Here is a 72,089-nt window from a genome sequence, read left to right on the forward strand (position 1 = left end):
AGAATCTTTCACAGTAAGCAATGATTGTATCTTTCTTGGTCATCCAAAGATGGTTCCAAGAAACTCGTATATCTTGCTCATATTCTTGCGTCAACCAAGAAGAAATAAAAAGCTTTTTAAATTTCAGCCATTTAACTGGCACAGTCTTGTTTAAAAGAAGTGTGGACCACCAAGTACGAGCATTCCCCTTAAGGTAAGAGGCAGCTCTCCAAATCTTGGAGTGCTCTGAATAGCGTCCTCCCGCAAAAGTGATGTCAAACTACTATATAAAAGACAAAGCCTTCGAAGCATCCGTGTATCCTGTAAAAGTATCAAACTTGATCAAGTGGCCACCTTCCTTAAACTCTCAAACTTTCTTGCTTTTATCTTCAAGAAAGTCATACTGGTTGGCTTTATAAAAATTCTTCTTGTTCGCATAAAAGTTTCCATCATTAGAATCTGAGCTGTCTGTAGACGAGTCCTCAGTAGAACTTCAGTCTCTGGGCGAGATTTAGCCTTCTTTGCCTTTTTCTTGCCCTTTCCGAAGCTTTGTTTCTTGCTTCTCTTTTTACCTTTTTTGTCTTCTTCACTCGAATATGAAGAGCTAGAAGAACCGTCAGAAGAAGAAGAAGAATTGGGTACTCCTTCAAATCGAACATGCTTCTTCTTCTGACTTCCCGGGATATTTGGGTTGTCAGTCGTCTTTTGACAAGGCAAAGAAGCAACCCAACCCAACCCAACCGTCAGAAGAAGAAGAAGAAGAAGAAGAAGAATTGGGTACTCCTTCAAATCGAACACGCTTCTTCTGTTTCTTTGCCTTGTCAAAAGACGACTGACAACCCAAATATCCCGGGAAGTCAACCTGGATCAACATAATGTCAATCGAGGGGATGACACGATAGGCACATGAAGGAAATCTCTTTAACTTGTCAGGCTGAGACCATCCTACACATACAACACTCTAGAAGGCCAACTAAACCACAATCTAGAGTCTCATTGCTCTCAACTACACCACCTACCCACATAGACACAACGGAAGGAAACCCATCAAATCATGCTAGAATCGTATGCAACTTAAGGAACACCATCCCCTCCCTAGGAAACACATATCCCAAAGCCTCTACACTTAGAACCCTCGCTCTAAACTCATATGCAAAAAAGGGTATAAAGACATAGCAAAAATTTGAAATGCCTGAGACTACAATTTATGAAAACCTATGCGTAGCTTATGTCGCCACGATTCTAATGACTACTTGCACGCAAAAAATAGACATCGTTAGATATAATTACAGTTGAAAATAGCTCGTAGATGCATGAGCGCGTTCGCTTCATTCCGCAAGGAATGATTAGCGTTGTCGCGTAGCTCTTGCTCAGGCTAGCGCAATGGTGTTGTCGGTTCTCCAATGTGATGAGCAAGCAGGGAGTAGCGCCAGGATGAAGCTCATGCTCGCTCTTTTCCTCTCTCACACAGTTGATGGGAGCTTAAAACTTATGATTATGATAAAGTATATTTACAAAAGTGATTTAGGTACTTTATATACTAAGTCTACCTTAGGTTAACAAAAAATAGAGTTTGAGGTGTCAAATGGCTTGGTATTTACAATCTGGAAGTGCCAATGCACCTCGGCTTTTGCAACTAGACTAGATATTTATTACAAATGATGTCTATATCAAGAATCCTCAGCATTCCAGAACTCTCAAAAAATAAGGCTTTGTTGAGTTATGTTGCGTTGTTGACCCAGTGGTCAACACTCCCCCCCTCTGTATTCATGGCGTGACATGACCTGGTTGTCGATGTCGGTGCAGTCTTTGTTGTCATGCATGGAACAGATTTATGTTGTGCAAGATGTGGGTATAAGAAATTTGCTTACTGGCATTTGCTGACAAGGCTTACCTATCTGTTTGATGCTTCTTTGGGATCCAATTTAGCCTTGTGGTTGGTTGTCGTATTTGGAATTGTTTCTTAGAGTGGGTTCTCTTCTAGTTGTATTGTAATCATAGGATGAATTGAAAGAATTCAAGCGGTGATGTAGTGACAATACGTTTATTGGTTCCCTTTGGGACCCACTTCTTCGTGACTAATGGCTGATTTATTGTTGCTTCTCGTTTGGGAGCCCATACTTGTCTCTGCTTCATTTGTGTTTGAAGAGACTGCTTTGGAATCCACCTTGTCTTTAAGTGAGGCTTTAGTGGTCTTTGCTTGAGCTCTTGTACACTTGGTTGAGGAAGAGATTCAGACTTTGTGAGTTGATACTTTGGGAGTTGATAGTTTAACCATTTCAAAATCCAAATGAACTCATGACCTCTTTGTTCTTGAGTCAACTTCTTTGGAACCCAAATCCCATTTGCAAAAGCTTGTGACTTCGTGTTTTTCTTAGTTGTTCTTGCATGCTTCAATTGTTTTCCTTCTGGTTTTGGATCTTGTGATTGTTCATTAGAGATATTTGTCTTATTGATCCATACCTTCTTTTGGCCGAGATGTCTCCTTGGTATCCATATTTGTAGAATGTTCTGGTTTTGACTCATTGTTCTTTGCTTTTGGCCTTCCTTGGTTGGCACAAAAGCTACTAGTGATGAATGACTTGATTTTTTGGTAGGGAAAGTCATAAGAATCGTCAATGTCACTGCTATACTCAACAATATTGCATTCTAGTACTTTACCTTTGTGGTTTGGCTGGCTATGGAAAGTTAGTGTTTGTTTGCTCTTGGATTGTTGTTTTTGGGATGACTTTAATATCCACTTGATTAGAGAGTTGGTAGATCGTTGACATGGCTGGGTTCTTTATGGTTGAGTTTTTTCTTCGTGTATAGCAACCACGTATGAGGATGCTTGTTGCGGTTGCATTTTCACCACCAGAGATTTTGTAATCCACTTTTGATTCACTTTATTCTTGTGCGGTGACATTGGTTCCTGGTTCTTTGATCTGGAAAATCATAAAACCGTGTATAAGTGTTGCTCACGTCTCCTGTTGGGTTGTCTGGTTTTTTGGTGTCGGCATCTTCTTGAAGCTCCAAGTTTTCTACAAAGTCGTAGAACTCGTCTTCTTCTTCGTCTTTGTTTTCTTGGATCACACTCACTGCAAAATAAGGAACGACATTATAGCCATCTTATCACAAAATTTCGTTTTTGGATTGTCTTGAATGATGCACACATCAAGAGTAGCCAAGACGCCTTCCTCTCGCTTTAAGCTTCCGCATTGAGAAGCTCCACACATCCACAGTTCATTAGGCTTACACAACCATGCTCGAAGTTCTGATCTTGCTATAGTAGCAGGATCAAACTTCTCCATAGGTGTTCTCATCACATCCCTATAGCTTTTGTCCTTCAGATTTATCCTTGTCGTGGTTTCCATATGTCTCAGGTAGATATAGTCATATCCCCAATCTTGGACCATTTTTAGTTGTCACATTAATGGTTTTCCTAGAATGATATCATAGTTTTTCTTCTTGCCGAAGTCAACAATAGCAAAGGTTTGATCATATTCAATGCCACAAGAAGTAACGGCTACTTTTTCTAGTAGTCCTATGGGCCTTTCCATATGTCTGTCTCCAAGATGCAGTTTCATCCTAGTAGCCCTCATTGGTGATTTTTCCCATTTTCTCTAGACCTCTTTGTTGTGATGGCAGCACCAGCTCCACTGTCAAGGATTGCCATGGTTTTTACACCTTGGAATTCCACAGGAAGAGTGGTGCTCCCATCTTCTCCCTCATAGTACTCACCTACCTTGTTTAAAGGCACTGGCCTAGTGTTTAGATGATGCATTTCTAGCTCTTTGATCCCTTTCTCGATTTGAGTCATTGGTTTTTTAACACCAAATTTCTCTAGGCATTTTTCCAGAGTAGCCCGCATGTTTGGTCGTATTCTGAGCAACTCAGCCAACGTTATTGTATAGTTGACTGGGGTAGATAAAATATCTATCAACCCCTTTGAATCGATGACCTTGCTGGGAGACAGTCTCTGTGAGATGGGACTGGAATAACATATGACTTGGCCTCGTACTCTCCCATATAGGACGGTAGTGTTCTTAGCAAATGGGTTTGACTATCCATAGACTGTGCAGATCCTTTGTCTCCCCAAAAAATTCCACTTCTAGATTCATTTGAGATCCATTCTCAATTTCCTCTATTGGTGGAAGACACACTCCTCTTTCATCACTGGTCTGGTTTACTCGTCTACTTATCTCACTTACTTCATTGGCCTCTCTGACTTGTTTTCACAATTTGTGAAGACCATATTTCTTTACAGCTATCAGGTATAGCTATGTGAAATCCCTCGGAAGAGTTATCTGTGGTGCTCAACACTATCCTTGGCTCAAATGAGGGATCCTTGAGCTTTTGTCCATGCTCGTGGCTGGAATCTAGCTCTTTTTGTTCCTGGTTTGGTGGGATTACTAGTGTAGGTGGGACAAGGATCACACCCTCAGGTTTTCCAACTCGTGGTTCTAGTAAAGCTTGGGCTGTTTGAATCATTTTCTTGCACATTTCAAGCCTGTCCTTTTCTAGTTCCACATATGGATATGTCATCCACCTATTTTCTTGGGTCTGGTTGTTTTTGAGCCGCACTTCATAGGCTTTTAGGAGAGCGTCTAATGGCTCATTCACCTTTTCTACCAATATTAATCCTCCTAAACTAGCACTTCTCGGTTTCTCATCTGAGGATGGTTCTTCTAGAGGTTGAGACATCTACTTAAGGGAAGGTGCAACCATTTCCTCATGTGGTCTTATCTTCTCTTTAGCTTGGGTAAGCTCCTCAGCCAGGGATTTCTACTCTCATTCCCTACGTGCTTTCATCCTAGCCTTTCTAGCTTTCTAGCTATTCTGTTTGCTCTTGGTTTTTTTTACTAGATTTAGTGGTCTTTGGTTCACCCATCTCTAGACTCGCGTCAGTTTTTGTTTTCTCTATCTCTGGCTTCTTATCATCTTTCTTTTGAGCTTGCGCACTCGTAACTACCTGAATTGGTATGACGTTTTCATTTTTCGAGCTACTGGGTAGCAGAACAATTCCTGAGACATTCGTTGCAATCTTGATGACTTGGTTTGGGTTTTTTGGATTGTTGGGGATCAAGTGAATGACACCACAGTCAAGACAATATTCTTGACTTCTCTTAAGTGCAAGAACTGATAGACGAAATGACTGCAACATTTTGGTCTGATTGGTCTCGAATAGACATGGTTGCAATAGGGGCTAGTCAATCGGACATCTATGAGGTCCCGATTGGACCTAGATGTGTTTGCTAGCTACATTGCCGATAAATCATGGTCTAAGATCCGAATGAATGTTGAATGTCATGTGATGTCCTGTGATGTCTAGTGATGTGACTGTCGATTTGGTACATGTGCTAGATGTGTGTTCCTAGTACATAGGTACTAACAGTCAGTGTCTACTAAGACGGTGTCATGAGTTTTTTGGAGCAAGGTATTGCGCATATGTACATACACATGCATGGTGCATCAAATAAAGGATTGCCCAGTTTCCAAAGCCAGGTGGTTACGTGGGGCCCACATGTGTACAGGTAGGACAGGGTGTACATAGTGCATCGATTTTCACTATTACCAGTACCACTGTGTTTTTTCTACAATAAGGAGGAGTTGGTAGCGCGTAAAACTTCTCGAGGAAGCTATCCACGGGCCGACGACATGAGGTAAGCAGGTGCGTCAGATGGCATCTAGTGGCGTCAGGAGGGCGAACGAGGTCAATATTTGCACGCGGATGAGGACGGACACAACGTGGGTGTTTTCTTGTGAGAGTTATGCAGAAAGGTCATCATTAGGACCACTTTTTGGGGCCACTTCACGTGGTGGCGAGATGCATTATTGGAAAAAAGATGAGTGCCAGGTGTGCGAATGATGCAAAAAGGTGACAACTATGCACTACGAGGTCAGTTTTTGGCCTATTCGGGGTCCGTTTGAGGTCATCTAAAAGGCCAAGGGTGCCCAAATAAAAAAGCTAAGTGTGGGAACTGAAAAAACAGAGAGAAGACCAGAAAAAACGTGGAGAAGAGAGGAGGAACAGCCGCAGGTGTGTTTTTGCTCATTTTGGAGCTTGTTTTGGCTGTAAACTACTCATCCGAGGTCGGATTTGAGCACTTTGACATTGTAGACTGGGGTTTTGGGCCGTTCCGGACGCGATGGTGCTGTCCATTTTGCCAAATTCCTCACTCTTTTCTTGTTGTTTTTTGTGTAAGTTTCTCCTATGAGCGAAGTTTCTGCTCTAGTTTGTGATTGTATCTGGCTTCTTTTACCCATATTGTGTGAGCTATTTGCCCCATTGGTGTTGGCCCAAGCTCAATTGTATCTAAACATCAGAAATTCTCCTTTTTTGAGCTGAGTTTTTTGGGTGTGTGTGTGTGTGTGTGTGTGTGGAGTGGGCAAGTGGATAGTCTCTCTCCTCTCACTCTAGAGGTGTGTTCCCTGTCTCGGCCAGGTTTGTTGTGTAAGCCGAGTGGTGCCCCATAGTGTGTGTGTGTGTGTGTATATCCTTCCAAGAGTGTGTGTCGGGTCGTTATAGAGGCGCTGTGTGTGTTTTCATCCCGCTCACATTCTTTTGGTGCCCCCACGGAGGATCTTCTTCGAGTACCTTCTGCTTCGAGCTTCAAGCTTCGAGATTTGGGATTACAGGTTGCAGGTTGCAGACTACAGGTTACAGGTTACAGGTTACATGGACAGGTATAGGTACAGGTGATTCACACAGGTCCAGGTAGCTGGAGTACAGTGATATACTAGCAGTGATGTCACTTGCAGTTGTTGTGGGTATGCATCACTTGGCGCCTATTTGAGCGCATTGTCTGCTGGATTGTACGTTACTTGTGGAAACTCCCATTCTACGCATTTGTGGAGCCATACTTGGTTGTATTTGGCAGTCCGAGCCATTTCTGAGACTTGGTCTAGAAGATAGTCATTTCTGAGACTTGACTATACGCGATTTGCATTAGCCTTCGTGTGAGGGTCGATAGCGTGAGGTTTTTATTGAGCTGGGGGATTCTCAAATGTGGAGATCCTTTCAGTGATACAGGTAGCTGGAGCACCCTTTTCGTGACCTCACCATAGGCTATGTACTAGTGATTCCTATTTGATGCTCGGGTTCTATTGTTGGCAGTTTATGCATACATCTACAGTCTATATTTTGGGTTCTCACTGCTCTACTTCTGGGGAAACTCTTCCAAAATTTTTCCAAGTTATGATGGCTGGTTTTTTGGTCTTTTGAGCCATTTATGCTGTTATGCTGCTGAAATTCTGACAAAATAAGAGGATAAGTCAGGTTTGCTTTCTTGGGAGCTTCATGGTTGGCTTTAATGGATGATCAAAATGGCCCTCAATTCACTCCTTTTCATTTAACTCAGAGAATCCAGATTAATGTTCATGTATCTAGGAAGATTTTTTTCCAGCAGCGCATAGTCTTTATGTTTGGGCCAAGAAGATTAAGGGAGATACTGGAATGTCCTTTGCCTATTGTCATTCCGATGATCAACTATGAAAACTCATTTGATGTGCATGTGTTTGTCCTTATCTAAAGTTGAGCTCCATTGAAGTTTCTGGGGATTGGGTAGTGAAAATTTTTGGGTTCTTGCATGTGTGTTTGAAGGGGTTCTCTAGCCATGGCTTTCTCTTATCCGGAGTTTCATGGAAGAAGTGATGAAGATGTGGAAGAATTTTTGGAAAAGATGGAGGTTGCCTCCATTAGCAACCAGATTCATGACCCTGCGCAGATGTTACGCCTTCTCGAAATTTGTTTGAAGAGTGATGCACGAGTTTGGTCTAAAGCATTTGAAGAGGAGTTGCGTGTGGCTGATCCACCTGTAAGGTTGAGTTGGGACAATCTACGACATGGGTTGGAAGTGGAGTTTGTGAAGATAGAAGATCCTGACAAAGTGTGGCAAGAAGTACAGGCTTTGGTGCAAAAGGAAGGTGAGCCAGTAGATGCGTACATACGTAAGTTTTCATTGGCATGGGAGCGAATGTGCAAGGCCTTAGCACCACAGGTACCCCCGCCCGACATGATGAAGAAGGACAAGTTCTTAGCTGGTCTTTGGGAGAATATACGTTGGAGAGTGGAACTAAAGAAGCCTAGGACATATGAAGATGCACTAGAGGTATCAAGGAACAAAGAGTGGAAGTTGAGAAAAATGAGCAAGTTAGGGGTGGAGTCTTTGCCCATGAGGTCTGAATTTCAGCCTATAGAGTCTTTACAAGGTCGCATGTCAGGGGTTCATCACGAACCAGTGGTTCCTGTTACTACTCAGGTAATGCCAGTAGTGGTCACTACAACAGTGCAAGATGATGGGCTAAGGCAAGACATGAGGCAAATGGTAGATTTGATGAAGAATCTTAGCCTAAACATGCTAGGTCAAGTGGGAAATAATCGAGGTCGAGGGAGGTTTGCAAATCAGCCAGGAGGTGAAGAAAGGCCTAGGAATGGTGTTGGACAAAGCAATGGTAGGTACTGGAGGCAGACGCTCACATGTTATAATTGTGGAGAGTTGGGTCACATCAGCCCGCAATGTGATAAGCCACCAAGGATGGGGGGAGACATGTATCCATTGCCAAGACAGGTGATAACTAGTTCAAATGATTATGGCATCGAAATTAAGGGAGACGAAGGAACCAGTGGACTGACCCAAGAGGAAAAGGGAAAGACAAAAGTGCTAAGTGAAGTCACCTTGGAGAAGGCATCAAAGCTAGAGGATACATTAGTGATGCCTATTGGGAAGAGGACCACAGAGGATAAGGAAGGAAGAAGTGCCTCAGGTCCTAGTAAGAAGAAAGGAAAGAGCCATGAAGGCGAGGATGTCAAGGCCAAGAGGAAAAGGAGAGCTCGTTGAAAGTTTCATGTTTCAGATTTTCCACTAGGGGATGGGCAATTAAGCTATGACTTGAAGGAGGATCTGATGAGCAGGAAGGCAGATGTTACTTTTGGGCAGCTTATAGAGATGGTGCCTAAGCTAAAGCGACAGTGGAAGAGGATGGTTAACCCAATGGAGAAAGAGCCAGAGAGAGGTTTAGTAAAGGTGTTGGCAATGGATGAGCTACCAGACATTTGTCCAATAGTAGATGTGTGGCATAAAAGGAAAAATTTGGGACAAGGTTATGTGGATGGCGGAGCCCAAATATGCGTCATAACACACTCATGGATTGAGAAGATGGGTCTCACAGTGGCTGGGGTGTCAGGTTTTCAGATCAGATTGGCAAACCATCAAAAAGTAAAATGCTTGGGTGTTGTAAAGAGTTTAGAAGTGGAGGCATATGATGCAAAGGCAGTGGTTGATTTTCATGTGATGCCAGCAGGGTTGGGAGCATATCCTATTATACTAGGCAGACCATGGTTACGTGCAGTGGGAGCTGTTCAAGATTGGTGACATGGTACGATTAGCCTCTATGGAAAGACAGGTACCAAGAAGCTTTATAATATGGACGCAAGGAAACGATTAGAGGAGCTTTATGAAGATGAGGATGAGTCTAGTGATGAAGACTCTTCCACGGTGACAGATGAGGACAGTGATAGCACTACCAACAGTGATGAGGATGCTGATGTTGCATTTCTTTTGATGGATAAAGAAATCCAGGAGTGTGGTTTAGTCACATTTGCGAATGAAGTTGAAGATGAAAGTGAAGGGCCTTATGAAGTGATTGAAGGGCTGATGCAAACCAAGGTTGAGTTGTCAAAGAAGCAGGAATTAATGACACAAATGATCAGTGGAGACCTCTCAACTATGGAGAAGGAGATATATTTGCACATGATGGCTAGTTTTCCTGATTTGTTTATTACTTCATATGAAGAGATTAGAGGGTTTAAGGGAGAAGATATGCATATAGAGCTGAAAGAAGGTGCTAAGCCAGTGCGGCAAAGACTAAGAAGGATGGGTCAAGAGCAAATGGAAGCCTTGCGGGAAGAGGTGAACAAGCTATTGAAGGCAGGGTTCATAGTCCCTGTGGAGACCACAGAATGGGTGAGTCCAGTAGTAGTCAGTCCAAAGAAGGATGGGAAGTGGAGGATTTGTGTAGATTTTAAACCCTTAAATGCAGCCACTAAGAAGAACCCATATCCTCTTCCATTCATCGATCAGATCTTGGATTCAGTGGTAGGTTATGAGAGGTACAGTGTGTGTGATGGTTTTTCAGGCTATTTTCAATTGAAGATTGCTCTTAAAGACCGCACAAAGACAACTTTCATTACGCCATGGGGCTACTATTGCTACACAGTGTTGTCGTTTGGGTTGTCAAATGGACCATCTTTCTATCAAGAAAGAGCAAATTGGGTGCTGGAACCATTCATTGGTAGTTGTGTTAAGGCTTTTATGGACGACTTCTGTGTCTATAGCAGTAGGGCTGAGCATCATGAGAAGTTGCAGATGGTATTGGCTCGATATGATTAATGTGGAGGACAACTAAATCCAAAGAAATGTCATCTAGCATAGCCAAGGGTGAAGTTGTTAGGCCACATGGTGTCAAAAAATGGCATTGAGGCTAATCCAGATAAGGTGAAGTCTATTATTCTTCTTCCATCACCTACGAGTACAAAGCAATTGGCAACCTTTATACACAAAGTGAAGTACATGGCACGGTTTATTCCATTGTCTTCGCAGCTTCTTTATCCATTACAGCAAGTGGCAAAGCATGATCCATTGCAATGGGATGACAAGTGTGAAGAAGTGTTTCAAGAGGTGAAAGAGGTGTTAGGGGGGTTGTCAGCCATGCAAGCTCCTGATTGGGAGCAAATGTTTTATGTAAATCCATCAGTAGGGGATGATGCCATTGGAGCCATGCTATTGCAACAGGGGAAGGGCAACCATTATATGAGGCCAGTGTATTGTGCAAGTCGAGTGAAGTTGGTAGCAGAGAGAAAGTTCTCGGAAGTAGAGCTAGTGATGGCCAGTGTAATATTTGCTTGTCGACGATTTCGTCATTACTTGCTACCACGACCTTTTGTTTTCTTGACGAGTTATGCCTTTTTGCCACAGTTAATTAATGGTACTAACATGTCAAATGTGGTGAAGAAATGGGTAATTGAGCTACAAGAGTTTGAGTTCTCTTTTCTAGTGGAAGACAGTACAAGGGCTACCCTAGCCAATTTGTTGACTTACAAGGAGAATCCCCTTATTGTTAAGGAAGAGGTGGTGAGAAAGGTAGTTGAAGAAGTGCCACAGATCAACAATGCACATGTTTTGATCTTTGATGGCTCATACAGAAAGAGCCATGATGTGGCTTCAGGGGGTATAGCACTTTATGATCCAGAGGGGAAGCTAGTATGCAAGAGAGGGTTCAAATTGGATGCTCATAGTAACAATGAGGCTAAACATGCTACTCTGGAAGCCGGATTACACATTTGTTTGAAGCATGGGGTTCGAAGGTTGAGCATAAAAGGTGATGCCTTGTTAGTGGTGAAGCAAGTGCTGGGTGTGTGGAAGAGCAAGAACACCTCATTGAAGGAAATGTGCTTCAGAATTAAAGGCCTGTTAAAAAAATTCGAAGCATGGAGCATCAGACACATTGAACGTGCTCTAAATGGAGAGGCACATGAAGCAGCTCAAAGCATGATTGGGGATCTATTTGTGTTGAGGACCACTTTACCTCTTTACCATGGTCGGGAAAGTTTGGCTCAAGAAGAGGAGTTTTTGCTAACAGAAATCATTCCAAAGGAGATTCAAAAGTCGAAGAAGTATGGTTTTGTGCGTAGAGCATACAGGTACAAATTGATTGGTGATGTCTTATACATGAAAGGGGCTGATCTCGTGTTGAGACGTGTACCTTGGCGGGAGGAGCTTCACAGAGTGCTGGAAGAGAATCATGAAGGCGCATGTGGCGGCCATTTTGCTCTAAAGATCACCTTGCATAAGATTTTGCAAGAGGGGTATGTATGGCCTAGTTTGCACAAGGATGTTCACCATTGGTGTAGGTCTTGCAATAGGTGTCAAGCATTTGGGAAGAGAGTGTTGAAGCCAGATCTACGAAAAACCATTATGGCGTTTGATGTGTTTGAAAAGTGGGGGATTGATGCAATAGGCCCGTTACCTATCACAAGCAGGGGCAAAAGCTATATTTTGACGGCAGTGGACTATCTCTCTAGATGGGCAGAGGCTATAGCAGTAAAACAGATCACTACAAAGGATGTGGCAAAATTTGTGTCTGATGAAATGTGTTGCAAGTTTGGGGTGCCACTGGAGCTACTTTCAGATAAGGGGCCTGGCTTTAGAGATAAATTTCTAGATTTTTTATGTGCAAAGATGAAGATTAGGCACCAGCATACCACTACTTATTACCCGCAGTGTAATGGCTTAAATGAAAGATTCAATGGTGAGTTGGTACAAATTCTTTCTAAAGTGACAGAGCACCAAGGAAAGAATTGGGATTTGGAATTGCCTAGTGCATTATGGGCTTACCGTACTTCGGTGAAAACAGGTACAGGGTTTACTCCATTTCATTTGGTGTATGGAAAGGAAGCACTATTGCCTGTGGAAGTAGAGTTGCCTGCAGTCAAGATGCTAGAGAAGTTGCTTGGGCCGCCTAGTGATGCATTCAAAGAGAGGCTCTTGCAGTTACAAGAGGTCCACTTGGATAGGATGAGCGCATTGGAGCATTATGGGCAGATGCAAGATAAGGCTTTGGCAAAGATAAATGAAAAGGTCAAAAGTAAGGGTATCAAGAAACATGACTTGGTTTTGCGCTACAACAGTAAGCTGGACAACACCTTCCAGAAGAAGTTTCAAATTAAGTTGGAAGGCCCTTTCAAGGTAGTGGAGTGTTTTCCAAATGGCACATATCAGCTGGCTAACCTGGATGGTGTTCTACATAAGTCAAGGGTAAATGGATTGCGTCTTAAATTGTATCATGCTAGATTGATGATGGTGGAGCAAGATGAGCTGTCTGTGGAGCAAGCAATGTTGGTGAAGGATGAGGAGACCTGTGATGCGGCGAGTCTCATATCTCTCTTTGCTGCTGCTGATCATGAATGATCTAGCAGGCTAGGGGATGGGCAAATTATGTCAGGAGTTTCTTGGAGCAAGGGATTGCGCATATGTACATACACATGCATGGTGCATCAAATAAAGGATTGCCCAGTTTCCAAAGCCAGGTGGTTACGTGGGGCCCACATGTGTACAGGTAGGACAGGGTGTACATAGTGCATCGATTTTCACTATTACCAGTACCACTGGGTTTTTTCTACAATAAGGAGGAGTTGGTAGCGCGTAAAACTTCTCGAGGAAGCTATCCACGGGCCGATGACATGAGGTAAGCAGGTGCGTCAGATGGCATCTAGTGGCGTCAGGAGGGCGAACGAGGTCAATATTTGCACGCGGATGAGGACGGACACAACGTGGGTGTTTTCTTGTGAGAGTTATGCAGAAAGGTCATCATTAGGACCACTTTTTGGGGCCACTTCACGTGGTGGCGAGATGCATTATTGGAAAAAAGATGAGTGCCAGGTGTGCGAATGATGCAAAAAGGTGACAACTATGCACTGCGAGGTCAGTTTTTGGCCTCTTCGGGGTCCGTTTGAGGTCATCTAAAAGGCCAATGGTGCCCAACTAAAAAAGCTAAGTGTGGGAATTGAAAAAACAGAGAGAAGACCAGAAAAAACGTGGAGAAGAGAGGAGGAACAGCCGCAGGTGTGTTTTTGCTCATTTTGGAGCTTGTTTTGGCCGTAAACTGCTCATCCGAGGTCGGATTTGAGCACTTTGACATTGTAGACTGGGGTTTTGGGCCGTTCCGGACGCGATGGTGCTGTCCATTTTGCCAAATTCCTCACTCTTTTCTTGTTGTTTTCTGTGTAAGTTTCTCCTATGAGCGAAGTTTCTGCTCTAATTTGTGATTGTATCTGGCTTCTTTTACCCATATTGTGTGAGCTATTTGCCACATTGGTGTTGGCCCAAGCTCAATTGTATCTAAACATCAAAAATTCTCCTCTTTTGAGCTGAGTTTTTTGGGTGTGTGTGTGTGTGTGTGTGTGTGTGTGGAGTGGGCAAGTGGATAGTCTCTCTCCTCTCACTCTACAGGTGTGTTCCCTGTCTCGGCCATGTGTGTTGTGTAAGCCGAGTGGTGCCCCATAGTGTGTGTGTGTATATCCTTCCAAGAGTGTGTGTCGGGTCGTTATAGAGGCGCTATGTGTGTTTTCATCCCGCTCACAACGGTTTATGGCTTTTGCCGGTTTTGAAGGCGTAATCGCGGTCGATTACAATGCTTTCAAGAGGGGGGTATGTCACAAAGTGATGACGTGGCTACCGATAGCAGAAACACTAATTTCTATGCAAAACCCTAAAAATCCTGCAAACCCTGATTTCTAGCAAAAACCCTAATTTTACAAAAACCCTAATTGGCTAGAAACCCTAATTTTTGGTGTGAGTGCCACGTGGCAGCAGGTAGGGAAATCCCAAAAATTACGAAAGCTGAGGAAAAAGCAACAGGCGACGCAAATCAAGGTTTTTGGGCTTTTTTGTTGCTACGCTTTGAGAGAAAGAGAGAACTTGCTTTATTTTTTCTCTCATTGAGAGAGAGAGAGAGAGAGAATCTGCTTTTAATTTTATGCTTTTGGGGCTCTGCTTTTGGGCATCCCTTGTAACATTTAAATACACGGATTAGGGCTCACTTCTCAGAGCATCTGGATGCAGAGTCTGAGAGTGAAACCCTAACCGCTCTTGTACTTTGATGATTGATTAATACATAAAGAAACACCGAAAGGGGCGCCAGTCTTTGGGGCCAATATCTCTAGGCACGGAACTCCGCCGGGCCAGTGCAATTCTATTGTGGTCTGTGAATTGTTTTGAAGTGGTTATTTGGTGCTGTGATTCTTGACTTGGAGTGTCCAAGTCTGTTACACCTATGGTTATGGTTAACCACTAGGAAATATAGTGCATCCTCTCTTTGGAGAGAGGTGAGTGGATTACGCTTGTATTTAAGCCACAAGGTATGTGGCTTACTATTAACATCAGAAAAGACAACTGACATGTTTGAGCACACCCAAGAGAAGCATGGTATGCTTGCAGGTTTTTCCAGTCACAGCAGTAAGCAAGATTTTGAAGACATTTGGAGCTCACTACACCAACAAGGCAGCCATATATGGTGGATTCTTGGCACACTCTTGGGAATCATAATCTTTAGTTTTGTCTTTGCAGAAGTCAAGATGCTCATTTCTCCTCTCACTGCTTATGGTTACAAATTTGGTCCTATTTGCCATGCAAATTTTATTGTTCCAATTCAGACACTGTAGATAATGATCCTATTCTTCACTTGGGATCCAACATTAAACGAACTGCCTCTGGTTTTTCTTCCATTGGCGGGCCTCCATGCATGGACAAGATTCAGACTCTCTCTCTTGCATTATTCATACACACACTTTCACATATTCTTTTCTCTCTCTCTCTCTCTCTCTCTCTCTCTCTCTCTCTCTCTCTCTCTCTCTCTCTCTCTCTCTCTCTCTCTCTCTCTCTCTCTCTCTTCGCTCTCGTCCATACTCTCTTGTCCTTCTCTCTCTCTTCCCCTCTTTCTTGTCAACCAAGTCAGGGTGCCGCCATGCTAACTTAGTGCCACACACACCCACTCCCTCCCCTGACACACACTCTCACCACCTCATCAACCCCCCTCTTGTTTGCCTATGGCAAGCTGACCCTCTTCTCACTACTCCCTCCCCTCACACTCACTCATCTCTCTCTCTCTCTCTCTCTCTCTCTCTCTCTCTCTCTCTCTCTCTCTCTCTCTCTCTCTCTCTCTCTCTCTCTCTCTCTCTCTCTCTCTCTCTCTCTCTCTCTCTCTCTCTCTCTCTCTCTCTTTGTCTCTCCCTCTTTCGTCCTAACTCTCCCCCTCGCTCTCTGTGAGAACGGCCCTGCGAGCGCAGAGGATGATCTCTCTCTCTCTCTCTCTCTCTCTCTCTCTCTCTCTCTCTCTCTCTCTCTCTCTCTCTCTCTCTCTCTCTCTCTCTCTCTCTCTCTCTCTCTCTCTCTCTCTCTCTCTCTCTCTCTCTCTCTCTCTCTCTCTCTCTCTCTCTCTCTATCTTGCACTCTCTGAGTCAGCCCGAAGGCGCATTACAGAGCTATTCTCTCCCATACACACACACATGCCATCTCCACTCCTCTCACACCCTCATGCACACACTCTCTTTCTCTCACTCACATTATGTGTAACGATGCCTCCAGAATATTAAAAAAAAAGTTTAATAAATAAATATATATATATATATATCTCTTGCTCCCGTTCACACACACACTCCCTTACACACTACCCCTACACACACTTATACACACACAATCCTGAGCCATACACACTTATACACACACACACAATCGTGAGCCATACACACACACACACACACACACACTCACAACACTTTTTTTTATAAAAAGAACACACACATTACATACACTCACAAGCACACACGCCTACACGCACACATATAAAACACTCAGTACACGCACACACAAAAAATAGTAAAAAAAGAAAATGAAGGAATCAACACCAATGACAAAGAAGAAGAAGGCCAAGTCTCACGCCACCGATACCGGAACAAGAAAAGACACCGAAGGCATGCCCCGGCCGGCCCTGAAAATGACGAACGCGCTACATCGACGCACCAGCGAGGCCCGCCATTTTCCGGCATCTCGTCCACGACGCCCTCTTCAGTGAAATCCGTAGGTTGTCATCATTTTTCCCAGTTTCAAGCAAAATCTTATAAAAACCCCAATTGTAGATTATCACCTCTCTCTAGGTGATGGTCACAAAGGCCCACCTAGGATTTTTCATTTTTTAAATCCTCCTAAAACAAAGCAAGTGTCAACCATCTGGGACCCACCACCTTGCTTTGTCTCCCCTGATTAAGGCCCTAAATCTAATCAGATTACCCTAACCTAAAGCAGCCAGCACCTATAAAAAGGCACTGAGAGGTCACTATCGGGAGGGTCGGCACTTGGTAACATTTTGGTGGGAGGGATTGGCAACACTTGTATCAAGAGACAGGGCATTTAGTGTAGCATTGTGGAAATGAGCACTATGCGAAGAAGCCATGTCTACACCTTGACTCCAATGGTCGCCACACACACACACACTCACGCTAGCAGAAATCCCTGTGTCTATGAGTCACCTCTAGAGAACTCACTATTAGGCTCACTATCTCTCTCTCTATCTCTCTATCACCATGGTTGCCACCTTGCCCAAAATAAGGTTGATGTAAATATTGCATGAAAATAGTTTTCCCTCACACCCCGATGGTTTTCATCACCTACGTCTCTGTGTGTGTGTGTGTAGAGTTTGTGTTATTTGAAATCACTGTTGTCCGCGTCCCAACTGCTCAAACCTAGGTGGTGCCCCCCGTTCGCTTCACCGTGGCCGGCTTGGCGTGCATCGACTCCTGGCGTTTTGAGGACGTCGAGGTCTGCGTCGTACTTTGCGCTCGTCACAACCACTAACCTTAGTTGCTGGTTTCTTTCTCTTGATTTTTATTTAATTTTTGGGACCCTCTTTTTGAAGTCACAAATGGTCACACATCGTATGGCCAATATGAAATGGCCTGAGCAGATTGCTACTCAGTCTGGCTCACTACAGCTTTCTCAGTGTTTACTATCTTGACCTGGCTTTCTATCTGCTTCGAAAACTCACTGCTTTTTATCAATGTAGTCTTTGGCTTCTTTGAACTGCCAGCCTGTTCTGCAGTTGCTCTCCTTTTCAGGTCGGTTGAAATGGTTTGACTGTCTATTTCCTCATCGTCCGAGGACAGTTCAATGTTCTTTGGTTCAGAAATTGGCTTCTCACTCCAAGCCTTCTTTACCTGCTCATTAACATCTGCAGCAGTAGCCCAATACAGGAATTGCCAAACATACCAGGCCTTGAAAACATTTTGAGATTTTAGCTTGGCAGTCTACTGGAGTACATTATGCGAGAGAATTTGACAAAGGTTAATAGGAACCTGTGGATCCAATATCTTGGCCAACAGCATAGCAAACAATTTTTCGGATACATACGTTGGGTTGTTTTTAAGGCTTACTGCTTCGGCTACAAACATGTAAGCAGTGGAGGCTTCCAGTCCTGCTACTGGAACTCCTTGAGCACTTGCCTTGCGCTTGTATCTAGCCGTTTCATCCTCCTTCAGAGCTATACTTATCTACTGCATAGTTGCCACAGAAGGTTTGGGCTCATTGGGCATTCAGAATGCAAATGCTGTGGCTTCTGGTGTCACTAACACCTTCCTACTATTTACCATGGCACTGTCATTTTCAGCATCGAAGGAATCAAGAACTTGCTTGATGATCTCTGCATCAAAAGAAATTCTTGTAGCTTGCAACACAACTCAAAGATCCCAGAGTTGTAGTAGAGTCATTGCTTGATCAGTAAATACATAACGCTGGATTTTACTGTACGGGATAATGGGAAGGCTTGCCTTTGCCTTAGCAACTATAGCATGGGTTTCCTCAAGAGACTCCTGCATCTTCTCTGAGCGTTTCCTTCTACCCATACACTTTGAGGTCGATGACGATGAAACACGCGAAGGAGAAGATCACTTACTTGTCGTGTCAAAGCCGTTTCCTGGTGTCGCTGGCAAGGCTAGCTGACAGTCAACTGTCTCGTTAGAGGTTGAAGTTTGCGGCTGTAGCGAAGAAACCTCGGAGCTTGGAGATGGCGAATGGTTAATAGGAGGAAAGCGTCGCACAGGGGATTTATGAGGAAAAATGCTAACTCTCCTGACTGTTATACGTGTTCGCGCCATAAAAGCTCCACCACTCGCCGCTCCTAGACTTGTGTGCGTCATTGCTATCGTGGCACACATGCATTGGACAAGACTACGACCCATCCTTGAAATAATTACCACTGGCGTGCCATTTGATCGTTGGGCGCTTAAAAATTGGAAAGTGTGTCCATACTGGTACTGGATTGATTTCCAGTCTGGCTCGACCATACTGGTACTGATTCTAAGGTCAGCCTGATCTGGTCCTTTTGGTATTGGTTCTGAAGTTAGGATTGGTTGCACATTAAAAAGTCCAAAAATGTCTGATTCTAATATCTCTTCATCAGCAACCTCCAGTTCCTTAGTACCTTGTACTGGCCCAGTTTCTCTGGTCTCTGAATAATAAAGCTTGATCTTTGCTCCATTATACTCCTGGCAACATCAATCCAGATAAATCTTTCAGTTTGACTGTGCCATTGGAGAAGACCCAGTCTACTGAGGCGGTCCGGGGCGGGCAACAAGAAGAGCGGCCTCTAAACACCCTTCGAGGCTCCCATGCTGCTCAATTGGGGCTGGGGCAAGCACAATCAGAGACAACAACAACCCACAGCCAGAAACCAAACAAGAAAAGGGGCACCACCTAGTTGTAGATGCGAACTAGGACGCACGTGATATCTCCTTGTACTCAAACGCACAAAGAGAGGGGAATGCAAGATAGCCACACACACCAAACACAAACATTCACCATGCCAGAGAGAGGTAAAAGTGTACAAATCAACTTGAGCAACTCAGTCTTAGCCTTAAAGACTAGATGCACACAAAGCTTGATGAGAAATAGAGAGACAACACAAAACTTGACCTTGTTGCCAATACACAAATTGTCTTAGGGTCACGGGAGCCCTCTCACCGAGCACCCTCTTACAATTTACCTTTTAGGCAAACAATTCAACAAGCCCTCAAACCACCAAGCATGAAATGGCACAACAAACTTCAAGGACAATATACCTTCAACCACCTGATGAGCCAACTTATCAAGTCAATTTGGAGAGAAGAGTCGTAGTTGCAGCATACAATTGCACCCAAAACTATGAATCTTATTTATGGACAAGAGTAGGCTACAAGTGTGATTGCTGAGTATAGTATCACTCCACTCCTCTAGATGGCATAACTAACTTCAAGCTTTTCCATGCACCTATGTGTAGTGATGGAATAGAGCACTCACAATGCACACACTCTACACAACTAGGTTTGAAGAGTGGTGTGTTATGTGTTGAGAATGGTGTGGTGTAGTGTGATCATGTGTTGTTTTACAAGGGAGAGAAGGGTTCTATTTATAGGTTTTAGAAGCCTCGATTAGGATTAGGCATAATCAAGTTTATTTGAAAGAATAAAAGATTATCCATATTTTTATTTTTTTTATGAGGGTGGGTCTCTCTTGTCCTTTGAGTCACATGGATGTGGGTTCAAGGGAAGAGAATTATTGAGGACGAAAGGAGAGAGGATTGAGTGAATAATTGGGGAGTGCCTACTCTAGTAGAGGGTGCAATTTACAATAAGGTTAGTGGTTAGTAGTTAGTAATTATCACTAAAAAATATTTACAAAATCATTCACCAAATGGTGAGATATATGATGAGAAAAGTTAGAGAAGGGATGAGCTTGTAAAGAGAGGTTGAAGCTTTGGAGAAGTTGACATTCACCTCTTTATAGCACCGGAAGAAGAAGCAGTCAGCATGGCGAAGCAGCGCGTGTCGATGAAGCTATGTTATTTCAAACCTTGGAAAATTCATGATAAAAGCCTTCATTTGCAGAGGTTATCCTTGGATTTTTGCTGATTTTTTGAATTTCTTTACAAAGTTGAAGAGAGTATGGTAATATGGACATATATGTAGAGAGAAAGGGGGACACATAGGGTGTAGAAATGGAGGATGAAGGCTATGGAGGTGTGAGAGATGTGGCAATGGTGAAGAGGGTGAATTAGGACATGGGAGTTGCAGGTTTGGGAGTGGGAAGGAGAGGGAGGAGTGTGTGTGAAAGAGGAAAATGATAAAGTGGAAGAGAGAGTGTGGCTGCATAGCATGGGCAAACTAGGTTCCACCAATAAAATCATAGCTCACAGCTCGTAGCTCAAAAAAATATGAAAAAAATTGAGGTGAAACTTCAGCTCACGAGCTAAAACTTTTGTTTGTATCACCTTTTCAAATTCGGGGAGCATGTGATCTTTAAAAATTCAGCAAAACCGACTGTTTTTTCCACTGCCGAATGACTAGCTAGCTGAGGGTTTTTAAGAAAATATGGAGAAAGTCCCTAACTCACACACGCCCATGTACAGTGAAATGGTAGGGATAACCAAAATGTTTGAGTGATTTGATAGGGTGAGGTAGCTTACTATGGCAATTATGGAAAGCCAAAAAACGGCTATCACTACCTCAAAAGGTCTTGCCCAGGCAATTTTCAAGTTCGGCTTCTTTGGACCCAGTTTAGACTGATATAGAAGCACTAAGTCTCCTTTCTGGAATTCTCGAACTTTAATTCGACGATCATTCCAGTGCTTCCTTCGTTGTTCAATTTCTTGTTCCAACTTAGCCCTTTGCCTGAGTTCATCTAATTGCATCAGTTCATCCAGCCTCTTCTTAAGATTATGGTTGAAGTCTAACCCATACTTCACAACCATTCTCAGACTGGGGATCACAAATTCCATAGGAACCACAGCTTCAATACCATACACCATTCTGAATGGTGTCATTCCAGTAGTTACCTTATAAGTTGTCCGATAAGCCCATAGAGCAGTCTGAAGTTTCAAATCCCACTAATCTGGTTTCTTTTGCACCACTTTTGTGAGAATAGTCTTTATTGTCTTGTTGCTACTTTTAGCATGTCCATTGCATCTGGGATAATAAGGAGTACATTTTCGATGCTTGACTGAAAGCATATCCAATAGGATTTTTATAGTGTCATTGATAAAATGTGTTCCTTGATCGGTCACAATCTCTACTAGACATCCTTATCGGCAGACAATATTCTCAAATAGAAACCTTGCAGTTGACTTGGCTGTGTTGTCAGGAAGATCCTTAGCTTCAACCCACTTGGTAACATAACATGTAGCCATTACTATGTACTTGTTCTTCCTGGTAGTTACCTTCTTAAAAGGTCCCATAAAATCCAGTCCCCATTTCATGAATGCTCCCAGTGGTTGTATTCGCATCAAGGGAGTCATATCTGCAGCTGTTGGTCGAGCTATTCTGTGGCATACTTCACAAGTTTTACAAAAACTTCTAACATCAAAAATCAGTGTTTGCCACCACAGACCAGCTTGCAGAATCTTCTTGTAGGTTACTTCGTTGGAAAAGTGTCCACCAAACTCACCATAAGGCGCTTCTGAAATCACTTGCATTCTTCCTTCCATAGGGACATATCGTCTAAGTATACCATCGACACCCAGTCAATAAAGTAATCCTCCTATGATAGTACTTTTTATGATCAGAGCTTTCTTTTGATTCTGCTTGCAATCTCTGGAAAGGCACCTTGGGAAAGGAATTGATAAATATAATACCATTCAGGATCCACTGACTCTTCTGCCTCTAACTGAAATAAATAAGCATCCACTGGTTCATCTCTCAAGGGTGATTCTGAATATCCTTCCATAATTCTTGAAAGAAAATCAGCTCCACAATGGTTTCGGCCAGGCTTATGGAAAATTGTGAATTCAACTTCCATAAGGAACATCATCCATCTTATCAGCCTGCCTTGAATAATGACTTTGTTAATCAGAAACAGAAGAGCTTGATGGTCCACATGAAAATGGAATAACTTTCCCAACAGGTAATGCCTGAACTTTGTGGCGCTAAAAACCATTCCGAGGGCTTCTCTCTCAGTAGTCACATAGCCTTGTTTAGCTTGACTGAATCTGCGACTAGCAAAATAAACCGGATAGTCCTTTCTGCCATCTGGCTGAGCTAATATTGCCCCCATTGCCAATCCCAAAGCATTTACATGTACGTGGAAAATAATATACCAATTTGGCTGCCTAAGGACTGGTTTACTCGTACTGGCTTTTTTCAGATTCTGGAAACTCTCCTGACACTCATCAGTTATGTTGAACTTACTGGTCTTCTTTGTAAGCTCATATAGTGGTACTGCTTGAGAAGCAAACTTGTGTACAAATCTTCTATAGAAATTCACATAATCCAGGAAAGAACTCAACTCTGAAGCAGTTCTGGGTGCTTTAGCTTGCTGAACACACTGTATTTTGTCACATGTCCCAGTAGCTGTCCCTTCCAGACTAGAAACACAGATTTGAATCGATTCAAACAAATCCGCTTCTCCTGACAGCGTTTGAAAACCATTTCTAGGAATAGAAGGTGTTGTTTCTCATCTGAATAGACAGTGAAGTCATCCATGAAAATGGTGAGGAACCGATGAATAAATTCATTAAACATCTCCATCATACACCGTTGTAGAGTAGCTGGTGAATTGCACAGGGCAAAAGGCATCACCAAATACATGAAGGCTCCCCACTCAGTGATGAATGTGGTCTTGGCTCTATCTTCAGGAGCGATCTGTAACTGGTTATAGCCGCTATAACCATCCATGAAGCTATACATCTCATATCCTGCGATCTCATCAAGCAACATATCAGTAAAAGGTAAGGGAAATGGATCCTTAATAGTCTGGGCAATTAGTTTCCTATAGTCGACACAAACTCTCAATTTTCCATTCTTCTTGGGGACAACGACTATGGGAAATAGCCAATCACTGCTTGCCACTTCCGTAATGAACCCAGCCTTGAAAAGATTATCAATATCCTCCTTGACCTTCTTTGCATAGTTGGGGTTCATCCGGTATGTTTGCAATCTTACTGGCCTATCGTCCGGTTTTAGTGGTATTCGGTGCTGACAGACTTCTGGATCTACTCCCTTCAGATATGTATGTTCCCAGGAAAACAGATCTTTATAGTTATGGAACATCTTCCGTGCCTTTTCCTTCATTGCCGGGTGGAGGTGCTTGTTAACCTTGATCATTCTGGGACTTTCCTCTGATCCTAGGTGCCACTCTTCTACTTCTTGGTCGTCTGGAAGCAACCGGTTTGGTCCGCCTCCTTTTCGTTTGGTTGATTCTTCAGCATAATTCCAGGATGGTCCATTCATTTTTGAATCATTATTTTGATCCAAGGGGTACTCGTCAGAACATACTGGTTCCTCTACTATACCAGTATCAGCTGGTTCCACCATCCTTCCAGTTAGCTGAACTGTTCTTTTCCCTTTATTGACTTCCGTAAACTGATCAGGGAATTGTCTCTTCTATTTATCAGCCTGCTCTTTGTTCAGCAAGACTGCATTCAAGTCGATTTCTGCCAAAGGGAATATGTTCATAGCTGCTAGCATTGGCTCGATTTTCTTGGCTCTATACTTCTGACACAACTCCTTCGGCCTCAATTCCTTTTTCCAGCTCCTGGTATTGTACGTCTGAATTTGGATTCTGCCACTGGCCCCTTCTATGGTCAAAGTTTGGTTTGCATAGTCATGAACAGCATGTGTTGTTCCCAACCATGGGCGCCCTAGTAGCATTCCATATGCTCCCTGCACATCCAGGACTAGGAAACTGGTTTTAAATTTCTCCCTCCCAACTCTTATCTGCATGTTTTCAATCATACCCGTTGCCTGTACGACTCTATGATCTGCCATTCTTACTTTGAATGGTGCTGGTTTCATATTAGTGATACCCATTCTTTGCTGAGGACGGGCTCCCATTATGTTGACTCCTGCCCCTCCATCCAGGATAACACTTGAGAGAGGTTCCCACTGCTTCCTGACCTTGTAGTCTACCTGAATAAGTGGAAATTCATCATCTCGGATAGCCGTCAGGTCCACTGTTCTGGCCTCTACCTCAGCTTTCCTGCGCTGTCTGATAAAGTTGGCCACCTCAAGCAAGGTTTTTCTTATATCCTCCAGCTCCTTGAGTGAAAGACTCTTCTCTCAGTTTGAAGTTTTCAGCAATGTCACCAAAATCCATTTGTGGCCGAAAATCTACCATTCGTGTAAACCCCATTCCTAAGGAGTCAGGAAGAGTGTCTGACCCCAAGCAAGAGAAGATGACAGACATTGAGGCTCAGGAGGAGCATAGTCAGGCTGATGAGGCGCAGGAATCACAGTACTCCAGTCATTCTTGACACCGACGGGCAGAACGGGAAGCATGGAAGGCAAAGAGTTCCAAGAGTTCTCAGTCTCGGCAGAGAGATGAGGATACCAAGGGCAGTAACGGAAGTCACCGTACTTCTAGCAGAAAAACTAGAGAAGACACTGACACTGAGACAGAGACAGGGATTGATTGGGATGCTGACACTCAAAATTGCAAGAAGGCTCCCAAGCGTCATTCTCAATCCAAGAAGACAAGTGGCAGGATCAGTAGTAATCTAAATGATTACATAGCTTCCCTGAAGATTTCCTTTCCAATATTCAAAGGGGGGGAAAAGGATGATCCACATGTTCACATACAAGCTTTCGAGCAGTATGCTGAACTAAAAAACATTGATGAAGATGATTGGGGGGAATATTTTCCACAAACCTTGAAGAAAGCAACGAGGAAATGGTATCACCATTACCCTGCATGCCAGCTGAGATCATATAACAAATTGCTTAAGGCCTTCAAATTGGAATATTCCGACAATAGAGGGGACGAAGATATTCTTTGTGAATTAGATAAGATCAAACAGAGGAATTTGTGAGTTCGCAGCTATGTGGAAAAGATAAAAGAGCTAACCAGGTAGTTGTTGCAAGAACCGCCATCTGAGAAGAGATTGAGGGCATGGTTCCTGAATGGGTTCAGAATCAAGAAGCTTAGGGAACAAGAAGTACCAGCCCCTACAAAAAAATTCAATGATTTGGTACAAAGGGCATTAAAACTTGAACAGTAGGCTAAGAAGGAAAAGAGCCACAAGAAGCGAAGGACCAGTAGCAGTAGCTCTGCTACTGAAACTTCTGATTCCAGTGAAATGTCCAGTAGCTCCGAGAGCAGCTCTAATGAACGAGCAAAAGAGAAATCAAAGAAGGGATCCTGGACCAAGAAAATTGAAGAGATGGCTAGGTAGATTGCAAAAATTAGCCACACAAGACAGCCAGTTTGAAAGATGGAGACTTGGAGTTCAAGATGCAAATCCAAGGACCATATCTCCACTGAATGTCCACAATGTACCTATTGCATCAGAATCCACCATTTTAAGAAAGGAAAGGATATGTCAGTGGTTGCCTACATTGAACCAGTGAAGGTAGAACCAGTCAAAGTATCTCAAGACGAGAGACCAGGTACCAGTGGTACTGGTCAAGGACGTGGCCGATACCAACCAGGAATGGGCAGAGGCAAAGGATGGAAAGAGTGGAAGCACTGCAAAAGAAGAATGGCAGTGTGAAGATACCAGTTCTTCAAGCTCTAACTATCATTCTGACCAAGAGAGAGAAGAAATTCATGTGAAAATTTGTGGTAGAATCTAGAAGCTGACTGTAGAGCTGGAGGATATAAGAAAAACCTTGCCTGAGGTGGCCAACTTTATCAAATAGTGCAGGAAAGCTGAGGCAGAGGCCAGAATAGTGGACCTGACGGCTGTCTGAGATGATGAAGTTCCACTTATTCAGATAGACTACAAGGTCAAGAAGCAGTGAGAACCTCTCTCAAGCGTTATCCTGGATGGAGGGGTAGGAGTCAACATAATGGGAGCCCATCTTCAGCAAAGAATGGGTATCACTAATATGAAACCAGCACCATTCAAAGTAAGAATGGCAGATCATAGAGTAGTACAGGCGACGGGTATGATTAAAAAAATGCAGATAATCGTTAGGAGGGAGAAGTTCAAAACCAGTTTCCTAGTCCTGGATGTGCAGGGAGCATATGGAATGCTACTAGGGCGCCCATGGTTGAGAACAACACATGCTGTTCATGACTATGCAAACCAAACCTTGACCATAGAAGGGGCCAGTGGTGGCAGAGTCCAAATTCAGACCAACTATACCAGGAGCTGGAAAAAGGAGCTGAGACCGAAGGAGTTGTTTCAGAAGTATAGAGCCAAGAAAATCGAGCGAATGCTAGCGGCTATGAACATATTCCCTTTGGCAGAAATCGACTTGAATGTAGTCTTGCTGAACAAAGAGCAGGCTGATAAACAGAAGAGACAATTCCTTGATCAGTTTACCGAAGTCAATACAGGGGAAAGATTAGTTTAGCTAACTGGAAGGATGGTGGAACCAGCTGATACTGGTATAGTAGAGGAACTAGTATGTTATGAAGAGTACCCACTGGATCAGAATAATGATTCAGAAATGAATGGACCATCCTGGGATTACGGTGAAGAATCAACCAAACGAAAAGGAGGCGGACCAAACTAGTTGCTTCCAGACGACCAAGAAGTAGAAGAGTGGAACCTAGGATCAGAGGAAAATCCCAGAATGATCAAGGTTAACAAGCAGCTCAACCCGGCAATGAAGGAAAACGCACGGAAGATGTTCCATAACTATAAAGATGTGTTTGCCTGGAAACATACAGATCTGAAGGGAGTAGATCCTGAAGTCTGTCAGCACCGAATACCACTGAAACCGGACGATAGGCTAGTAAGATTGCAAAGATATCGGATGAACCCCAACTATGCAAAGAAGGTCAAGGAGGAGATTGATAATCTTCTCAAGGCTGGGTTCATTATGGAAGTGGCAAGCAGTGATTGAATATTTCCCATAGTCGTTGTCCCCAAGAAGAATGGAAAATTGAGAATTTGTGTCGACTATAGGAAACTAAATGCCCAGACTATTAAGGATCCATTTCCCTTACCTTTTAGTGATATGTTGCTTGATGAGATCGCAGGATATGAGATGTATAGCTTCATGGATGGTTATAGCGGCTATAACCAGTTACAGATCGCTCCTGAAGATAGAGCCAAGACCACATTCATCACTGAGTGGGGAGCCTTCATGTATTTGGTGATGCCTTTTGGCCTGTGCAATTCACCAGCTACTCTACAGCGGTGTATGATGGAGATGTTTAATGAATTTCTTCATCGGTTCCTCGCCATTTTCATGGATGACTTCACTGTCTATTCAGATGAGAAACAACACCTTCTATTCCTAGAAATGGTTTTCAAACGCTGTCAGGAGAAGCGGATTTGTTTGAATCCATTCAAATCTGTGTTTCTAGTCTGGAAGGGACAGCTACTGGGACATGTGACAATATACAGTGTGTTCAGATTGCTAAAGCACCCAGAACTGCTTCAGAGTTGTGTTATTTCCTGGATTATGTGAATTTCTATAGAAGATTTGTACACAAGTTTGCTTCTCAAGCAGTACCACTATATGAGCTTACAAAGAAGACCAGTAAGTTCAACATAACTGATGAGTGTGAGGAGAGTTTCCAGAATCTGAAAAAAGCCAGTACGAGTAAACTAGTCCTTAGGCAGCCAAATTGGTATATTATTTTCCACGTACATGCAAATGCTTCGGGATTGGCAATGGGGGCAATATTAGCTCAGCCAGATGGCAGAAAGGACTATTCGGTTTATTTTGCTAGTCATAGATTCAGTCAGGCTGAACAAGGCTATGTGACTACTGAGAGAGAAGCCCTCGGAATGGTTTTTAGTGCCACGAAGTTCAGGCATTACCTGTTGGGAAAGTTATTCCATTTTTATGTGGACCATCAAGCTCTTCTGTTTCTGATTAACAAAGTCATTATTCAAGGTAGGCTGATAAGATTGATGATGTTCCTTATGGAATTTGAATTCAGAATTTTCCATAAGCCTAGCCGAAACCATTGTGGAGCTGATTTTCTTTCAAGAAGTACGGAAGGATATTCAGAATCACCCTTGAGAGATGAACCAGTGGATGCTGATTTATTTCAGTTAGAGGTAGAAGAGTCGGTGGATCCTAAATGGTATGATATTTATCAATTCCTTTCCCTAGGTGCCTTTCCAGAGGATTGGAAGCAGAATCAGAAGAAATCTCTGATGGTAAAATGTACTATCATAGGAGGATTACTTTATCGACTGGGTGTCGATGGTATACTTCGACGATGTGTGCCTATGGAAGGAAGATTGCAAGTGATTTCAGAAGTGCCTTATGGTGAGTCTGGTGGACACTTTTCCAACGAAGTAACCTACAAGAAGATTCTGCAAGCTGGTCTGTGGTGGCAAACACTGATTGCTGATGTCAAAAGTTTTTGTAAAACTTGTGACATATGCCAAAGAATGGGTCGACCAACAGCTACAGATATGACTCCCTTGATGCCAATACAACCACTGGGAGTATTCATGAAATAGGGACTGGGTTTTATGGGACCTTTTAAGAAGGTGACTCCCAAGAAGAACAAGTACATAGTAATGGCTACCTATTATGTTACCAAGTGGGTTGAAGCTAAGGCTCTTCCTAACAACACAACCAAGTCAACTGCAAGGTTTCTATTTGAGAATATTGTCTGTCGATATGGATGTCCAGTAGAGATTGTGACCGATCAAGGAACACATTTTATCAATGACACTATGGAAATCCTATTGGATATGCTTTCAGTCAAGCATCAAAAATCTACTCCTTACTATCCCAGATGCAATGGAAGGCTGAAAGTAGCAACAAGACAATAAAGACTATTCTCACAAAAGTGGTGCAACAGAAACCAGATCAGTGGGATTTGAAACTTTAGACTGCTCTATGGGCTTATAGGACAGCTTATAAGGTAACTACTGGAATGACACCATTCAGAATGGTGTATGGTACTGAAGCTGTGGTTCCTATGGAATTTGTGATCCCCAATCTAAGAATGGATGTGAAGTATGGGTTAGACTTCAACCATAATCTTAAGAAGAGGCTGGATGAACTGATGCAATTAGATGAACTCAAGAAAAGGGCTATGTTGGAACAAGGGCCAAGCTTCGAGGTTTCTTCGCTGCAGCTGCAAACTTCGACCTGTAACGAGACAGTTTACTATCAGCTAGCCTTGCCAGCGACACCAGGAAACGGCTTCGACACGACAAGTAAGTCATCTTCTCCGTCGCCTGTTTCATCGTCATTGACCTGACAGTGTATGGGTAGAAGGAAACGCTCAAAGAAGATGCAGAAGTCTCTTGAGGAAACCCATGCCATAGTTGCTGAGGCAAAGGCAAGCCTTCCCATTATCCCGTACAGTAAAATCTAGTGTTATGTATTTACTGATCAAGAAATGACTCTACTACAGCTCTGGGATCTTCGAGTTGTGTTGCAAGCTACAAGAATCGCTTTTGATGCAGATATCATCAAGCAAGTTCTTGATTCCTTCGACGCTGAAAATGGCAGTGCCATGGTAAATAGTAGGAAGGTGTTAGTGACACCAGAAGCCATAGCATTTGCATTCCAAATGCCCAATGAGCCCAAACCTTCTGTGGCAACTGCGCAGCAGATAAGTATAGCTGTGAAGGAGGATGAAACGACTAGACGAAAGCGCAAGGACAAGCTTTGAGCCTTTTGACTTCCTCTTCTGATCCAGCAGCCTCCATTAGTTGTCCCATACAACTGACAACGGTATTCCAAGAAGATTGTATAAGGACTGAACATCTGTCTTTGACTGTGGTTGGATCAGAATCAGTAGGCTCATATATTGCCACTGGAGCTATGTAGGGTAGAGTTGCATAATCAGCTTTGCTGAGCAGAAGATGCCCTTTCAATTGCTTAGTCTGCATTTGCTGCAACTTGTCCTGGTTTACCAGTTGCAAAAGGTTTCCAGTATTTGGAGTAGTAATTCCACCAGGCACAATCGAGAAAGTTGGACCTTTCCCTTTGTCCAGTTGACTCTTGCCTTTGTCCCCTGACTGGTCATCTATCTTATCAAAAGTGGCTGGCTTGGCAAGATCTTTCCCAGAACCAGTAGCAACTGTATTTTTTACCACTGACTAGTCAGGCACAGTCTTTTGAGCAGATTGCTGATCAGTCTGGCTCACTACAGCTTTCTCAGTGTTTATTACTGTCTTTACCTGGCTTTCTATCTACTTCAAAAACTCACTGCTTTTTGTCAGTGTAGTCTTTGGCTTCTTTGAACTCCCAGCGTGTTCTGCAGTTGCTTTCCTTTTCAGGTCAGTTGAAATGGTTTGACTGTCTGTTTCCTCATCGTCCGAGGACAGTTCAATGTTCTTTGGTTTAGAAATTGGCTTCTCACGCCAAGCCTTCTTTACCTGCTCATTAACATCTGTAGCAGTAGCCAAATACAGGAATTGCCAACCATACCAGGCCTTGAAAACATTTTTAGATTTTAGCTTGGCAGTCTGCTAGAGTACATTATGCGAGATAATTTGACAAAGATTAATAGGAACCTGTGGATCCAATATCTTGGCCAACAGCATAGCAAACAATTTTTCGGATACATACGTTGGGTTGTTTTTAAGTCTTACTGCTTCGGCTACAAACCTGTAAGAAGTGGAGGCTTCCAGTCCTGCTTCTGGAACTCCTTGAGCACTTGCCTTGCGCTTTCGTCTAGACGTTTCATCCTCCTTCACAGCTATACTTATCTGCTGCGCAGTTGCCACAGAAGGTTTGGGCTCATTGGGCATTTGGAATGCAAATGCTATGGCTTCTGGTGTCACTGACACCTTCCTACTATTTACCATGGCACTGCCATTTTCAGCGTCCAAGGAATCAAGAACTTGCTTGATGATATCTGCATCAAAAGCAATTCTTGTAGCTTGCAACACAACTCGAAGATCCCAGCGTTGTAGCAGAGTCATTTCTTGATCAGTAAATACATAGCACTAGATTTTACTGTACGGGATAATGGGAAGGCTTGCCTTTGCCTCAGCAACTATGGCATGGGTTTCCTCAAGAGACTCCTGCATCTTCTTTGAGCCTTTCCTTCTACCCATACACTGTGAGGTCGATGACGATGAAACAGGCGACGGAGAAGATGACTTACTTGTCGTGTCAAAGCCGTTTCTTGGTGTCGCTGGCACGGCTAGCTGATAGTAAACTGTCTCGTTACAGGTCGAAGTTTGCGGCTGCAGCGAAGAAACCTCGAAGCTTGGCGATGGCGAATGGTTAACAGGAGGAAAGCACCGCGCATGGGATTTATGAGGAAAAATGCTAACTCTCCTGATTGTTATACGTATATGTGCATAAAAGCTCCACCACTTGCCGATCCTAGACTTGTGTGCCTCGTTGCTGTCATGGTAAACATGCATTGGACAAGATTGCGACCCATCCTTGAAATAATTACCACTGGAGTGCCATTTGACCGTTGGGCGCTTAAAAATTGGAAAGTGTGTCCAAACTGGTATTGGACTGATTTCCAGTCTGGCTCGACCATACTGGTACTGATTCTAAGGTCAGCCTGATCTGGTCCTTCTGGTAGTGGTTCTGAAGTTGGAACTGGTTGCACATGAAAAAGTCCAAAAATGTCTGATTCTGGTATCTCTTGATCAGCAACCTCCAGTTCCTTAGTACCTTGTTCTGGCCCAATTTCTCTGGTCTCTGAATAATAAAGCTTGATCTTTGCTCCATTATATACTCCTGGCAACATCAATCTACATAAATCTTTCAGTCTGACTGTGCCATTGGAGAAGACCCAGTCTGCCTCAAAAGGTCCTGCCCAGGCAATTTTCAAGTTCGGCTTCTTTGGACCCAGTCTAGACTGATATAGAGGCACTAAGTCTCCTTTCTGGAATTCTTGAACTTTAATTCGGCGATCATGCCAGTGCTTCCTTCGTTGTTGAACAATTTCTTGTACCAACATAGCCCTTTTCCTGAGTTCATCTAATTGCATCAGTTCATCCAGCCTCTTCTTAAGATTATGGTTGAAGTCTAACCCATACTTCACATCCATTCTTAGACTGGGGATCACAAATTCCATAGGAACCACAGCTTCAGTACCATACACCATTATGAATGGTGTCATTCCAGTAGTTACCTTATAAGCTGTCCTATAAGCCCATAGAGCAGTCTAAAGTTTCAAATCCCACTGATCTGGTTTCTTTTGCACCACTTTTGTGAGAATAGTCTTTATTGTCTTGTTGCTACTTTCAGCCTGTCCATTGCATCTGGGATAGTAAGGAGTAGATTTTCGATCCTTGACTAAAAGCATATCCAATAGGATTTCCATAGTGTCATTGATAAAATGTGTTCCTTGATCGGTCACAATCTCTACTAGACATCCATATTGGCAGACAATATTCTCCAAAAGAAACCTTGCAGTTGACTTCGCTATGTTGTCAGGAAGATCCTTAGCTTCAACCCACTTGGTAACATAACATGTAGCCATTACTATGTACTTGTTCTTCCTGGTAGTCACCTTCTTAAAAGGTCCCATACAATCCAGTCCCCATTTCATGAATACTCCCAGTGGTTGTATTGGCATCAAGGGAGTCATATCTGTAGCTGTTGGTCGACCCATTCTTTAGCATATGTCACAAGTTTTACAAAAACTTTTGACATCAGCAATCAGTGTTTGCCACCACAGACCAGCTTGCAGAATCTTCTTGTAGGTTACTTCGTTGGAAAAGTGTCCACCAGACTCACCATTATGCTCTTCTGAAATCACTTGCATTCTTCCTTCCATAGGGACACATCGTAGAAGTATACCATCGACACCCAGTCGATAAAGTAATCCTCCTATGATAGTACTTTTTATGATCAGAGCTTTCTTCTGATTCTGCTTCCAATCCTTTGGAAAGGCACCTTGGGAAAGGAATTGATAAATATCATACCATTCAGGATCCATTGACTCTTCTGCCTCTAACTGAAATAAATCAGCATCCACTGGTTAATCTCTCAAGGGTGATTCCGAATATCCTTTCGTACTTCTTGAAAGAAAATCAGCTCCACAATGGTTTCGGCCAGGCTTATGGAAAATTCTGAATTCAAATTCCATAAGGAACATCATCCATCTTATCAGCCTGCCTTGAATAATGACTTTGTTAATCAGAAAGAGAAGAGCTTGATGGTCCACATAAAAATGGAATAACTTTCCCAACAGGTAATGCCTGAACTTCATAGCGCTAAAAACCATTCCGAGGGCTTCTCTCTCAGTAGTCTTATAGCCTTGTTCAGCTTGAGTGAATCTACGACTAGCAAAATAAATCAAATAGTTTGTTTTGCCATCTGGCTGAGGTAATATTGCCCTCGTTGACAATCCCGAAGCATCTACATGTACGTGGAAAATAATATCCCAATTTGGCTGCCTAAGGACTGGTTTACTGGTAATGGCTTTTTTCAAATTCTGGAAACTCTCCTCACACTCATCAGTCCAGTTGAACTTACTGGTCTTCTTTGTAAGCTCATATAGTGGTACTGCTTGAGAAGCAAACTTGTGTACAATTCTTCTATAAAAATTTACATAACCCAAGAAAGAACTCACCTCTGAAGCAGTTCTGGGTGCTTTAGCTTGCTGAACACACTGTATTTTGTCATTGGCCATCTCTATTCCATCGCGGGAAACCACATGTCCCAGTAGTAGCTGTCCCTTCCAGACTAGAAACACAGATTTGAATGGATTCAAACAAATCTGCTTCTCCTGACAGCGTTTGAAAACCATTTCTAGGAATAGAAGGTGTTGTTCCTCATCTAAATAGACAGTGAAGTCATCCATGAAAATGGCGAGGAACCGATGAAGAAATTCATTAAACATCTCCATCATACACCACTGAAAAGTAGCTGGTGCATTGCACAGGCCAAAAGGCATCACCAAATACATGAAGGCTCCTTAGCTTCAACCCACTTGGTAACATAACATGTAGCCATTACTATGTACTTGTTCTTCCTGGTAGTTACCTTCTTAAAAGGTCCCATAAAATCCAGTCCCCATTTCATGAATACTCCTAGTGGTTGTATTGGCATCAAGGGAGTCATATCTGCAGCTGTTGGTCGAGCTATTCTAAGGCATATGTCACAAGTTTTACAAAAACTTCTAACATCAAAAATCAGTGTTTGCCACCACAGACCAGCTTGCAGAATCTTCTTGTAGGTTACTTCGTTGGAAAAGTGTCCACCAGACTCACCATAAGGCGCTTCTGAAATCACTTGCATTCTTCCTTCCATAGGCACACATCGTCGAAGTATACCATCGACACCCAGTCGATAAAGTAATCCTCCTATGATAGTACATTTTACGATCAGAGCTTTCTTCTGATTCTGCTTCCAATCCTCTGGAAAGGCACCTAGGGAAAGGAATTGATAAATATCATACCATTTAGGATCCACAGAGTCTTCTACCTCTAACTGAAATAAATCAGCATCCACTGGTTAATCTCTCAAGGGTGATTCTGAATATCCTTCCATACTTCTTGAAAGAAAATCAGCTCCACAATGGTTTCGGCCAGGCTTATGGAAAATTGTGAATTCAAATTCCATAAGGAACATCATCCATCTTATAAGCCTGCCTTGAATAATGACTTTGTTAATCAGAAACAGAAGAGCTTGATGGTCCACATAAAAATGGAATAACTTTCCCAACAGGTAATGCCTGAACTTTGTGGCGCTAAAAACCATTCCGAGGGCTTCTCTCTCAGTAGTCACATAGCCTTGTTCAGCCTGACTGAATCTACGACTAGCAAAATAAACCAGATAGTCCTTTCTGCCATCTGGCTGAGCTAATATTGCCCCCATTGCCAATCCCGAAGCATTTACATGTACGTGGAAAATAATATACGAATTTGGCTGCCTAAGGATTGGTTTACTCGTACTGGCTTTTTTCAGATTCTGGAAACTCTCCTCACACTCATCAGTTAAGTTGAACTTACTGGTCTTCTTTGTAAGCTCATATAGTGGTACTGCTTGAGAAGCAAACTTGTGTACAAATCTTCTATATAAATTCTCATAATTTAAGAAAGAACTCAACTTTGAAGCAGTTCTGGGTGCTTTAGCTTTCTGAACACACTGTATTTTGTCACATGTCCCAGTAGGTGTCCCTTCCAGACTAGAAACACAGATTTGAATGGATTCAAACAAATTCGCTTCTCCTGACAGCGTTTGAAAACCATTTCTAGGAATAGAAGGTGTTGTTTCTCATCTGAATTGACAGTGAAGTCATCCATGAAAATGGTGAGGAACCGATGAAGAAATTCATTAAACATCTCCATCATACACCGCTGTAGAGTAGCTGGTGAATTGCACAGGCCAAAAGGCATCACCAAATACATGAAGGCTCCCCACTCAGTGATGAATGTGGTCTTGGCTCTATCTTCAGGAGCGATCTGTAACTGGTTATAGCTGCTATAACCATCCATGAAGCTATACATCTCATATCCTGCGATCTCATCAAGCAACATATCAGTAAAAGGTAAGGGAAATGGATCCTTAATAGTCTGGGCATTTAGTTTCCTATAGTCGACACAAACTCTCAATTTTCCATTCTTCTTGGGGACAACGACTATGGGAAATAGCCAATCACTGCTTGCCACTTCCGTAATGTACCCAGCCTTGAGAAGATTATCAATCTCCTCCTTGACCTTCTTTGCATAGTTGGGTTTCATCCAGTATCTTTGCAATCTTATTGGCCTAGCATCCGGTTTCAGTGGTATTCGGTGCTGACAGACTTCAGGATCTACTCCCTTCATATTTGTATGTTCCTAGGCAAACACATCTTTATAGTTCTGGAACATCTTCCGTGCCTTTTCCTTCATTGCTAGGTTGAGGTGCTTGTTAACCTTGATCATTCTGTGATTTTCCTCTGATCCTAGGTTCCACTCTTCTACTTCTTGGTCATCTGGAAGCAACCAATTTGGTTCGCCTCCTTTTCGTTTGGTTGATTCTTCAGCGTAATCCCAGGATGGTCCATTTATTTCTGAATCATTATTCTGATCCAGTGGGTACTCTTCAGAACATATTGGTTCCTCTACTATATCAGTATCAAGTGGTTCCACCATCCTTCCAGTTAGCTGAACTGTTCTTTCCCCTTTTTTGACTTCAGTAAAGTGATTAGGGAATTGTCTCTTCTGTTTATCAGCCTGCTCTTTGTTCAGCAAGACTGCATTCAAGTCGATTTCTTCCAAAGGGAATATGTTCATAGCCGCTAGCATTCGCTCGATTTTATTGGCTCTGTACTTCTGACACAACCCCTTCGGCCTCAGTTCCTTTTTCTAGCTCCTGGTATTGTTGGTCTGAATTTGGATTCTGCCATTGGCCCCTTCTATGGTCAAAGTTTGGTTTGCATAGTCATGAACAACATGTGTTGTTCTCAACCATGGGTGCCCTAGTAGCATTCCATATGCTCCCTGCACATCCAGGACTAGGAAACTGGTTTTAAATTTCTCCCTCCCAACTCTTATCTGCATGTTTTCAATCATCCGGTATGTTTGCAATCTTACTGGCCTATCGTCCGGTTTTAGTGGTATTCGGTGCTGACAGACTTCTGGATCTACTCCCTTCAGATATGTATGTTCCCAGGAAAACAGATCTTTATAGTTATGGAACATCTTCCGTGCCTTTTCCTTCATTGCCGGGTGGAGGTGCTTGTTAACCTTGATCATTCTGGGACTTTCCTCTGATCCTAGGTGCCACTCTTCTACTTCTTGGTCGTCTGGAAGCAACCGGTTTGGTCCGCCTCCTTTTCGTTTGGTTGATTCTTCAGCATAATTCCAGGATGGTCCATTCATTTTTGAATCATTATTTTGATCCAAGGGGTACTCGTCAGAACATACTGGTTCCTCTACTATACCAGTATCAGCTGGTTCCACCATCCTTCCAGTTAGCTGAACTGTTCTTTTCCCTTTATTGACTTCCGTAAACTGATCAGGGAATTGTCTCTTCTATTTATCAGCCTGCTCTTTGTTCAGCAAGACTGCATTCAAGTCGATTTCTGCCAAAGGGAATATGTTCATAGCTGCTAGCATTGGCTCGATTTTCTTGGCTCTATACTTCTGACACAACTCCTTCGGCCTCAATTCCTTTTTCCAGCTCCTGGTATTGTACGTCTGAATTTGGATTCTGCCACTGGCCCCTTCTATGGTCAAAGTTTGGTTTGCATAGTCATGAACAGCATGTGTTGTTCCCAACCATGGGCGCCCTAGTAGCATTCCATATGCTCCCTGCACATCCAGGACTAGGAAACTGGTTTTAAATTTCTCCCTCCCAACTCTTATCTGCATGTTTTCAATCATACCCGTTGCCTGTACGACTCTATGATCTGCCATTCTTACTTTGAATGGTGCTGGTTTCATATTAGTGATACCCATTCTTTGCTGAGGACGGGCTCCCATTATGTTGACTCCTGCCCCTCCATCCAGGATAACGCTTGAGAGAGGTTCCCACTGCTTCCTGACCTTGTAGTCTACCTGAATAAGTGGAAATTCATCATCTCGGATAGCCGTCAGGTCCACTGTTCTGGCCTCTACCTCAGCTTTCCTGCGCTGTCTGATAAAGTTGGCCACCTCAAGCAAGGTTTTTCTTATATCCTCCAGCTATACAGTTAGCTTCTGGATTCTATCACAAATTTTCACATGAATTTATTCTCTCTCTTGGTCAGACTGATTGTCAGAGCTTGAAGAACTGATATCTTCACACTGCCATTCTTCTGTTGCAGTGCTTCCACTCTTTCTATCCACTCCCATTTCATCAGCTAGTCCATGTACCACAGCCAACATGGTCTCGGTCATGGCCGGTACTGACTGATCTTTATCACTCGATTGGGATGGTATCCTCTGAATTACTCTAGCTTCGGAACTTCTGGCTGCTCTGGCAGCTTCTTAGCTAAATCCTCCGTGATTTTAGCTGCTAGTTCCCTCTGCTCTTGCCACTCATCTACCACCTTCTCTTTACCTTTGCCTTCCAAACTTCTCTTTGTTGAGCCCACTTGCTGCTGTTAGGATTGACTGGTACTTCTAAAGTGTCTGGGATTTCTTCAATGAACACTCCCTTGCTCTTGGTAACTACCCTGACTAGGACTGGCTCTGGTGCCTTAGCCTCAGTAGTAGTCGTTACAGGTGCATCTGGACATTGGGTTGCAAAATGACCATACTTCCCACAAGTATAGCAATTCATGCTCCTGTTCTGGAAGTTTCCTCTTTCTCTGCCTCTGCCCATTCCTGGTTGGTATCAGCCACGTCCCTGACTAGTACCACAAGTACCTGGTCTCTCCTCTTGAGCGACTTTGGCTAGTTCTACCTTCACTGGTTCAGTATAGGCAACCACTAACAAATCCTTTCCTTTCTTAAAATTGTGAATTCTTATGCCACAATTATTCCATAGGTGACCAAAGGCCTTGCACTAGGTACATTGTGGACATTCATTGGAGATATGGTCCTTGGATTTGCATCTTGAACACCAAGTCTCCATCTTTCGAACTGGCTGTCTTGTGTGGCTAATTTCCGCAATCTACCTAGCCATCTCTTCAATTTTCTTGGTCCAAGATCCCTTCTTTGATTTCTCTTTTGCTCGTTCATTAGAGCTGCTCTCGAAGCTACTGGACATTTCACTGCAATCAGAATTTTCAGTAGCAGAGCTACTGCTATTGGTCCTTCGCTTCTTGTGGCTCTTTTCCTTCTTAGCCTGTTGTTCCAGTTTTAATGCCGTTTGGACCAAATCATTGAATTTTTTTGTAGGGGCTGGTACTTCTTGTTCCCTAAGCTTCTTACTTCTGAACCCATTCAAGAACCATGCCCTCAATCTCTTCTCAGATGGCGGTTCTTGCAACTGCCTAGTTAGCTCTTTTATCTTTTCCACATAGCTACGAACTGACAAATTCCTCTGTTTGATCTTATCTAATTCACACAGAATATCTTCGTCCCCTCTATTGTCGGAATATTCCAACCTGAAGGCCTTAAGCAATTTGTTATATGATCTCAGCTGGCATGCAGGGTAATGGTAATACCATTTCCTCGTTGCTTCCTTCAAGGTTTGTGGAAAATATTCCCCCCAATCATCTTCATCAATGTTTTTTAGTTCAGCATACTGCTCAAAAGCTTGTATGTGAACATCTGGATCATCCTTTTTCCCCCTTTGAATATTGGAAAGGAAATTTGCAGGGAAGTTGTGTAATCATTTCGATTACTACTGATCCTGCCACTTCTCTTCTTGGATTCAGAATGACGCTTGGGAGCCTTCTTGCAATTGTCAGTTTCAGCATCCCAATCAATCTCTGTCTTTGAATCTGTCTTAGTGTCAGTGTCTTCTCTGGTTTGTCTGCTAGAAGTACGGTGACTTCCCTTACTGCCCTTGGTATCCTCATCTCTGTGCCGAGACTGAGAACTCTTGGAACTCTTTGCCTTCCGTGCAGCTGACAATACTGCCAATGATTCTCAAGTACAAGTATAGCCAAGGAGCTAACCCAAATGATAATAATTGCCAACCCGATTACAATGTAATGGGCCCTATTTATACACTTTGGGTTTACTGTAGTAATTACTAAGTAATTAGCTGCCCATCTTCTAAGAAGACGTTCCCACATAGTGAACTATCCACCCGTCTACAGTAAATACTTCTCCCATTAGGATCTTTGATCTACTTCCATTACATAGGCTTTTAATAGATCGAGAATTGTTAGGTTAGCTATTTCACATTGGCCATCCGTTTGTGGATGATAGGCCGAAGAGAAGTTTAGCCTTGTCCCTAAATTCTCAAAGAGACCCTTCCAGAAATTACTGGTCATTCTAGGATCTCTATCCGACACTATGGACATTGGCAAGCCATGGTAATTGAAAATTTGTGAAATGAAGAGGGTTGCCATTTAATGGGCTTTGATAGTCTTTTTGACAGGTATAAAATGAGCTTGTTTACTGAACCTGTCTACTATCGTCCATATTCCCGTATTCCCATGGATAGACTTAGGCAATCCAAAGATAAAATCCATGGATATGCTCTCCCATGGTGAATTAGGGATTGGCAAAGGTTGAAGCAATCCAAGTTGCTTCCCTCTATCAAATTTTGTCTTTTGGCATACCACACATTTAGAAGCATACTCTTGTATGTTCACTTTCATGGTAGGCCAATAGAAATATGTCTCAATTCCCTTTAAGGTAGACTGAATCCCTCTATGCCCCGCATAAGGTGGAGCATGAGATTCATACATTACTTTCTCACATAGTGAGTTAGTAACGCATAGTCTATTGCCATAGAGAAAATAACCATCTTGTAAGATAAATGGTTCTTCTTTCTTCCCTAATGCAAAGGCTGAAATCACATCTCTAAAGTCGGGATCAATAGCATACTCATCTATCATTAGAGATAGATCATTGTGGGTTGCTATGGAAACCGCATTCACTCTCGGCCGTCTTGAGAGTGCGTCAGCTACTTGATTATGCTTGCCAACAATGTGAGCAATATGAAAATTAAATTGTGAAAGGAAATTTTCCCACCTCATTTGTTTGTCGGATAGCTTGGTCTGCGTCATGAAGTACTTAAGACTTTGGTGATCCGTTCGCAGAATGAAAGGAGTCCCCAATAAATAGTGCTTCCATGAGTCTAAGGCATGTAGAACTACAAGGAGTTCCTTTTCATATATGCCTAGAGCTTTCTCAACAGGGTCGAGCCTTCTACTTTCATAGCCTATGGCGTGCCCTTCTTGAAGCAAAACAGCTCCAAGGCAATCACCACAAGCATCACATTGGACCTCAAAGGTTTTGAGAGATCCGGTAGTGTAAGCACAGGTTGAGAGATAAGCTTTTCGAAAGCATTTTTCTCCTTAGCAGACCATGTATACCTAACGATTTTCTTTGTTAGGTCATGTAATGGTCTCGCGATTTGTGAGAACTTTTCTATGAAGTGTCTATAGTATGCACACATACCTATAAAGCTTCTTAGTTCATGAAGATTCCTTGGTTTAGGCCATCCTTTTATTACCTCTAACTTTGATGGATCCATTTGGATGCCATCTTGAGAGATAATGTGACCTAAATACTGAATCTCTTGCAAGAAAAATTCACTTTTCTTTCGATTAACATAAAGTTTATTCTCTCTTAAAACTTGAAATATTACCTGGAGGTGTTGCTTGTGTTCGTCTAATGAATTAGAGTAGATGATAATATCATCAAAGAACAATCGAATGAAGGTTCGATGAGGCCTGAATAGCTTCTCCATCAAGCGGTTGAATGTGGCAGGTGCATTGGTCAAGCCAAAAGGCATGACAATGTATTCGTAAAGACCAAATGTGATGCGAAATGCGGTCTTTACAATGTCTTGATCAACTATCCTTATTTGATGATAGCCACTTTTTAGGTCAATCCTACTGAAGTAGGTTGATCCTTGTAGCTTATCAAATAGGTCTTCTACCCGTGGAATGGGAAACCTATTCTTGATAGTGATCCTATTTAGTGCTCTATAGTCAACACACATACGATATGTGCCGTCTTTCTTTTGCACTAATAGCACAGGTGAGAAAAATGGAGATAAGCTAGGCCTAACCATGCCCTTCTCAACTAACTCATACACTTGCCACATAATCTCCTCTTGTTGAGCTTGAGAAACTCTATAAGGAGGTTTGTTAGGCAGTGAACTTCATGGAAGAAGTTCAATTGCATGGTCATCATTACCTCGTTTAGGAGGTAGCTCACAAGGGATGTCGTCAATAAAAACATCTTGAAACCCCTTGAGAAAATTGGATAACTCTAATTCCTTTTGGTTGCTTTTATTTTCCTTTTCTAAAGCATTAGGTTCATTTTGAGAATCTTTAACAAAATCATGTACACAGAAATAGAGCTCTTTATTGACTTGTTGAAAGCTGGTGTATGTACAATGGGGATAGTGTTACCCATTTCCTTAGCATCTATATACATGTCTTTTTTCCTGAACTTAAAGGAGATTCTCCTTTCAGGAAATTTAACATTGGCAGCCAGGCGGTCAAACCATGGTGCCCCTAGGATTACATCCTCATGCTTGAGAGGAGAGATAAAGAAGTCCTCTTTGTCCATATAGCTTTGGACATGAAGTCTCAATTTCCCGATTAAGGGAGTTACTGAAGCTTCTTGCTCCTTGAAAGCACTGTCTGCGGGTAGGAAATATCCCATCTCGTAGGCTTGTATGCCTAGCTTGGTGGCCAACTCTATAGATATAAAATTGTGAGTAGAACCACGGTCAAAGAGAATAAAAGCATCATGTTCTCTTACCTTTCCCCAAGCATGGCATAGAGGAGATATTTTGTGGTGAATTTGGTGAGTCTCCTCCTTTTGGATTTCAACCAAGGTAGCTCTAGGAGGATCTTGACGGTTGTTCTTTTGGGGACAAGCGCGGTACGCATGACCTTGTTCGCCGCACTTGAAACACAGGTTATCCTTACGATAACACTCAAGCTCTTCAGGAGAGAGTTTCTTCTTACCTTTGTAAACTCCCTTTTCTTTAGCTTTGTTGGAGTTGCCCTTAGGAGACTTTTGGACATTGTCCTTCCCCTTAGGCTCGTTGGAACCTTTGTTTTCCATGGGCTTATTATTTCTTTTAGCCCCCGTTTGGAAATTGATTCGAGAGGCCACCATAGTATGGTGTATTACCACCGATATGGTACATGGCCTTTGGGAGTTGACATACTCTGCCATTTCTTCGGTTAAGCCCGCACAAAATTGCTGCTTTTGCTCTCCAAAATCCAACTTTTTGAAGACAGTGGCTTTGAGTTGTAGGTCCCAAAACTTGTCTACATAGTTTTGGATGGATTCATAGGGAGAGAGCTTTAAGCTTCGCCATTCGGTGAGTAGTTTGTCTTTGGCATCGGTGGCCAAAAACTGCTTCATAATGGAAGCTCTTTAAGCTTTCCATTTTTGTGGAGCTTCACCATTGGCTCGTAGGCTAGACCACCATTGCCTGGCGGACTTTTGAAAGTGCATAGCTACATGGTGTAGCTTAGAGGACTCCGTGAAGCCCTCATCTCCAAACGCCGCATCAAACTGTTGGATAAAGGCCAAGGCTTTGTCCATAGCACCAAAGGTACCATCATAGGTAAGGAAAGAGATGCTCTTCCCTCCCTCTTTGAATTTCTTGAGCTTGGACGACCTCTTCCATGCGGCATAGGATTTCCTATGGCCTCTTCTTTTTTATGGTTCAAAGGTTGCACCATCACTTTCTTCAGAAGGTGAATAATTTGAAGAAGGTGGAGAAGAGGGTGACCTCTTTCTCGCCTTTTTCTTGTCTTGATCGTCGACGTCTTCACCATCACTTTCATAAGAGGAAGAGGATGAAGAAGATGGAGAAGAGGGTGGCCTCTTTCTCGCCTTTTTCTTCTCTTTCTTTTTATCATCCCTCTTTGAATTATTGTGTGGAGAAGGGTGCGATGGTCTTCTCCTCTTTGGTGGTGATGGAGAGCGTTTAGCCCGCCGTCTTCGTGGAGCCATCTCCGCCGAGGTGGCGGGAGACTCACTTCTTTCTCGTTCCTTCGGTGGAGGCTCTTGAGTTCTCCTTTGGGAAGGAGATGCATCATCAAGAAGTAAATTCTTGAGCCCTTCATATGGATTCTCTTCTTCTTCCCGAATCAGAGAGAGACCTCTTTTGGAAGTCTCACAAGGAGGCTTCCTAGGTGTTCTCTCCTCATGGTGATGAGCTTGGAGAATCCCATGAGCACGGAGCTGCCGTTGCACTTCACTTTTGAGAGATGGATTGCCCATGGCTTGTTGAAGCCTAGAAACAAGATAGTTAACAAGCATCGGAGCATCATTAGTAGCTTGCTCATTAGCAAAATCAAAGTTATCAACATTAATTTCACTCTCTTTACTATTGTCAGCCATTCTAACAACTTTTAGGTGTAAACTTTTTAGGTGTACTTTGGCACTTCAAGCCCTAGTTGCTACTCCTCTTTACCCCTTTAGAAGAAGCACTCAAGCTACTGTACCCGTGGCTCGAATACCATTAATTGCAAGGAATAGAAGAGAGGGTCGTTCAACACCAAAACAGCACCGGCTCCTGTCAAGCTTCTAATAGCTCAATAGTGGTTAAGCCGTAGGCAAGCCCCGTAGGACTCCACTATTAAGACCATAGCTTTCGACGGTGATGACCCGTTAACTGCACAAAGGCAAGCGCACCGCAAGGATGAAATTTCCCTATTCTACTTACTCACAGGCAATTAATAATACCAACCATTTATAGCTAGCTTGAGGACCTCCCTTCTTGAGCAAGAAAAGAGAAACCTTGTGCTTTGATACCAATGTAACATTTAATGGCCTAAAAACTTGTGTGTAGAGGAAATTAGCATGAACATAGTGGGAATTTCATTAGAATAGATTCCTAATGAGACTTTACAAGAGTGCTTGGGTGGAGAGAGCAACAAAAAGCATAACACCTAGTTAGATAGCATGAACAATACTTTCAAAAGAGAGAGAAATTAAGCTATTGGCAATAGTTGAGGACCGGATTTGCATGGAGCCGGTCCCCCCTCCAAAAGGCTTTGTATTATGGTTTCTCCCATCAAGAGAGACATTGTACAATACAATTCTTTGTGTTCCTTCAAGACTAGCTAATGCAATGAAGATGAAAGCTTCATGCACTAAGCAAAACACTTAGCAAACACAACATCAATTATCCCCGGTCTCAGACCCATGACCTCACACACCTTCAAAGATGGTGAGAGCTAGCAGGGTATGAGAGTAGATTGAGAGGAAGAAGGAGTATCTTACGAGAAAGATGTACATCTCCTCATATTAGCATAGCTTAGCTTAGTAATTAGCTTGGTAGAGGAGATGAACATGCATTGGAGCTTGGCTCTTGGTTGGATTTGCATCCACATGCCAAGAGTGTGTCGATGTAGGCTTCTATCTCACAAGCTTGGAGTAGGTGATGAGCTCTCCATTAAAGCTTGGGAAGAGATAGTCTTTTTCTTGCTTCTCACATAGACTGTGTGAGAGTGTGTGTGTGTGATAATCCTTGCAAAAATCAGCCCCCTCTCTCTCTCTCTTGGGCGAGCCCCCTTGCTATTTTCTCTTGATGTCCTCTCATTGGACCTCCCTAGGGCTAGCCAATGAAAATTAAGCAGCATAAGTGATAGCCTTCTGACATGTGTCCCCCTTTTCCCTTTTGTGAGAGCTTTAGGTAATTTAATAATTCAACTAAACTCTCATTGGACCCCTTTGCCTCCTGGCCAATAGGAATCAGGTAAGCCATTGGGCTGCTGAATGCTCATTAGACCCCTTTGGAGACTGTCCAATAGTCTTCTAGAGGACTTAATTCTCATTGGTTCTTTTATTAAGTGTTTTTAAATTAATTAAACTAGATTTACTCTAGCCTAATTCTCATTGGTCCACCTCCAAGGCCATCCAATAGGAATTGGGTACACCTTGTGGGCATCTGGCCTAGGGAGCTGACATGTGTCCCTCATTCCCTTTGTGTAAAGGGAGCTTGTGTGTGTGTGTGTGTGTGTGTGTGTGTGTGTGTGTGTGTGTGTGTGTGTGTGTGTGTGTGTGTGTGTGGCTTTCTCTCTCATCCCCTACATGCAAGGCTCGCCCCCTCCTAAGTAGGGATTGCAAAGACTTTTTTGTACACACACAAAGCATCCAATTCCCCTATGGTTGACCTTTGGACACAACCTTTGAATTTTGGAACCTTAGCATTTTGGAAGTCTTAATGGGATGAACCTTAGGGTCTTTTTAGCCCATTGTTGCACATGGCTCTTTTGCAGATGCCCCCCCTTTTGGATCCCTATTTTCCTTCCTTTGGATCCCTACAGTTGCCAGTCTGCTAGCTTAACCAATATTCTAGCTTTTTCTCCCCTGGCACTTCCCCATATTAAATGATCAGTTTAACATGAGAAAATCATTTAGGAGAATTAGATATTGATTATTATGAAAAGTATGCTGGGGAAGAGATGTCAAAGAGGATAATTGGGCAATTACTGCTCGGTGGGGACTGCGCATATCCAGCACGCTCCTACATGCTGGCCCCATTCAAAGGAAGCAAGGAAGGCCTTCCTGAGGACATGTATTATTGGAACTTCATCCAGTCAAGTATGGGCATGCCTGTTGAAAGAGCTTTTGGCATGCTTAAGGCTCGATTTCGTATCTTGCTTAAGCGATGCGACATGTATTTACAGAATGCGTCAAGTGTGGTCATTGCTCGCTTGGTGCTACATAATATTTTTCTAGTGCATCAAGACGTTTTGACAATGATTGGATTGTTGAAGCATAGACAACCCTTCAGAGTGCCAGTGACAACCTAGAAGAACAAAGAAGGACAACTTCCACTAGCTTAATGGAGTTGCATGCAATCCACAAATAAGGAGTGTATTTCTCGTGGTCAAGTTGGTGATGTGCAAGAAGAAGACTGCGATATTGTCATGGGAACCAGAGAAGACGACATGGATATTGAAGAGCACCTTGACAATCAATGAGTGCGGTGGATGGAAAGAAGAAAGCGCATGGAATTGCTTGACGTGACAACTTGGCTAGAGCACTCTTCAAAGAGCATACTAGGAGGAATGTAGCAATTGTGTTTGGAGATTCACTGGGGACTGAGGACGGCGGAGATCCAGCCTCATAATCTGACGATGAAATGTATGGCTGATCGGCTGGATTTTCTACTTTTTCCATTTAGTAAGGGCACTTTAGATTGTCAGTTTTGTGTTGCAACTTTTTGTGTCATGGCTGAGGTACAACAAGCTTGGACACTTTTACAGGTTTCCATGTCCTTTGTGATTGTACCGTTGCATATGACAATGCAATTTCTAGGTTGCATGTATGTATGGTTGAAATGTTGCACGCCTTTTTCTGGTAACCAATAAAGTCAATTACGTATGTCCATGGATATGCATGCACACACCGGGGGGGGGGAGAGAGAACCTTGTGGAAAGGCCGAAGAAATAGGTGATCCTGCAGGCGAAGCGGCGATTTGTGGGCTTGGTGAAGCAGGATTGGTATTCCTAGAAGAGCAAATATTTGTGGAACATGTAAAGTTGCCAAGGCTGTCGTAGCCGCATCATCCATCACTTGATAAACACTCCATACGATCTTGGAAAGTCAAAGCAAGCCAATCTGTGCCTGTGGTATTCCAATTCAGCAGAAGAATACCCGGTTTCCATGCCAAGAGAACAAGAGAAGGCTCTATTGGAGTGAAGAACATCGTTTGCTTGCAACCTGAGGCATTTAAAACTTGGGAAAGATTGAGCTCCTTGTTTGGAACCATATACTAATAGCAATTATGGCTCTCATCTTTGTTTTGTTTGCACTCTTTTTCATAATCCATGCATGCAGTGCTACTCATTTGCAAATTAGAAGAGGATTTTACCTTTGTAACATGGCATCTGAAAAGGAGATCATTAGTGTCCGCCGGCCTCTTATGACGGGAAATAATGATCTTGCCATGAGTATCGTTGAAGCAAGCCAACCAACGAGTGCCTCTCCCTTGAAAGAGGTAATCTGTTCCTGGATTTCCTCCTTCAAGGCCTTTGGAAAAGGTACCTGGCAGCTTACCAATTCAAAATCTGCATAGCAGCACCCGGAATATCAAAGCCGGCGGCATTCACAAACAGAGAGAGAAGACTGGGCCATCACAAACAAGGGAGAGAAGACTTGTCTCATTGAACTTTCTTGCGAGCTGCCCCTTGGTAGCTGGACTCACAAGAGGTCTACTGCCACGTGCTCATGGCTTCTCCTCTATCAGGTTTTAAAACTCTTCTAAGAAGGAAACATTTGCACACAAAAATGCGTGTGCATGCGCGCGCATATACACACACACACACACATTTGGGTGAATTTGGGCTTTTTCCAGGTTGATCTAGGTATATAGAAATCCGTCACAGTCGGCGGCATGGGGACTAGCAATCACAACCATCCATTTAGTGTCGATTACTGTGCAGAATATGGCCTTGCAATCATTGCATTGCTGACAACTCAGCACAGAAATGTCAGACCTCACGCAAATAGTCTACAGGCTAATAGGGTGCCACCAAGTCAGCACAAGGAATCCGAAATACTCGCTGCGTTAAACACGTCAGCAGACGGAATGAAATTTTGAGCCGAGGACACTTTGTAAACGGGTATTCCCCGACTGTCAAGGTCCAGGGTCGTGGGGCAGGGGATCTCGGCCACTCATCTACTGTCCATTACTGACAGTAATTTCAGCATGGGCCGTCAAATGTGAGACAAATCAGCACGCGTAATCACTCATGGCAATGATTGGCAATCATTTTATGACACCTCAGCATGCGGAAAAATGGCTGCCTGTACTTGCGTTGCAGGACTGCACATGCTCATCGTCAGAGTCAGTGCTTGGCCCCCCTCCCCTAGACCTTGACGGCCGGGAAAGGTCTTTTATTGACCTTTCCCTCGTAAAAACTGCTCCCACCATGGCTCCCGGCTCCCCGCCGGTCGCCATGGGGTCGCACTTTTTACGAGGAAAGGTCAGTAAAAGACCTTTCCCTACCCTCGTGACGGCCGGGAAAGGTGTAGGGAATGGTCCCTAAGGGACCATTTCTTGGAATCCCTATGACCAAAGGACGACCGGCGGAGCTGGGAGTCCTGTGGGTGCAGGATTGCAAGGCCGTCAACGGTCGTGGGGAGGAGGGCCACCGGCGTAGGAGATCAAACCCAGGCACTGGCTCAATTCCGTATGCTGACGTGTCAGAATTTTTTGCATTTGGGATTCTGCGTGCTGAGCTGGAGGCAAGTGATTGGCATGCAGATTGTTTGTGCTGCTTGGTATTCCGCATGCTGAGCTGTCCAGCATCGAGCGCTTGCAGGATGACATTCCGGCCAATAAAGATCAGGCGATGGACGGCCGAGATCTGCAACCCTTCGACCCACGACCTTGACGGACTGTTAATGTCCTTTCCCCCATAAAACATGCGACCACATGGCGACCGGCTAGGAGCCGGTCGCCATGTGGTCGCATGTTTTATGGGGAAAGGACACTAACAGTCCTTTCCCTACACCTTCAAGGTCAGGCATCGAAGGGCAGTCCATCCTGGCCCTCCATTTGCTAAACTTTTTGAGTCGGAATGCCAGCTTGCAATCATCGGATGGCCACCACGTCAGCACACGTAATTTGTGTAAGTTGCAAGCAAGCATACCGCTAAGTCAGCACACAGAATGCAACGGCTATGCACCAGGAATATTAGCGTTGCAAGCCAATCATGGCTGTCCACGTCAGCTCACGGAATTGATAATTGCCTATGTCGTCTGCTGCACTGGCTGTGTTAACTGGCCCTCCTCCTCCTAACGTTGAAGGTCGGGAATGGTCCCCTGCTCACCATTCCCTGTCTGTGTGCTCCCGCCATGGCTCCTAGCTCCCCGTCGGTCGCCATGCAGTCGCCCTGAAAACAGGGAATGGTCAGCAGGAGACCATTCCTTACACCTTATTTGATGAGTGGGGAGGGTGTGGTTCATTCACAAGACACCCAACCAATCCTAGTTTTGGGAGGGCCTGCCTCGTCACTATATGGCACGGTTTCGGGTCAGAGGGGATCTAGGGCCCAAATTTGGGGGGCAAGACGGCTTTAGTCTCCGCCGTCGGATCACACAGTGAACTAGGGGTGAACTAGGGGTGGGTGAACTGGGGGTGAACTGAGGGTGAACTAACAGTGAACTAGGGGCGGGTAAGCTAGGGGCGGGTGAACTAGGGGCGCCTAAACTAGGATATGATCATGTGCCATGCCAACATGGACAGTGACGCGCGCTAGTGTGGTGGTAGGGCATTCGTGTGGCAACCGAGACGTCCCAGGTTCGACCCACACCCCGCGAGGCGGATGAACTAGGGGTGAACTAGGGGGGGGGTGAACTAGGAGTGAATTCAGGGTGCCATTTTTGCCCCGAGTTCACCCCCAGTTCACTACGTGATCCGACGGCCGAGATTAAAGCCGCCTCGCGCCGCCAAATTTGGGCCTTAGATCCCCCCTGGATAGATCCGTGCCATATAGTGACGAGGGAGGGCCTGCAATACATCTTGGAAATTGTCTTGCCATTGACAAGCTAGACTTTTGTAGCCTATACAAAAGCCTTCTTGTAGAGGGGGAGACATAGTTACTACGAAACTCGTTCCCCGGGAAATCGTTTTAGGTGCCGCTAACCAACATCAATAGCAAGAACCACTCTCTCCTCTAATTGACAAAAACGGCTTCTTTTTCAGTCTAACCACTTTGCTGACTGTGACCTTGATCATGTCTATCTCTAGCTTTTTGCTCTCCCCCCACAGTTACATGGAACAAAAACGGCAAGGCCATCAAAAAATAGAAACGGGCCTTTGCGAGTGGGCCGGAATATAAACAACCAAGAAAAAGGCTTTTTATGTTTTTGGAAACAACTTACTCAAATTTTGTATGCAACCTTCACAAATTCCTTAAGAAATGGGTGGAAACGAGGAACTGATGCCTTCCAATCAGAATCAACACTTTTGGGCCTTGAAGGCTTATCAAAAGGCACCTACCCAGCCAATTTTGATCTTTCAGAGGATAGAGGTTCTTGCTGCCACTGTTCACCAAGAGGAATCTACCTAACAACCAAGAGAGCCTGCAGGTCCCATTAGAGGGGCACATAGAGGATCCTTCTTCGGCTCTGTGCATTGCTAGGTTGGAAGCTTATGGAGACACAAGGAATTGCGATCTATAGCCATTTCATCTCCTTTAGCATTACTGCTCTTCATGTGGCTACCTGATGTGTTTTATCTGTTAAGATGATGGACTTGTCTCGAAGCTCAAATCATGACTATTATAGGTGGGAGTGTTACTTATGCAGTTTACAAGTGGGAGAGCTATTACCTTTTTAGGCCGGACAACTCTCATGGTACATATTCACTGTATAAATTTGAATTTTTTATAAAATTACCAGTGGTAACATTGCCAAAATTTTAAGTTACCAATTGGTAACATTTGTAATTAGAATGGTAACTCTTGTAATTGAGTGTTTATATAAATGTATATATACATTTTTAATTTGTGTATATATGCATATATATACATAAATATTATGCAAATTAAACATGAACCCTAGTGGTGACTATCTGAGAAAATTGTGTTACCATATGGTGGTGTAAGAAAATCCTAGTTACCAAACAGTAACTCTGACTCAAATGAAGTTACAATTGGTAACTTTTTTTGGCTTTGGTTCCCTAGGTGTTACCAAATTTATCGTTGTCGTGCAGCTCCGCTTCCATGATAAGAAAAAGAGCAGAGAAATGCAAGCTAAGCTTCTTTGAAGCCTACTTGATTAATGGTCAGTGATGAGGGCTTGGTAGCAGGCCAAGTCTAATGATTAATGTATGCCAGATGCGGCTTTAAAGGGCCAATTGATGCCTTAATGATGCCGAAAAGGAGTATGCTTGAAGTGAGAACATATGTGAGTTTATGATCTAAAACTGTAGTGCTTGAAGTGCTCTACCGGCCTGTCTTTACGGCTCGTCGATTGGAGCTACGGTGAAGAAGTTATGGCAATTTAAAGTTCAAGTCGATTGCAGATCCGTACCGAATTGGGAAACTGCAGCTGAGGTGGCAAAAATGAAATGAATGCACGGGCCTGAAGTGCTCACTTTGTGGAGCGCGTCGGTCTTTTCAGATCAGTAATCGGAGTTCCGATCGCCAAGTTATTGGCCGTTAAAGATTCACCGGGGGTCGGTTCCGTGCCAGACCATTCGACTCGACCGGAGTGCCATCTGGGAGATTTTGGCTCTCGATCGGATTTTGAAATGCAACAGAGTAAGTGCTCGATGAGAATCTTGTCTGAAATGTTATCTCCTGCAGTGCATTGATAGCAGGGTACATTGCTAGCAGCAGTACTATGATAGTATACATGTAAGTCAAATGTGGTGTACGTCTCATAAAGTACAAAAACTGCTTGAAGAGCTTCAAGTGATCTCATAGAATGCAATGATTGCGGGATAAATCCAACAGAGGCAGGGCCAGGAAGCTGGACAAATGCAATCACCTACGCTTATATCTTGAAGGCAAGCATCACCATGCAAAATGATGCGGGCCTCGAAATTCATGAAGATGTTGTTAGTCAAGGACTGCTGAAAGGAGTTATGCTTGGCAAGGTTTCGGCCGATAGGTATGCCAAATGTGATGCCCTTCAATGGCGTCCAAAGACAACCAAGCAAAGGCCGCCCATAAGCCAATGAATATGGCCACCCTAACTTAAGAGGGGTGTGAACCAAAGCAAGCAAAAGAAAAGGAGATGGCGTAAACCAGGCAGGGCAGCGAGGAGCCTGCGCAGGGCTCTTGCAGTGGACGTAGTGGCTGCGCTGAAGCTCATACGAGCACGCGGGTGTGATGAAAATTGCTTAGCATGCCTCTGCGTCCCTTTCGGTGCCACTCGCGGCGCTTTTGGAGCTGCCCGAAAACGTGATCTGCCACGTCATAGCACCCCTTCCCATGCCATGTCAGTAGCGGCGGCGCTATTGATGGGAGGGGGCACGCTAATTATAGGGGGGTTGTCTTTTGCATGAGTATTGGAGGCAAGCCAACGAGGGCATTCGAGGGGTTAACGAAAGATTGCAAGCCAACGAGGGCCGGAGTGGCAGGAGAGGAACAAAAGGATAACCAAGGCGTGGAGAGGAAGGAGAGGAGGGCTTTCTCCTTGATCTCTCCAACCCAATCAACCAAGGCAAAGCTTCTTTCTCTCTCTCTCTCTCTCTCTCTCTCTCTCTCTCTCTCTCTCTCGCTTGAACGAAGAATAAGGGCTACCAAAGCAAAGAGGCATAACGAGGAGAAGATAAAGGCAATTCGAAGCTTCAAGGAGCCAAGAAGGGATCTCCAAGCCAAGGAATCAAGGCGTGCTTTCTCTCTCTCGATCTCCAATCAAAGCAAGAAGAAGAAGGTGGAACTGGAAAAGAGAAATTACCAAGGGCATATAAAGCCTGACGACAGTCAAAGTAAGTTGATTAGAGGAGACGACGAAAATTGTGAGCAAAAATTAAGCCAATGCAAAGCACACAGAGCAGGAAGCTACAGGACAGTCGGCAATAATTGAAGCACGATGATCGACATAGTGAACTTAAATGATGTTTGCAGAATCTTGAATGTAGATAAAGCAGATAAAGTGACAGGCAAAAGTTTCCCATCACCGTCATCAGTATGAAGGTTGATTAATCAATCTGTTAAGCCCGGTGTCGTTAACGGCCCGGTTAATTTTGTAAAGCGGGAGCTTAAACTCCTAGTTAGCAGATGATCCAAGTGACGGCGCTGTTAACAACTCGCCTTGGCTAAGGATTAAGTTGTACTCAAGCATTAATCGATTAATTGATGATTGCGGTGATTGGCAGAGCTATCAGTTGTTCTTGTTCTCTCTCTTTCACACCTCCCACAGCCAGAGGCACGGCGCCTGCCCGGCTCACATAGCGAATACATATCCCCCGACATCTTTGGTGAACCCAACGCGAAACGAGCCAGGGTGGGAGGTAAAGATGGAGATGCCAGAACAGTTAAAGCAGTTTATTGAAGATTTCAATGCCAATGGATTTGATAAAAATCTACCAATTGCAGATTTGCCAAAAATGATGGAATTAGCTCAGGGATGTCTACAGGAAGCAAAAGCCATGCAGATAAAAAAGCAGATTGATGATGCTGTAGAGCTAGCACTTGATGCTGTTCGGGAGCAGTATTATCATTTTCAGGGATATGATCCAGAAGGTTTTATTGCATGTTACGAAGCTGAGATGAAGAGCCGAAATGTTCCAGAAGATCAGATGATTGCAGCTTTTGAGGAGGTTGTAAACTCGGATTTTAAAAAGCCGGTTCAAGAACTGGCAGAAGAATATCCCACACGGTGGGAGTATTTTGCAGAGGAATTTATTTACGAAAGCTCAAAGATTCTAGATCAGGAAATAAAGGAGATTACTGAACGAAATAAGGTTGTCTTCAGTAAAGGTGAAGGGAATCAGATGCAGATCCTCAACTATGATGAATTCTGGGAGCATATTTCTGCAAGAAGTAAAGCCAAAGAAAATGTTGAGCTGGAAGTAGCAGATTCAGTTCGAGAGGAGCTTATTTTGAGCAACGAGGAAAAGGTAAACGATGAATTTAATGTTGGAACAAATTTATATGAATTTTTTTCAAAGATTGCTTGCATGGACGCTACCTCTAATAATGCTTCCAGTAAAGACATAGACTGTACAGCAAGTGGTCTGCAAGTTGTTGATCTTGACATGGGTTATTCTGAAAGAATTTATCAAACAGATGAACCTCTACAGGATGTTACTGAAGCTATTTGCACTATAGCCGCCGAGCAGGATAACATGCTACTACAGATGATTGCATAAATAAAGCTATTATATACACAGTAGCTGATGAAGTGACTAAAATTGTGGACCCAGCACAGGATGAGCCTGAGGATGTCAATGAACCTATGATTGATATTAACAACATGCTTGCAGATGATGCTATCACAGAAGAGGATGCTATAATCGATGAATTTCTGTCTAGATCTGAAGGAGATGTTTATGACAGTATAGAAGAGCTTTCTGATGCATATACCTCTTCAGAGGGGGTGCCAGATGAGTCTTTACAACTCTATAATGTATTGCTAAGTAACATGGATGCAGATGAGGAAGCAGAGGATGATATCGAGGAGTATGAAGATTTCTTGGATCATATTGATTGTGAACAGGTTATCGACAGGGATTTTACATTATGCTTGTAGCTGGACTGCATGAGGAGATAACTTTCACAATTTTTATGAACGTTGAGACTTCCAAGGGTGATTTTCCCGAGGATGCTACGGGTGAAGATCTACAAGATAAAGCTGCTTTGCATGATCAAGATGAAATCCCAACAGGTGAAAATTCATCTTATGATACAGGTAGAGAGACTCCCAAGTTTTTTCTTGATGGCTATGAAGCTAGAGGGGGTGATGATGCTAAATCATCCTTGATACTGCATAAAGTACACATGGTTTTTCATTTGCTTGGACAATGTGCCAGATGTGGCTGGATTTGGATGCTATTCCTATTGATGCTTATGTCAGTGATGTCTTGGCTGCCAGTAAAAGGGAGCCAGATTTCTTTAATGCTTTCTGGTAACGAGCTTAAGTTGCCAACAGTTTACGGAATGTGGGTGTTGCACTATGCTTCAGGTGAAGCTCTAGTATATTGTGGAGCCCATCAATGCTATGTGATATCAATGGTGTTTGATCCAAGAGATTCTAAGGATGTTCGTAAGCAGATTCAATATGGATGGATACTGTTAAGTATGCATAGTAATTGCGTGCTATTTGAAGTAGGGATAGCATATTTGCACCAGAAATACTTGATGATGATTGAAACAGGAAATGTATGCTCATGTGGAAATTATGTTGCTCCAGTATTTGGGCAATTCCTTATCATTCCATTTGATCCTGGGGGTTACTAAAGTGCAAGTTGCAGATGCAAAGGATACCAGATGCCTGATGTAGCAGGCTGCATGATGGAAGGTTTTGTTTTCTAGGTTATGTTAAGTCAAAAGAGTTTTTGGTTATGCAGTCAATAAGGTTACATGGCTGGCTTCCAGCTGACTTCTTAGGACAATTGATGAAGTGTCTTCACATCTTTTGAGTTGGTTCTGCTAACAGAACTTGAAGCAAAGGACTTGACGTCCATTCCGTGTGCAGATAGAGTAAGGCATACTTGAGCTTGACAGGGTTCCTTAAGGAGAGCTTAATGGTCAAGCCGTGTGCATCATTAACTAGAGCACTTAAGTCTGGCGGGTTCACTAAACATGTTATATATAATTAAATGCTTTGAAGATACGGCAGATACAGTTCAGAGATTTTTGATGGACAACTATTTAATGATTAAGCTAGAAAATTGATGATAGGGTATAAGCCTTATTTCGTTTTTCATAATGTGAGTCTGATGATGGAAACAGCTTAAGGTACCTAAAGTAGATGTAGATTAAAGTGCAGTTGGCACAGACCGGAGGCTCTGCAGGTTCAGAGGGGGTGAATGTTGTGCAGCTCCGCTTCCATGATAAGAAAAGAGCAGAGAAATGCAAGCTAAGCTTCTTTGAAGCCTACTTGATTAATGTTCAGTGATGAGGGCTTGTTAACATGCCAAGTCTAATGATTAATGTATGCCAGATGTGGCTTTAAAGGGCCAATTGATGCCTTAATGATGCCGAAAATTAGTATGCTTGAAGTGAGAACATTATGTGAGTTTATGATCTAGAACTGTAGTGCTTGAAGTGCTCTACCGGCCTGTCTTTACGGCTCATCGATTGGAGCTACGGTGAAGAAGTTATGGCAATTTAAAGTTCAAGTCGATTGCAGATCCATACCGGATTGGGCAACTGCAACTGAGGTGGCAAAAATGAAATGAATGCACGGGCTTGAAGTGCTCACTTTGTGGAGGGCGTCGGTCTTTTCAGATCAGCAATCGGAGTTCCGATCGCCAAGTTATTGGCCGTTACAGATTCACCGAGGGCCAGTTCCGTGCCAGACCATTCGACTCGACCGGAGTGCCATCTGGGAGATTTGGGCTCTCGATCGGATTTTGAAATGCAACAGAGTAAGTGCTCAATGAGAATCTTTTCTGAAATGTTATCTCCTGCAGGGCATTGATAGCAGGGTACATTGCTAGCAGCAGTACTATGATTGTATACATGTAAGTCAAATGTGGTGTACGTCTCATAAAGTACAAAAACTGCTTAAAGAGCTTCAAGTGATCTCATAGAGTGCAATGATTGCGGGATAACTCCAACAGAGGCAGGGCCAGGAAGCTGGACAAATGCAATCACGTACGCTTATATCTTGAAGGCAAGCATCACCATGAAAAATGATGCGGGCCTCGAAATTCATGAAGATGTTGTTAGTCAAGGACTGCTGAAAGGAGTTATGCTTGGCAAGGTTTCGGCCGATAGGTATGCCAAATGTGATGCCCTTCAATGGCGTCCAAAGACAACCAAGCAAAGGCCGCCCAAGGGCTAGAGGCCGCCCATAAGCCAATGAATATGGCCACCCTAACTTAAGAGGGGTGTGAACCAAAGCAAGAAAAAGAAAAGGAGATGGCGTAAACCAGGCAGGGCAGCGAGGAGCCTGCGCAGAGCTCTTGCAGTGGACGTAGCGGCTGTGCTGAAGCTCATACGAGCACGCGGGTGTGATGAAAATTTCTTAGCATGCCTCTGCGTCCCTTTCGGTGCCACTCGCGGCGCTTTTGGAGCTGCCCGAAAACGTGATCTGCCACGTCAGTAGCGGCGGCGCTATTGATGGGAGGGGGCACGCTAATTATAGGGGGGTTGTCTTTTGCATGAAAGTATTGGAGTCAAGCCAACGAGGGCATTCGAGGGGTTAACGAAAGATTGCAAGCCAACGAGGGCCGGAGTGGCAGGAGAGGAACAAAAGGGTAAACAAGGCGTGGAGAGGAAGGAGAGGAGGGCTTTCTCCTTGATCTCTCCATCGAAGCAAGAGGAGGCAAGGGCTTTCTCCTTGATCTCTCCAACCCAATCAACCAAGGCAAAGCTTCTCTCTCTCTCTCTCTCTCTCTCTCTCTCTCTCTCACGAAGAATAAGGGCTACCAAAGCAAAGAGGCATAACGAGGAGAAGATAAAGGCAATTCGAAGCTTCAAGGAGCCAAGAAGGGATCTCCAAGCCAAGGAATCAAGGCATGCTTTCTCTCTCTCGATCTCCAATCAAAGCAAGAAGAAGAAGGTGGAACTGGAAAAGAGAAATTACCAAGGGCATATAAAGCCTGACGACAGTCAAAGTAAGTTGATTAGAGGAGACGACGAAAATTGTGAGCAAAAATTAAGCCAATGCAAAGCACACAGAGCAGGAAGCTACAGGAGAGTCGGCAATAATTGAAGCACGATGATCGACATAGTGAACTTAAATGATGTTTGTAGAATCTTGAATGTAGATAAAGCAGATAAAGTGACAGGCAAAAGTTTCCCATCATCGTCATCAGACTGAAGGTTGATTAATCAATCTGTTAAGCCCGATGTCGTTAACGGCCCGGTTAATTCTGTAAAGCGGGAGCTTAAACTCCTAGTTAGCAGATGATCCAAGTGACGGCACTGCTAATAGCTCGCCTTGGCTAAGGATTAAGTTGTACTCAACATTAATCGATTAATTGATGATTGCGGTGATTGGCAGAGCTATCAGTTGTTCTTGTTCTCTCTCTTTCACACCTCCCACAGCCAGAGGCCCGGCGCCTGCCCAGCTCACGTAGCGAATACATATCCCCCGACATCGTGTGTACATGTTTGGTTGTGCTACCACATGATTAACATTGGGATGAAGATTCAGTTATGACGATTATCTATTTTCAACATTTCAAGCAACGGCAGCACCTCTTGAGTGTGGGGTAATTTTGGCGGACTTTTGTCAAGAGTCTAGGGAGGTGGAGAATTCAGGTGACGTTTATGCTTTCTGATGGGTGGAAGCCACTTCCTTCATTAGTGACACGGAAGGCAACACATCTGTGCAGCCTAGCTCATTGGATGCAAACCATGTATGATTCCTCGAGTGGCTATCCTATTTCTTGGTGCCTATAAGATTAGATGCATAGCTTTTTTGGTCAAGATCTTAGTTACATGGACCACCAAGTTTTGGTGTGCATAGTAAAAAGAAACGGTGTTTCGGGGGCCCGAAACAGAAACTCGGTTTCCTCACCATTTCGGACCGGAAAAAACTTCGTTTAGGGAGCAGGAATGAACATGAATCGCTATTTCTGGCAATAGGTCACGGTTTGTATACTAACAACAAGCACATGGAAACATGGACTGGAGCAGGAAATGGGATTGGGGAACGTTGAATGTTGACCCAAGAAGGGCCCCGATGGTATGTAGGCAAGTTTCTTTGAAGCATGCCATGTCTCCCTCTTCCACTTGCTTTGAATCCTGTGTGTATTATGAGTCTTATGTATATGGGGTTTTTTCCTCGTATTGAATGGTTTTTTTACCTCAAGTGTTCCTTGTCATTGGTAATCACACCAGAGAAGTTCTTCCCTTGAGGAATGTGCATGCAGTTTGCATCATTGAATGGTACTTTTTAATCACGTAAGTCCTTAACATATAAATGATGTAGTAGCATGACAATCTTCGCATACTGGCATCTCAAGTGAGCTTCCCGCACCAGATCAATTGAAGTTGCAAGAGTTAGAGTCCGCAGAAGAAGAGCCTGCTGATAGAACGGGCAAAAGACCAATGATCGCTCACAAACTCGGCAAAGAGGAGAAGGTTCAAAATCAAGTCGAAGAGGAAAGAGTGGTTAAGGAATTCAAAAAGAAAAGAGTGGATGAGGGAGATTCTGCCAAAAAATGCACCAATCAAATGGAGACTTCGATGTTCAACTTATGCAAATTTTCATGGCATTCATCTTTTAGAGACCACACAAAGCCAACTAACTTTTCGTAGGAAATTGGCCAAAACTAGGGAAGGGTAGCAATTTTTGGCACAACACTTTGACACAATTGGTTGGATTAAAGCCTTTCTTGAGGGATGAGCAACCATTGGAGTTTTCTCTTCTCAGGAAGTGCAAGGGCACCTAAGAATTGGAGACCATTTTGGAGCAGCCTACTGAGAGCTTTTCGAAACGCCCTCCATTCCAACCAATTTTTGGGAATTGTTTTTTGCATGCATTTTGCGATGCTAAGAGCAAATTGGGGTACAAGTTTCTGAGCGTTTTGAAATGCTTGCAAAGGAGGGTGTTCTGTTTGAGAAGATGTTGCCTCCATTGGCAAAGCTAAAACAAAACCAAGTTCCATGAAAAATATGCACAAAGAATCCAATGGCCACGCCCATTACTGTTAAGAAATTGGAAGAAATGTAGGCTCAGATGGAGCTGGCAAAAATAGCAGAAGAATCAAAAGGAGTTGAAGAGTTGAGGAGAGACCAAATTCGGACAACTCCACTGAAAGTTCTCACTCTCAATCTGGTGGACGGTCCTATGGGGAATTTGAACATGAAACTATACAAGTGCCAATGGCCAGCCAATGGGCACATGGTCCCGCGGGAGGAGAAGGCTCACCATTTTTTTGTGATAGGGGCGTGATACGACTATCAACTAGCTGAGGGTGGTGGGATGGTTAGCTCAAGTGTACTAGATTTGGGTGGAGTCACAAGTTAGATTGGAGGAATCTACAAACATTCCATATAATAAGATGGAAACAAACCAGTATGTCCTACGCAGTTTAGAAAATGACGATTAGGTAGATACTACATTTGATCAACTAGCAAAGGTAAATGCGCACATGGTGCATGATGAGGCAATGAGAAAAACGAGGAATGAGGTGGACCAAGAGGCAACAAGCATGTGGCTGGTAACTCGCATGCACAACAAAGGCTTTTTTCAATGTTGACGCGTGGAGTTGCAAGCATGAGTTTCTCGCATGCTAGTTGGCTAGAGTAGTGCGTCTAGGGGGTTTGAACTTGAAAACCTACTCGTGCTTGGAGTTTTACTTTTGCTTACATAGCAATGCAATTGCGACTAATAGTTTTAATGTTAGAAGAGCGAGTATGTAGTATAGTAGAAGAAAGAAAAAACAAGGACATGAGTAAACGGGTTGAAGGAACCAATACACCAGGCTAGTCTCTCTCTCTCTCTCTCTTACTTACACACTTGAGACTCGAGAGTGTATGATCCGTGTGTGCACGTTATCTTGTAGGCGCGTTTGCATCTAGGCTTCCCTAAGGTCATTTGGTTGCACGAAAATATATTTGGAATCTCTAATTTTAGGGATGGCTCGACAAGGAGCATTATGTTGGTTACACATCACTACATCCACAATATCCCTTTGTGCATCCTATCATCGAAAGACACGAGGCTTTTTGGGTGTATGTATCAATACACACCGCCATTTCCACCCCAGTCATATCCCTACTAACAGCCATGTATGTGCCAAAAGGGGGAATTATTTGGATGGGGTAGCAACGACCCATATATGGCATTAACTTGGCCATTCTTCCTGACCAATCGTAACAAACATCATATATATTTTTTCAAAAGTAGTTGTGTAAAGCTCAAGATCGTTGCCCATCCGCCACATGAAAACTTTGCCACTATAAATTAGACGTCCGCCCGTTTTAAAATGGCCGTGTGTAAACACGCTTGCTAGGAGTATTAGTGGAAATTTGAATCTTACTAGTAGGAGTAGTATTAGCAGGAATTTAAATTGTGCAAGGAGTATGGAAGATGGCACCGCTGTTAGGTTTAATGGCCATGTGGCCGACCGCCCATCACTAACTGCCGCTAACCCTAAGTGTACAGCTATACACTTGTGTGAGCCACTAACACCAAGTACAATGTGTATTGTGCCTTAGTGCATAAGATAAGAGAAGAAAGAAAGGGGGCATACAGTACGTTGGCTCTCCCCCTTCAACCTCTGTGTGGCTATGGTGGTGTGTGTGTGAGTGTGTGCGTGCGTATTCTTCTTCCGTTGTGCTTACAGCTCCTCCCCATCATCTGGTATCAGAGCAGTTTCATTCCCGAAATCGTTTCCGCGCGCGCGCACTTTCAAGAGTGCAAACAGGATTTCGATTTCGCCATTGGCAAGTTCAGCTTCCTCAAAGCGTTTGCTAGGGTTTTACCCCCCTTTCGGAGCCATTCGAGCCATCAGAAACCCCATTCGATCAAGAGCTGAAATTTTCAGCCCTCTTGTGGTAATTTGTGTTGCAGTGCTTCCATAGCCAGTTACAGGTACCTTTGTTGCAGTCTCTTCCATCTACGAGAGCCCACGGCTCATTCGGGAGTGTGTAGCCTCTTTCGGAGTGGCCTCATACACACACATAGAGTGGGAGCTTGACAGCATTGTCTTCTTCGACTACAGGTACAGGTACAGATACAGGCTATAGGTTTCAGTGCTTGCGATATTATGGTTCCAGTGGGAGCAGTTGTTTATGCGTACATGCATGTGTTGACACTTTTGACAATGTTTGAGCTCTTTTGAGAGCAAATTGACTTCCTGCACAGATGTTTAGTTACAGGCACATGCTTTTGATGCATGTTTGAGTGTCTTGACAGACTTGTACGTCTTTGTGGATACTGCCATTGTACGCTTTTGTGGAGCCATCTTTTGGCTAGTACAGCAGTCCCGACCATTTCTGAGACTTGGTTCGGAAGATAGCCATTACTAAGACTTGGCTATACATTTTTTGCTGCATAACCTACATTGTTGAGGGTCGATAGTGTGAGGTTTTCATTGAGTTGGGGTATTCTCGAATGTGGAGATACCTTCGGTGATACAGGTAGCTGGAGCATCCCTTACGAGGCCTTGCCATAGGTGCTTTTGACTCCGAGTTGGCGGTCTATAATCAGTTTGACTGTTTATGCGTCTCAGTTGGTTTCTATACAGTGTGCTTTTGAGAGGCATTTCTCTCTTCTATGCTTTGTGAGTGACATACTTGGTCATTTTGTCTCGTATTTTGATTGACATAGTCCCAAATACAAAGGAGACTCTACCGAAATTTTCCCAGAATCTTTTGGTAGTTTTGTCACCATGTCTACTAGCAAAGACCGTGACATTTATGACATAAAAAAGTTTGATGGCACTAATTTTCAGCTTTGGAAGAATCAGATGCAAGATGTGCTTGTCCAAAAGAAACAACCTATTATTTATGCGACACGGAGTGAAGAGATGAATTTGACTCAGTTTCAGTGGGAGGAGCTTGATGAGCTATGCAGATCTACTATTAGATTTCACCTTGCTGAGTCAGTGTACTTTTCAGTGCTAGAATGTGAATCTGCCTATGCTTTATGGCAAAAGTTATGCAACACTTATGAAAAGGATACGGCAAGTAATAAGGTTTTCATGATGCGAAAACTGTTTAACCTTCGCATGAAGGAGTCAGCCAGTGTTGCCAGTCATATTAATGACTTTGATTCTCTATTTGCCCAGATTCGTGCACAACGGATCAATATTGATGACGAGATGAAAGCAATCTTCTTACTTTGTTCGTTGCCACCCTCATGGGATATTTTTTGCACAGCTGTCAGTAACTCTGCTCCTAATGGTACGCTAGTGTACATTGATGTCACTAGTTCTCTTTTGTCAGAGGAAATGCGCCGCAAGGCTATGGATAGCTTGCATCATGGCGAAGCTCATTATGTGCAAAAGGATGGAAAACAACGTAAAGGTCGTTCTTGGAATCATGAATCCAAGAAAGAGGGCAATAGAGATGCTTCAAAGGGTAGATCAAAGTCTCATGGTCGTCGCAATGTTCAATGCCATTATTGTGATAAGTTTGGTCACATAAAGAAGGATTGTTATGCTTGGAAGCGTGACAAAGGTAAAGGCAAAGGCAAAGACAATGATGATAAAGAGGAGAAACCAAAGAGTTCGGTTAAGATTGAAGAACTGAACATAGTGCAAGATGATTGTCATGCACAAGACATCAATATGTTGACTGAAAATAATGATGTATTTTATGATGCACAAGAAACTCTATCTTTGTAGAGTTCTATGCCAGCAGAGCTACTTGTTAGTGGTGAAGTGTCCCATACATGGATTCTTGATTCGGGTGCTTCGTTTCATGTCACACCTCATAGGAATTGGTTTACTACATATGAGGAAACCATTGGCACTGTTACGCTAGGTGACAACTACTCTTGTGACATTGTGGGCATAGGTCATATTGCTATGGTTATGGAAAATGGGGTGAGGTTTACCATACATAATGTGCGTCATGTTCCAGCTTTGACACGAAATTTGATTTCGGTTGGACATCTTGATGACTTGGGTTACAAAGTCACTTTTCATCAGCAGTCTTGGCGTATTGCGAAAGGTCATCTTATTTTAGCCCATGGTTCTAAAGTTGGTACACTTTATCCTCTTTATGTATCTGACAAGAACAGTGTTCTTTCTGTAACCGAGCTGCCAACTGTTGCTTTGTGGCATAGCTGATTAGGTCATATGTAAAAGAAGTGAATGGAAAATCTTTCTCGTTTGGGCTACTTACCGTTTTTATCATCTTTTGATTTTCCCTTTTGTGAACACTGTCAATATGGTAAGCAAACACGAGCACGTCGTACACAATCTTTTGACAAAGAAAGAAAGCCCTTAGAGCTTGTGCATAGTGATTTATGTGGGCCTATTCCTTCTAAATCCCATGGTGGTGCGTCTTATTATGTTACATTCGTTGACGATGCAACACGACATGTTTGGGTTTATGCCATGAAGTCTAAAGATGAGACTTTTTCTTGTTTAAAAAAGTTCTTATCTAGTGTGGAAACTCAATCTGAACATAAGTTGAAAGCTTTACGCTCAGACAATGGTGGAGAATATGTCTCCAAAGAGTTTGCAGACTTTTGTTCAAGTAGGGGAATTAAGTGCGAGTTTACAGCTTCTTATACCCCTGCACAAAATGGTGTTGCCGAACAAATGAATAGAACCATCCAAGAGAGGATTATGTCTATGCTATCACAGGCTAATTTACCGCAAGCGTTTTGGGCTGAAGCATTATACATTGCTGTGTATTTGATCAATAGATCACCACATGCTTCATTACAATTTCGTGTACCTTTGGAGTTATGGTCAGGACATAAGTTGTCTTATGAAAAACTCCGTACATTTGGCTGGGAAGCTTATGCACATGTACCCAAGGAGTTGAGTGCTAAGCTTGACCCTAAGTCCAGGAAATGCATCTTTATTGGCTATGGTATAGATGGTCAATTTGGCTATCGTTTATGGGATCCGAAAAGTCGATCAATAATCCGTAGCAGTGACGTTGTCTTCAATGAGACCAAGATGCATAGGCAGCCAACGAAAGAGTTTGAATTTCGGAAAGTGACATTTTCCGATGTATCACCTCTTGCACAGATAGCTCCAAAGCCAATTACTACACAGGCTAGTACAAGCTCTGATCAGTCGAGGAGATCTCAAAGAGTCTCACATCCGCCAGAACGGTTTGTTCCAGGCATGGACTTTGTGTTGCTGACAGATAGTGGTGAGCCTTCTTGTTACAAAGAGGCTATACTAGCCAATGATAAGGTTCAATGGGAACATGCTATGAAGAGGGAGCTATCCAGTATTGCAAAGAACAAAACATGGGAACTTGTTCCATTGCCAAAAGGTAGGAAAGCTTTGCCTTGTAAATGGGTTTACAAGAAGAATATTGCATCCAATGTTGAGAATTACAAAGCTCGTTTAGTGGCCAAAGGTTTCAAGCAAGAATATGGTGTAGATTTCCAGGAAATCTTTTCTCCAGTGGTCAAAATGATGACACTAAGAATGTTGCTTGCTTTGGTTGCCACTGAAGATATGGAGCTTGATCAAATGGATGTCATTACAACTTTCTTACATGGTGATCTTGAGGAAGAGATTTATATGCAGCAACCTGAAGGGTTTGTGCTCAAGGGCAAGGAACATTTGGTCTGTAAGCTTTTAAAAAGTCTCTATGGCTTGAAGCAATCGTCCAGACAATGGTATCAAAAGTTTGATGCATTCATGCGTTCCCTAGGCTATAACGCAGTAATGAGGATCCATGTCTTTACATAAAAAGACGACCAAATGGACAGCTTATTATGCTTATCCTTTATGTAGATGACATGCTTATTGCTGGTCATTCTAAGAAGGACATTGCTGACTTGAAAACCAAGCTGAAAAGTCAATTCGGCATGAAAGATTTGGGTGAATCCAATCACATTTTGGGTATGCCCATTACTCGTGATCGTAAGAAGAGGTTGTTGTACCTTTCTCAAAAAGAGTATGTGCACAAGGTTCTTGATCGTTTCAACATGTAGAAGGGGAAGGCCTTGAGTACTCCATTGCCTTCATATTTGAAACTTAGCAAGAACGATTGTCCCAAATCTGCTAAGGAAAAAGCTGCGATGGCTAAAATTCCTTATGCTTCAGCTTGTGTTAGTCTCATGTATGCCATGGTGGCTACAAGACCTGACATTGCACATGCAGTGGAAGTTGTCAGCAGATTTATGTCAAACTCGTGTAAAAAGCATTGGGATGCTGTCAAGGTGATTCTCAGATACTTGAGTGGCACTGCAGATAGACATTTATGCTATGGTCGTGGAGAGTCATCCATTTAAGGATTTGTAGACAGTGACTATGCAGGCTGTGTTGACAGTCGTAAATCAACAACAGGTTGGATTTACACATTTGCTGGTTCTGCTATTTCTTGGAGATCTGTTCTTCAAGATTGTACATCCATTTCTACCACAGAGGCAGAGTATGTTGCATTGACTGAAGCATGCAAAGAAGCTATTTGTCTTGCTCGCATAGTGAAAGATCTTGGATTGGAGTAGTGTACACCAGTTCTTCATTGTGATAGTCAAAGTGCTATTGCCTTGGCTAACAATCCAGTATTTCATTCCAGAACAAAACACATTGATGTGCGCTATCACTTCAGTCATGAATGCCTGGCAAACAAGAGCCTTGATTTAGTGAAGATTCCTACATCAATGAACACAGCGGATGCACTCACTAAGAGTCTCTTCAGCCATCAGTTTCAACACTGTCATAAGTTGATGGGCATTGGGTGAAGAGTGGTGCTCTTCCATTTTTATAGTCTCCCACATTGGCCATCAAGTGGGAGAATGTTAGGTTTAATGGCCATGTGGCCGATCGCCTATCACTAACTGCCGCTAACCCTAAGTGTACATCTATACACTTGTGTGAGCCACTAACACCAAGTACAATGTGTATTGTGCCTTAGTGCATAAGATAAGAGAAGAAAGAAAGGGGGCATACAGTATGTTGGATCTCCCCCTTCAACCTGTGTGTGTCTATGGTGGTGCGTGTGTGAGTGTGTGCATGCGTATTCTTCTTTCGTTGTGCTCCCAGCTCCTCCCCATCACCGCTTGCCTTAGTCGTGCTTCCCATACATCTGGGGAATTATGGGAAAGGCCAGCACACTTTAAAACAATGCTTGCGCAAAGGGTTAATGGGGGCATGCCCCGCTACTATGCACTATAGGAAAGCAATGCTGCCAGAGAAGCATTCTTGACTGCGAGATTGATGGAGTTTGCAAAGATTTTTTCAATCAAGGATAGTCTGTAAGGTGCAATGGAAGTGAATGTTGAACTTTGCTCAAGATGAGTGCTCCAAACTATGCTCAAGGGTTCCTTTTACTTACGAAAGGGAGAGCCTTCCGTTCCTTTAGAGAGAGAGCATAAATGATCACAAACAAAGTGGTAAACACTATGAATGAAGGTGCTGAGACTCAGAGATAGAGAGAGAAGAATACGACACCAAAATGTTGTCAAACCCTCCTCCAAGGGTCCCACTCTCTATGGCCAGAGCGATCTGCTATTGATTGCACAAATCTTTACAATGGTCTGAATGCAATGGACTTGCCAACGATGTCGATGACGATGATGACAACGACGAGACGGGCTGAAAACTGAAAACGCTAGGAGTTAAAATTTGCAAATCTTGTATCTGCTGAATTCTGACTCTATGTCAGTGACGATGACGATGACGACGATGCGACGATGACGCGCTGAAAACACAGATGCTAAAATCTGCGAATAGCGGGCTGAATCTACAAACACGGGCTGACTTGACCTTGCGACGAGGATCTGCTATGGGAGGGTGAGATCTGCGAGGTTTGGGGGCTGTGGTATGGAGTCTGACTGCTGAAAATGCAAAACGATAATGCTAATGGGGTACTTGTCGGCGAGAATCTGCAAACGTTGATGGTAGTCTGCCAATGCAAAAACGCTAGGCCGATATGTTGTCTGTTACAAAAACGCTAGGGGATATGTTGTGAATTTGCTAACGCCGGGCTGATCTGCAACTGCAAAATGTTGGGGCTGATCTGCAATGGCTGAAAAACGCTGGCCTTTCTTGATGGCTGAAAACGCTAAGTTGTTCCTCCGGGGGTCTTGCTGAGAAGGTGCACTGCCAGACAACTGGGTCTCTTCTGCCTCTTCTTCTCGAAAGTGCTAGCACTAGCTTTTCTTATATACTGACTTGCCAAAGTTGCCTTACCTAGTTTCCCAACAAAGTCACTTAATAATAATAAGTGAAAAATGGATAAAATAGGAAAAATGGGTTCTATGCACTGTAAAATGCTCCTGATGTGTACTGACTGTAATCTGATGATCATGCTGTGTGCAACCAGAGGAAATGCAACTACTCTAAGTGCCTCGACATGCACGGACCGCGAATAGACTCATAAAGGTTTCAGAAAACTTCCTAAGCTGAACTGAACCCTAGTTCTGAAGTAGCTTGTCCACATGCACATAGGGCTAGATGTGCACGTGACATCCCCTCCTTTTTTAAGTGAGGCACTGGTACCAAAATGTATGGTGTCGAGGGAGATCGCCAACAATGTCAGGAATCTTGGGAAGGACTCTTTCCCGGCCCACTCTGATGCGTGGATCATGCAATACTTGAACTTCATAAAGATCTGCAACTCTTGCTTCTTTGGGCCGCACCGAAAGCGATACAGTCATCTGTGGCTGTGACAAAGCTCCAACTTCGGCTATAGTTGTGGATCTACCTTCTTCAAGAATCTCCAAGGAGGAAAATTCTTGAAACCACTTCCAACACAAAAAGATGAACATACCCATTCCATGTAAAGTGAGTGGAAAAAATCTAGTCTTCTTTAAAGACTGTGCATGCAATGTAGATGAACAAAGAGACAGAGTGCCAAACCGTTCATCAAACACACACAAAAATTGTAATCAAAACTTGTCTTTCTAATCTAAATCAATCAATCGTGGCAAATCACAATAGAAATGCCGATGCTTGATGCTCAATCCTTCTTGTGCTCTTTCGGATATCGTGTCATGCCAAGGAAGAGACATGGAATGTGAATTCCTTGAATGCAAACATTTCATATTTTCATGAGTAATCCGCATACATCCATGCTCACTCATGAGTGAATCGTGTTCATCGTACAATATAGCATGCATATGAAAAGGGATCACATAAAGACGGTGACTAAAATATCGGAAACCATCACGAATGAAACACTCGAACAATGCGTACTGACTAATCATGCACATACATAATACTTCCTGTGGGGGTTCCAGAGATCTTGACTCGATAGCCAATATCGATTATTCGTGATTGACTGAATCTGCAATGAGGTTAGCTTCACTAGAAAAAGCATCAACTAAACCATCATCCTTGTGAACAATCATATCTGTATCCTGCAAATCATCATCATTGTAAATAATCACATCTTTTTATCATGCAAAAACATATGTGTCGTGCTTTGGAGAAGACAAGACTGAGAGAGTCTCCTTCTCCTGATTCTTTCCAAGCTTCGCTTGCACATTAGAAATGAGAGATGAAGAATGAACAACTTCCTCCCCACGAATGACAATGGGAGAGTCACTTTTGGCATTGAAAGTGAAAGTATTGGCTGCCCAATCAATGAGAGGGTTATGCTCACGAAACCATCGAATGCCTAAAAGCATATCACATCCCGAAAGAGGAGATACTACAAATTTTCTGCGGAAGGATGCTTGTTGAACAGTGAAGAACACATCAAGGCACTCTTGCGTGATGAGAGCCCGACACCTCGAAAGGAGATGTCTTGTTAACCTCCAAGCGGGCTCTTTCGACAAGAGAGTCACTTATCACATCATGCATAGTGTTTGGATCAAACAATATGACAAACACTGAATCTTCACATGACCATAACACTTAATGAGACACTCATCAGTGGGAGGATCATGAGAAACTTGGGTCACACTAGTGTTCTCATTTATGGCATTAACAGAGGATGTGGTTTCTGTGGGTTCTTTAGATTCTTTAGATTCAATCTTAGGACATGTTCTTTTTATATGACCCTTGACGTGACAATGATAACATCGACCTTTCTTAGAATAGATGCTTTGTTCTTCTGACGTGATGTATCCTCCTAAAATTCCTTGTGATGCTTTTTCATCTGGGGTGAGGTTAGGTTTAGCAATTGTGTTAGCTTTACCCTTAGATTCATTTTGTGAGTTCTTTTCTAAGAGACTAGAGGAATATTGGTTAGAAGAGTTACCATTCTTACCATTCTTATCGTTATGAGGGTTCTGAGAAGTCTGAGAGGTACTTTGTGAAGTCTTGTTCTCCTTAGGTTTTCCCTTATTGTGTTTCATCTCTTGTGTGAGAGGAATCGCTACTACCTTGTTGAGATCAACGGGATTAAATAATTTCACATCAAACCTGATATAGTCGCTCAACCCGAAAATGAAAGCCTCTTTACGCTTCGCATCCAATTTGCGTAATTGGGTGCCAAGCTGCAAAACACGGTTAGAAAAAGACATGACTTGAGTACCATTCTGCTTGAGATTGCGCCAATCTTCTTTTAACTGCGCTAGATACTGAGATGGCAAGAACCGCGCCTTGAGCTTGTCTTGGAAGTCGACCCAACTGAAAGAAAGGGGAACGGCCACCTCGGCTTCCTCTAGGTGCATGGCCAATTGATCCTCTTGCCATGCTTGATACCAATTAATGGTATCACCGGCAAGATACATGGCTGCCATCAAAACTTTGCTATTTCTTGTCTTCTTAGTTGTCGCAAAATAAGCATTAAATTGATGCAATCAAGAATAAATAGCATTAGCATCCATCTTACTGTCATACTTATTGAATGTCAACTTCTCTGTGACGGTGTTGTTGGAGTCCAAGTCTCGGTTGTGCCAATTGATGAACCATCAACATCTTTGACTGGCTCGGGTTTCGGGGTGAGTACCTGTAGGACCAACTCTTGCATGCGTTGTTCTCTTTGCGCCTCACGCTCTAACTCTAAGGCCGCTCGTCTTTCTTTGCATTCACGATCCAATTATGCCTTTCTTTCTTTGCGCTTGCGATCCAATTCTGTCTTTCTTTCTTCGGTCGCCAAGCGCGCTTGCTCGCGCTCACGCTCTAAGGTTGCCGTTCTTTCTTCGTCCGCCAAGCGCACTTTCTCAGGCTCACACTCAAGGCTACCGTTCTTTCTTCGTGCTCATGCTCCAAGGCGGCACGTTGTGCTTCTTGTCGTATCATAGTGGGGAAAATTCTTCTTCGCCACCTCCATGCGAAGTATCCATTCCGCTGCGGGTGATGACCATACAGTGAAGTCTTGAGTTCGGAACTTGGGTTCTTGTGGTTCTTGAGTTCATGAGGGTCTTGAGTTCTTGAGGGTCTTGAGGTTCTTCTTTAGCTTGCAATCTGTGTTAGAGAAGGATTGTCTCTTACCGGAGCTCTACTCTTTCCTGCGGGCGCACCCCTTGGCGGCCTTGCGCTCACACCAAGGTTGCTTTTTCCCACCGCACGTCGATTGGTCGGACGCTAAGTGAATGGTCTGCTCTCAATGAGAGAAAAGAGGAACAAGGGGAGGCCAAACAAGCCCTTCTTTCTTGGGTTTTTTGTCCCTCTTCAAAACATGATTAGGAATCAACACGCCCAAGTGGACTTGGGTTACGTGCGATCGCAACAAGCAAAAAAAATTGTGTGGTTCTTTCCTAGAGTGATACAGAACACTGCCAAAGCTTTGATACCAATGTAAGGTGCAGTGGAAGTGAATGTTGAACTTTGCTCAAGATGAATGCTTCGAACTGTGCTTAAGGGTTCCTTTTACTTATGGAAGGGAGAGCCTTCCGTTCCTTTAGTGAGAGAGTGCAAATGATCACAAATAGTGGTAAACATTGTTAATGAAGGTGCTGAGACTGAGAGATAGAGAGAGAAGAATACGACACCAAAATGTTGTCAAACCCTCCTCCAAGGGCCCCACTCTCTATGGTGAGAGCCGTCTGCTATTGATTGCACAAATCTCTGAAGGAGTACGAGCGGAAGTGCGACACAAGAGAGAGTGCGAGAAGAAGAGCAC

The sequence above is a fragment of the Adiantum capillus-veneris genome, chromosome 3 (genome assembly GCF_014529385.1).
Source record: "Adiantum capillus-veneris isolate H3 chromosome 3, ASM1452938v2, whole genome shotgun sequence".
NCBI classification, from domain to species: Eukaryota; Viridiplantae; Streptophyta; class Polypodiopsida; order Polypodiales; family Pteridaceae; genus Adiantum; species Adiantum capillus-veneris.